General features: G+C 42.1%; 1 protein-coding gene across 1 annotated transcript; it reads left to right on the top strand.

The window, feature by feature from the left end:
• Positions 1-16,727: 16,727 nt before the first annotated feature.
• LOC109895034 (potassium voltage-gated channel subfamily A member 1) lies at positions 16,728-50,834 on the top strand. Its single transcript, XM_020488690.2, has 2 exons — positions 16,728-20,319; positions 46,611-50,834. Exon 1 carries the CDS (start codon positions 17,252-17,254, stop codon positions 19,208-19,210), a length of 1,959 nt encoding a protein of 652 aa, XP_020344279.2. The 5' UTR covers positions 16,728-17,251; the 3' UTR covers positions 19,211-20,319; positions 46,611-50,834.
• The last annotated feature ends 21,255 nt before the right edge of the window (positions 50,835-72,089 follow it).

The raw sequence follows: 72,089 nt of genomic DNA, 5'->3' as shown, positions 1-72,089 counted from the left end.
ATTTCTGAAAAAAGTACAATCTTTGTCCCCATGTGCAGTTGCAAACCGTAGTCTGGCTTTTTTATTGCGGTTTTGGAGCAGTGGCTTCTTCCTTGCTGAGCGGCCTTTCAGGTTATGTCGATACTGTGGATATAGATACTTTTGTACCTGTTTCCTCCAGCATCTTCACAAGGTCTTTTTCTGTTGTTCTGGTATTGATTTGCACTTTTCGCACCAAAGTACGTTCATCTCTAGGAGACAGAATGCATCTCCTTCCTGAGTGGTATGACGGCTGCGTGGTCCCATGGTGTTGATACTTGAAGTACTATTGTTTGTACAGATGAATGTGGTACCTTTCGGCATTTGGAAATTGCTCCCAAGGATGAACTAGACTTGGAGGTCTACAATTCTTTTTCTGAGGTCTTGGCTGAATTCTTTTTGATTTTCTCATGATGTCAAGCAAAGAGGCACTGAGTTTGAAGGCAGGCATTGAAATATATCCACAGGTAAACTTCCAATTGACTCAAATGATGTAAATGACCCTATCAGAAGATTCTAAAGCCATGACATCATTTTCTGGAATATTCCAAGCTGTTTAAAGGAGAAATCAATTTATTGTATGCAAACTTCTGACCTACTGGACTTGTGATACAGTGAATTATAAGTGAAATAATCTGTCTGTAAACAATTGTTTGAAAAATTACTTGTGTCATGCAACAAAGTAAATGCCAAAACTATAGTTAGTTAGCAAGAATTTTGCGGAGTGTTTGAGAAATGAGTCCAACCTAAGTGTACGTAAACTTCCGACTTCCACTGTAATTTGATCCAACAATGGATATGTTAAAAATAATATCTGGAATATCTGGTTTACAATTATTTAGTTGGCAAGCAACTGAGTAGTCATTTTATAGCTATCATAAGTTACTTTTCTCCCCTTGTAGTACCATACATGCTTTCCTGCTAGATTTAAGACTTTCTCGAGAATTGACTATGTTTTAACATCTACTGATATTACAGGTAACTTGGAACTTAGAAAAACATGACCGACTATTATATCTGATCATAATCCCATTCTTTGTCAATTTCAAATCTTCCCAATGAAAAGGCGTGCACTGAAATGTATGTTTAATAATACGTTACTACACAATTCTGACTTCATCTTTCAGTTTAGGTCCAATTTAAAATCGTTTTTAAATATAAATTACCACTCAGTAGAGTGGTACTATGGTATAGTTAGCTGTAAAAGGTTCCATAAGACGAAACACTACACATTTTCCTCTAATTTACAAAAGATCTGTGAATTGGAAAATCATTGTAAAATGCTGGAAGATTCTCTCAAAAACAACTATTCAACAGAGAGAGAAATTGAGCTAAAAACAAGTAGACTGGTACTGACCTGTTGCGACATAGAGGAGAATTCATTATGCAGAGGGTGCGACAAAAATACTATTTTCAAGGGAGTAGACCTAGCCACTTACTGGCACTGCAGCTTAAACATGCTGAAACAAGATCATCAATACAGCTGATCAGATCCCCTGCTAAGGGACTGATATCTGATCCTACAGAGATAAATACAACTTTTAGAGCACACTATTCAGATGTATACAGTTCCTCACAAAGGTTTGATACTTCTGCTTCTGCTATGAGAAGAACCTGTCACTTTATCTGAGCTGAAAGCTGCTCTCTTAAATATGAAGAAAGATAGAGCTCCTGGTATTGATGGAATACCTCCTGAAATCATTCTCAACTTTTGGGGTGAGCTGGGACCAGTTATTCTTGAATCGATTAACATTGCTATTGAAAAATGACAATTCCACAGAGACATCAATACAGCTATTATATCCCTAATCCCTAAGAAAGAAAAATACCTCACAAATTGTGCACATTTTCAGACAATCTGTTTAATTGGAACAGAAATGCAGATGTATGCCAACATTCTAGCCATGCACCCGGAGAAAGTTATTAAGAAGCTCATACATCCTGACCAAACAGGGTTTATTAAGAGTTATCAGGCCGACATATCAGGCTGTTATCAGGCTGTTTCATGTGGTTGCTGAGGCTTCCAATCTGGGTACCTCGTGTGAGTTGTTATCATTTGATGCAGAGAAAGCCTTTGTTCGCTTAGAGTGGGAAAATGTATGGCTTGTTCTTGAACATTTTGGTTTTGAGGCTAGATTTATACACTGTGTATGTGAATCCTTCTTCTATTATATCTACACGCACTACCCATTCTAATTCACTTATCATACAACAAGGATGTAAACAAGGTTGTCCTGCCTCCCCTATGCTATTTGCTCTCTCTCTTGAACCGCCGGCACAAATCATACGTAAAAATTCAAAATTCAACAAACTGAGCAAGCAATTTCTCTGTATGCAGAAGACATAATGCTCTATGTCACAAACACTCAGAAATCCCTCCAGCCAATAATGCCAATATTCACAGCATTCAGCTCATGGTCTGGTTACAAGATCAACTGGTCTACATCAGCTCTACTACCTCTTAACTCAGCTCTGGGAACCGTGCAACTACCACCCATGATTCCAGTGAAGAAACAAATCACATACTTAGGCATTTCCCCCTCTATTCACACTACTGGCAGGAAGAACTACTTTGAAACTTTTCAAAAGATCAAAAAATGTAATTTGTGTCTTCCCTCGTATCAATTTGATGAGTTTCATGTTACCACTAGAGGCTTTTATTATCTATTTTGGTTAGGCCAGGGTGTGACTAGGGTGGGCATTCTATGTTCTTTTTTCCATGTTTTGTATTTCTTTGTTTTTGTCCGGGTATAGTTCTCAATCAGGGACAGCTGCCGTTGTCTCTGATTGGGAACCATACTTAGGTAGCTCTTGCCCACATGGGTTTTGTGGATAGTTATTTTCTGTTTTGTGTGTCTGCACCAGACAGAACTGTTTTGTTTGTTCCGCTTTGTTATTTTTTGTTCTAGTGTTCAGTTTTATTAAAAATCATGAACACGTACCACGCTGCACCTTGGTCCTCTTCTTCAAACAGCCATTACATATAGACTATTGGTCTAAACTTGACTTGTCATAAAGAAGTTAATTGGGGGAGAAAGAGACCCCAGATTAAATAAACTGCTCAAAAAAATAAAGGGAACACTAAAATAACACATCCTAGATCTGAATGAATGAAATATTCTTATTAAATACTTTTTTCTTTACATAGTTGAATGTGCTGACAACAAAATCACACAAAAATTGTCAATGGAAATCAAATTTATCAACCCATGGAGGTCTGGATTTGGAGTCACACTCAAAATTAAAGTGGAAAACCACACTACAGGCTGATCCAACTTAAAACAAGTCAAAATGAGGCTCAGTAGTGTGTGTGGCATCCACGTGCCTGTATGACCTCCCTACAACGCCTGGGCATGCTCCTGATGAGGTGGCGGATGGTCTCCTGAGGGATCTCCTCCCAGACCTGGACTAAAGCATCCGCCAACTCCTGGACAGTCTGTGGTGCAACGTGGCGTTGGTGGATGGAGCGAGACATGATGTCCCAGATGTGCTCAATTGGATTCAGGTCTGGGGAACGGGCGGGCCAGTCCATAGCATCAATGCCTTCCTCTTGCAGGAACTGCTGACACACTCCAGCCACATGAGGTCTAGCATTGTCTTGCATTAGGAGGAACCCAGGGACAACCGCACCAGCATATGGTCTCACAAGGGGTCTGAGGATCTCATCTCGGTACCTAATGGCAGGCAGTCAGGCTACCTCTGGCGAGCACATGGAGGGCTGTGCGGCCCCCCAAAGAAATGCCACCCCACACTATGACTGACCCACCGCCAAACCGGTCATGCTGGAGGATGTTGCAGGCAGCAGAACGTTCTCCACGGCATCTCCAGACTGTCACGTCTGTCACAAGTGCTCAGTGTGAACCTGCTTTCAACTGTGAAGAGCACAGGGCGCCAGTGGCGAATTTGTCAATCTTGGTGTTCTCTGGCAAATGCCAAACGTCCTGCACGGTGTTGGGCTGTAAGCACAACCCCCACCTGTGGACGTCGGGCCCTCATACCACCCTCATGGAGTCTGTTTCTGTTTGTTGCCCTCCTACGGCCTTCTCACAGGTTTCCTGATGTACTGGCCTGTCTCCTGGTAGCGCCTCCATGCTCTGGACACTACGCTGACAGACACAGCAAATCTTCTTGCCACAGCTCGCATTGATGTGCCATCCTGGATGAGCTGCACTACCTGAGCCACTTGTGTGGGTTGTAGGCTCCGTCTCATCCTACCACTAGAGTGAAAGCACCGCCAGCATTCAAAAGTGACCAAAACATCAGCCAGGAAGCATAGGAACTGAGAAGTGGTCTGTGGTCCCCACCTGCAGAACCACTCCTTTATTGGGGGATGTCTTGCTAATTGCCTATAATTTCCACCTGTTGTCTATTCCATTTGCACAACAGCATGTGAAATGTATTGTCAATCAGTGTTGCTTCCTAAGTGGACAGTTTGATTTCACAGAAGTGTGATTGGCTTGGAGTTACATTGTGTTGCTTAAGTGTTCCCTTTATTTTTTGAGCAGTGTATGTAACCCTACAGAGAACAAAGCATCATGTGGACTTGCAGTTCCAAATCTAAAATTTGATCACCAATCATTCCAAATTAATTTCCTGAAGACCTGGTTAACCAGTTGGATTTAGGGGGCGCTATTGTAATTTTTGGATGAAAAAAGTTCCCGTTTTAAACAAGATATTTTGTCATGAAAAGATGCTCGACTATGCATATAATTGACAGCTTTGGAAAGAAGACACTCTGACGTTTCCAAAACTGCAAAGATATTGTCTGTGAGTGCCACAGAACTGATGTTACAGGCGAAACCCAGATAAAAATCCAACCAGGAAGTGCCGCATTTTTTAAAACCGCCTCATGCCAATGACTCCTTATGAATGAGCTTACGTTTTCCACGTTTTCCCCAAGGTGTCTACAGCATTGTGACGTCTTTTTAGGCATTTCCCTTGAAGAATGGCTGTAAGGGACCATATATGGCATGTGGTCACATGGTGTCTCCCGCAGAAAACCTTGCGTAAAATAATGAGGTAGCCATTTTTCCAATCGCTTCTTATGAGAAACCAACTGCCTCGACGGATATATTATTGAATATATTTGTTAAAAACACCTTGACGATGGATCCTAAACAACGTTTGCCGTGTTTCTGTCGATATTATGTACCTAATTTTGAAAAAAGATTGGCGTTATAGTTGTAGCATTTTTCGGTCGATTTCTCAGCCAAGGATGGTGAAGAAACGGGAGCTTTTTCGCCTACAAAAATTATATTTTTGGAAAAAAGGAACATTTGTTATCTAACTGGGAGTCTCCTGAGTGAAAGCATCTGAAGTTCTTCAAAGGTAAATGATTTAATTTGGTTGCTTTTCTTATTTTTGTGAAAATGTTGCCTGCTGCCAGCAGAGCCTAGCTTAGCATTATGCCATGATAAACTTACACAAATGCTTGTCTAGCGTTGGCTGTAAAGCATATTTTGAAAATCTGAGATGACAGTGTTGTTAATAAAAGGCTAAGCTTGTGTTTGAATATATTTATTTAATTTCATTTGCGATTTTCATGAATAGGAAAAGTTTCTAGGGGTATTTATGTCCGTTGCGTTATGCTAATACGTTTGAGGCTATGATTACGCTCCCGGATACGGGTTTGCTCGTCGTTACTGGTTAAACCCAGAGGCATCTATTCCTTGGCGTGCTATAGAAGAGTCAATAGTTTCACCAATTACTGTAGATTAATTATTTTTGGGATTGACTCTTAAATCAGTTTTACCAAATTTTTACCTGCATGTCACATGTGCAACCAGAGGGGAAAAATCCTAGACAACCTTCACTCCACACACAGAGATGCATACAAAGCACACCCTGCCCTCCATTTGGCAAATCTGTTTGACAATTCGATTTGGCAACTCCCCCGCCCTCCATTTGGCAATTCAATCCTCCTGATTCCTGCTTACAAGCAAAAGATAAAGCAGGAAGTACCAGTGATTCGCTCAATGTGGAACTGGTCAGATGACGAGGATGCTTCACTACAGGACTGTTTTGCTAGCACAGACTGGAATATGTTCCGGGTTTCATCCAATGGCATTGAGGAATACACCACCTCAGTCATTTGCTTCATCAATAAGTGCATCGACGACGTCGTCCCCACAGTGACTGTACGTACATATCCCAACCAGAAGCCATGGATTAGAGGGCTAGAGCTGAAGGAAGGCTAGAGCTGCCGCTTTCAAGGAGCGGGAGACTAATGCAGATGCTTATAACAAATCCTGCTATGCCCGCAGACAAACCATCAAACAAGCAAAGAATCAATACAGGATTAAGATTGAATCCTACTACAACGGCTCTGACTCTTGTCGGATGTGGCAGGGCTTGAAAACTTTTACGGACTACAAAGGGAAACCCAGACGCGAGCTGCCCAGTGACACGAGTCTACCAGATGAGCTAAATGCCTTTTATGCTCGCTTTGAGGCAAGCAACACAGAAGCATGCACGAGAGCACCAGCTGTTCTGGATGATTGTGTTATAACGCTCTCGGTAGCCGATGTGAACAAAACCTTTAAACAGGTCAACATTCACGAAGCCGCTGGGCCAGATGGATTACCAGGGCGTGTACTCAAAGCATGCGCGGACCAACTGTCAAATGTCTTCACTGACATTTTCAACCTCTCCCTGACCGAGTCTGTAATACCTACATGTTTCAAGCAGACCACCATAGTACCTTTGCCCAAGGAAGCGAAGGTAACCTGCCTAATTGATTACCGCCCGTGGCACTCACGTTGGTAGCCATGAAGTGCTTTGAAAGGCGTGCCGCCCCCCAGGTGGTAAGAGTAGGCAACATTATGTCTGCCACTCTGATCCTTAACACTGGGGCACCTGAAGGGTGTGCACTTAGTCCCTTCCTGTATTTCCTGTTCACCCACAACTGTGTGGCCAAACACGACTCCAGCACCATCATTAAGTTTGCTAACAAACAACTGTGGTAGGCCTGATCACCGACAACGATGACACAGCCTATAGGGAGGAGGTCAGAGAACTGGCAGTGTGGTGCCAGGACAACAACCTCTCCCTCAATGTGAGCAAGACAAAGGAGCTGATCAAGGACTACAGGAAAAGGCGAGGCAAATTAACATCGATGGGGCTGTAGTGGAGCATGTCGAGAGTTTCAAGTTCCTTGGTGTCCACATCACCAACGAACTATCATGGTCCAAACATACCAAGACAATCGTGAAGAAGGCACGATTGATTAGCATTTTACTGCATGACATAAGTATTTGATCACCTACCAACCAGTAAGAATTCCGTCTCTCACAGACCTGTTCGTTTTTCTTTAAGAAGCCCTCCTGTTCTCCACTCATTACCTGTATTAACTGCACCTGTTTGAACTCGATGCCTGTATAAAAGACACCTGTCCACACACTCAATCAAACAGACTCCAACCTCTCCACAATGGCCAAGACCAGAGAGCTGTGTATGGACATCAGGGATAAAATTGTAGACCTGCACAAGGCTGGGATGGGCTACAGGACAATAGGCAAGCAAATTGGTGAGAAGGCAACAACTGTTGGCACAATTATTAGAAAATGGAAGAAGATGACGGTCAATCACCCTCAGTCTGGGGCTCCATGCAAGATCTCACCTCGTGGGGCATCAATGATCATGAGGGAAGGTGAGGAATCAGCCCAGAACTACACGGCAGGACCTGGTCAATGACCTGAAGAGAGCTGGGACCACAGTCTCAAAGAAAACCATTCGTAACACACTACGCCGTCATGGATTAAAATCCTGCAGCGCACGCAAGGTCCCCCTGCTCAAGCCAGCGCATGTCCAGGCCCGTCTGAAGTTTGCCAATGACCATCTGGATGATCCAGAGGAGGAATGGGAGAAGGTCATGTGGTCTGATGAGACAAAAATAGAGATTTTTGGTCGTAACTCCACTCGCCGTGTTTGGAGGAAGAAGAAGGATGAGTACAACCCCAAGAACACCATTCCAACCGTGAAGCATGGAGGTGGAAACATCATTCTTTGGGGATGCTTTTCTGCAAAGGGGACAGGACGACTGCACCGTATTGAGGGGAGGATGGATGGGGCCATGTATCGCGAGATCTTGGCCAACAACCTCCTTCCCTCAGTAAGAGCATTGAAGATGGGTCTTGGCTGGGTCTTCCAGCATGACAACGACCCGAAACACACAGCCAGGGCAACTAAGGAGTGGCTCCGTAAGAAGCATCTCAAGGTCCTGGAGTGGCCTAGCCAGTCTCCAGACCTGAACCCAATAGAAAATCTTTGGAGGGAGCTGAAAGTCCGTATTGCCCAGCGACAGCCCCGAAACCTGAAGGATCTGGAGAAGGTCTGTATGGAGGAGTGGGCCAAAATCCCTGCTGCAGTGTGTGCAAACCTGGTCAAGAACTACAGGAAACGTATGATCTCTGTAATTGCAAACAAAGGTTTCTGTACCAAATATTAAGTTCTGCTTTTCTGATGCATCAAATACTTATGCCATGCAATAAAATGCAAATCAATTACTTAAAAATCATACAATGTGATTTTCTGGATATTTGTTGTATATTCCGTCTCTCACAGTTGACGTGTACCTCTGATAAAAATTACAGACCTCTACATGCTTTGTAAGTAGGAAAACCTGCAAAATCAGCAGTGTATCTTGTAAATACTTGTTCTCCGCACTGTATAGCCTCGGTTATTGTTATTCTTATTGTGTTACTTTTTATTATTACTTTTTATTTTAGCCTACTTGGTAAATATTTTCTTATTCTTGAACTGCACTGTTGGTTAAGGGCTTGTAAGTAAGCATTTCACGGTAAAGTCTACACTTGCTGTATTCGGCGCATGTGGCAAATAAAGTTTGATTTGATTCTAATATCTATAGTCAATTAAATCTATCAGCACAAAAACCATTCACTTTATCTACTGTATGGGAAAAGCATTTAACTCTTGCTGACAGATAAATAAATTGGGAGACAGTATGGGAAAATATATTTGGATCATCTAGAAAGCCCAATCACCAATTAATTTATTTTAAAAATTGCCATATAATTTTCAGCATGTGCTGTGGTTGAGTTCTGGGGGAAAGTCAATGATATCATCCCTGTACTTACAGATAAAATACTGCCATTAGATCCAATAGTGATGTTGCTTTGTGATGACTCTGATTTGCACTCTGATTTGCAGAACGCCAATGGAGAGTGTGGTTGGCAGGAATCACAGCTGCTAAGAAAATGAATGTATGAAGGTGGATTCCACCATTGTTACCATTGCAACAATGGCTGCTCACATTTAAGGAAATTGTACTTATGGAGCTCTCCACAGCTAGAATCCACAGGGCCAGGGTGCCCACTCCAGAAACTTGAAAAAAAGCAGCAGCATTTCTGAACTCTTAACCAATGGGCCTTTACATCCATGAATGTGTATCAATAATTTAACACTCACTGAGGCTATATGGTGATTGTTCAGCAGATTTACTATGTAATATTCATTCATTTGTTTTTATCTCATGATTTATTTGACATGCTTTACATCAGATTGCCGGTGGGTGGTGGTGGGGATTTAAAAAAATATATCTATAAATGTATTGTATGAATCCTATGAACTGAAATAATAAAAACTTTATGTAAAATAAAATAAAAATCTAGTAACCTGTTATACTATTAATTTTGTCTTAATAGTTTTTATACCACTTACGTATGTCTATGTGTAGGTGTGCAAGTTGTATATCTATATTTCTTAATATTGTTACCTCATCAAATATCTAGTAACCCATTATACTCTTCATATGTTACTGTATCTCTAGTAGCAGCATATTCAGGAATAGTACTTTCTCCTTTTATATCTCCACATACAGTGCCTTGCGAAAGTATTCGGCCCCCTTGAACTTTGCGACCTTTTGCCACATTTCAGGCTTCAAACATAAAGATATAAAACTGTATTTTTTTGTGAAGAATCAACAACAAGTGGGACACAATCATGAAGTGGAACGACATTTATTGGATATTTCAAACTTTTTTCAACAAATCAAAAACTGAAAAATTGGGTGTGTAAAATTATTCAGCCCCTTTACTTTCAGTGCAGCAAACTCTCTCCAGAAGTTCAGTGAGGATCTCTGAATGATCCAATGTTGACCTAAATGACTAATGATGATAAATACAATCCACCTGTGTGTAATCAAGTCTAAAAAAAATACAGTTTTATATCTTTATGTTTGAAGCCTGAAATGTGGCAAAAGGTCGCAAAGTTCAAGGGGGCCGAATACTTTCGCAAGGCACTGTACATAATAATGTTATACCATCAAACTCTACTGATGAGACATGTTATCCTCGTTATCTCTAATGAGTCATGTTACTCTCTGAAACATTTGATCCTCATTACTAATGAGACGTATTATCATGTTATCCTCTAATGAGACAGGTTATCCTCTGAGACATGTTACTTTCGATTGGGATCCTGAGACATGTTATCCTCTACCTGTAGATCTGATGGGCGGTGGTGGACTTAAGAATTTACATCCACACCACCCCATGTGCATCTTCAACGATTCCTAAATGCCTACAATAACAATAACACCTTGTGCTATTGTCCGTGGTTCAGACCACTTAGACTTTTCTATCGTTACATCCTATGCACCATATGTATCTTCAATGGTTATCTTGCCTCTACTTCCCATACATATATAATAACACCTCATGCTAGTAGTCCCAGACTGCGATGGGCAGTGCTGGACGGAACCCCTAGATAACCGTAAATAATATAATAGATAGAAAAACTCGGCTCACTGTCACACCCTGACCATAGTTTGCTTTGTATGTTTCTATGTTTTGGTTGGTCAGGGTGTGATCTGAATGGGCATTCTATGTTGGATGTCTTGTTTGTCTATTTCTATGTCTGGCCTGATATGGTTCTCAATCAGAGGCAGGTGTTAGTCATTGTCTCTGATTGGGAACCATATTTAGGTCGCCTGGGTTTCACTGTGTTTGTGGGTGATTGATCCTGTCTTTGTGTTTGCACCAGATGGACTGTTTTAGGTTTTCTCACGTTTGTTGTTTTTGTTAGTTATCTCATGTGTAGTGTCTTTATAAATTAAAGAACATGAATAACCACCACGCTGCATTTTGGTCCGCCTCTACTTCACCTAAAGAAAGCCGTTACACTCACACAGAACTGGTTGGGGTATTCATTTACCTCTTTCACACGTGAGCTCGTCCCCTGACAGCTCTCATTCACTCAGTACTTAATAGCTACATTTAAATCCTGCTATTATCCAAATTTCAATCAATCAGCTTATTAACCAAATTTCAATCAGCTTAATATCCACATTTCAATCAATCACTCAGCTTAACACGTCCTTTCCACATTCACACAACTCTCACATCCACATTCACTCTGTAATCTCCCATATTACACCATGTGCATCTTTGCACCATATGTATCTTTCACATATATATATATATAAAAATGCCACATGCTATTAGTAGTACCTGCAGACCACGTAGACACTTCTCTTATAAATGCCTACAGACAGCGGTCAATTAAGCTTTCCATGGTACCGTTACGCCCCCGCTCTAGTCTTCTCATAAGTAGCCTCATAGTCTCATGAATAGCCTTCTCTCTATAAGACTATGGGTACCTTTTTATATGTTACTCACATTCATTTTATTGGTTTGATATATTTTTATTTTTTATTTTAATACAAATTCATTTAAATGTACTTACTGAAATTCAGAAGACATGTCCCTCAATTGTTCACGGATGATGTGTCTCCTCCTGGGCAGCTCACAGTAAGGGTCTGGTCTGGGCAGGTCTCGTCCTCTTTTAGTCAGACGGAAATTCCCTCACACTTCATAAAATGCGTCACCGATTTTCCTTGCAGACCCCCACTGGAAAGCTCCACAGGCAGAATCAAAAATCCTCTTCGTGACGCCAAATTGTTGTGGAAATTCTGCACAGGGACACCTGAAGTCAATCTTAAATTAATAATTGTTTATTAACAATTAACTGGAGAGGTCGAAGTCAAACTTAGATGCATAAAGTACTGGTCTGAAGTGAGCTCCACCGGGGCAGTCCCGTTAGTTCTCTTACATTCAGTTGAAGTCGGAAGTTTACATATACCTGAGCCAAAAACATTTAAACTCAGTTTTTCACAATTCCTGACATTTAATCCTTGTAAAAGTTCCCTGTCTTAGGTCAGTTAGGACCATCATCGTATTTTAAGATTGTGAAATGTCAGAATAATAGTAGAGAGAATGATTTATTTCAGCTTTTATTTCTTTCATCACACTCCGAGTGGGTCAGAAGTTTACATACACTCAATTAGTATTTGGTAGCATTGCCTTTAAATTGTGGGTCAAACATTTCAGGTAGCCTTCCACAAGCTTCCCACAATAAGTTGGATGAATTTTGGCCCATTCCTCCTGACAGAACTGATGTAACTGAATCAGGTTTGTAGGCCTCCTTGCTCGCACACGCTTTTTCAGTTCTGCCCACAAATTTTCTATAGGATTGAGGTCAGGGCTTTGTGATGGCCACTCCAATATCTTGACTTTGTTGTCCCACAACTTTGGAAGTATGCTTGGGATCATTGTCCATTTGGAAGACCCATTTGCGACCAAGCTTTATATTCCTGACTGATGTCTTGAGATGTTGCTTCAAAATATCCACATAATTTTCTTTCCTCATGATGCCATCTAGTTTTTGAAGTGCACCAGTCCCTCCTGGAGCAAAGCACCCCACAACATGATATTGCCAACCCCGTGCTTCACGGTTGAGATGGTGTTCTTACGCTTGCAAGCTCACCCCTTTTTCCTCCAAACATAAGGATGATTATTAATACGGCCAAACGGTCACATTTTTGTTTAATCAGACCAGAGGACATTTCTCCAAAAAGTACAATCTTTGTCCCCATGTGCAGTTGCAAACCGTAGTCTGGGTTTTTTGGGGGGCGGTTTTGGAGCCGTGGCTTCTTCCTTGCTGAGCGGCATTTCAGGTTATGTCGCTATAGGACTTGTTTTACTATGGATACAGATACTTTTGTACCCGTTTCCTCCAGCATCTTCACAAGGTCCTTTGATGTTGTTCTGGGATTGATTTGCACTTTTCGCACCAAAGTGCATTCATCTCTAGGAGACAGAACACGTCTCCTTCCTGAGCGGTATGACAGCTGCGTGGTCCCATGGTGTTTATACTTGCGTACTATTGTTTGTACAGATGAACGTGGTGCCTTCAGGCGTTTGGAAATTGCTCCCAAGGATGAACCAGACATTTGGAGGTCTACAAATTTTTTTCTGAGGTCTTAGCTGATTTATTTTGATTTTCCCATGATGTCAAGCAAAGAGGCACTGAGTTTGAAGGTATGCCTTGACATACACCCACAGGTACACCTTCAATTGACTCAAATTATGTCAATTAGCCTATCAGAAGCTTCTAAAGCCATAACATCATTTTCTGGAATTTTCGAGGCTGAGGCACAGTCAACTTAGTGTATGTAAACTTCTGACCCACTGGAATCGTGACACAGAGAATTATAAGTTAAATAATCTGTCTGTAAACAATTGTTGGAAAAAATAATTGTGTCATGCACAAAGTAGATGTCCAAACTGACATGCCAAAACTATAGTTTGTTAACAAGAAATTTGTGGAGTGGTTGAAAAACGAGTTTTAATGACTCCAACCTAAGTTTATGTAAACTTCCGACTTCAACTGTATATTTGGATTTGTTTAACACTTTTTTACACTCCATGATTCTGTATGTGTTATTTCATAGTTTTGATATCTTCACTATTATTCTACAATGTAGAAAATATAAAAAATAAAGACAAACCCTGGAATGAGTAGGTGCGTCCAAACTTTTGACTGGTACTGTACGTATATCGTGCATTCAGAAAGTATTTAGACCTCTTGACCTTTCCCACATTTTGTTAAGTCACAGCCTTATTCTAAAATGGATTAAAACCTTTTTCTTGTCGTCAACCAACCTACTCACAATAACCCATAATGAAAAAGCAAAAACAGGTTTTTAGACATTTTTGTCAATAAAATAAATAAATAAAATGAAATGTCACGTTTACATAAGTATCCAGACCCTTTACTCAGTACTTTGTTGACGCAACTTTGCCAGTGATTACAGCATCAAGTCTTCTTGGGTATGACGCTACAAGCTTGGCACACCTGTATTTGGGTAGTTTTTCCCAGTCCGGGCTCTGGCTAAGCCACTTAAGGACATTCAGAGACTTGTCCTGAAGCCACTCCTGCGTTGTCTTGGCTTTGTGCTTAGGGTCGATGTCCTAAGGTGAACCTTTGGGCCAGTCTGAGGTCCTGGGTGCTCCGTAGCAGGTTTTCATCAAGGATCTCTCTATACTTTGCATGTTCATCTTTGCCTTGATCCTGACTAGTCTCCTAATCCCTGCTGCTGAAAAACATCCCCTTAGCGTGATGCTGCCACTACCATGATACAATGTAGGGATGGTGCCAGGTTTCCTCCAGACATGACGCTTGGCATTCAGGCATAATCGTTCAATCTTTGTTTCATCAGACCAGAGAATCTTATTTCTCATGGTCTGAGAGTCTTTAGGTGCCAAACTCCAAGCGGGCTGTCATGTACATTTTACTGAGGAGTGGCTTCTGTCTGGCCACTCTACCATAAAGGCCTGATTGATGAAGTGCTGCAGAGATGGTTGTCCTTCTTGAAGGTTCTACCATATCCACAGAGGAACTCTAGAGCTCTGTCAGAGTGCCCATCGGGTTCTTGCTCACCTCCCTGACCAATGCCCTTCTCCCCTGATTGCTCAGTTTGGCCGGGCAGCCAGCTCTAGGAAGAGTCTTGGTGGTTCCAAACTTCTCCCATTTAAGAATGACGGAGGCCACTGTGTTTTTGGGGACCTTCAATGCTCCAGACATTTTTTGGTACCCTTCCCCAGATCAGTGCCTCGACACAATCCTGTCTCGGAACACTACAGACAATTCCTTCCATCTCATGGCTTGGTTTTTGCTCTGACATACACTGTCAACCGTGGGACCTTACATAGACAGATCTGTGCCTTTCCATGACTAATCAATTGAATTTACCACAGGTGGACTCCAATCAAGTTGTAGAAACATCTCAAGGATGATCAATGGAAACAGGATGCACCTGAGCTCAATTTCGAGTCTCATAGCAAAGGGTCTGAATAGTTATGTAAATAAGGTATTTTTTAGTTTTAATAAAATTTGCTAACATTTCTAAAAACCTGTTTTCGCTTTGTCATTATGGGGTATTGTGTGTAGATTTCTAAGGATTTGTATTATTTAATCCATTTTAGAATAAGGCTATAACATAACAAAATGTGGAAAAAGTCAATGGGTCTGAATACTTTCCGAAGTCACTGTATATATATAAATAATATCCATTAGAATATCAGTCTACAGTTACCATAACATCAGGTTAACTTTGGCCTATATACTATTCTATTCGATAATGGAATTCTCTAAATGTAGGCATAAGTTAATTGCAAGTAGTCCATTAGGTCAATACTTTGAATACAGGTCCATATCTGCCTCTACTTCTATCTGAAGCTGAATAGAGACACAGATTTGCTTTCCATTTTATACCATTTGTTATTCCTCTTTTATTCGTTTTTTTCTTTGCATTAGCTTTGAGATGTTATTAGGTGAGGTGCTCATCAGGTGCAGGATGCATGTGCCCCATGTCTTTCGATCTGGTTGCATAGTAGATGGTCAAATGATATCAATGGCATTTTGGAGGGTTACCTTTGATAGATGGCAACAGTTGCATTTGACCATCCCAGTGTTAGAAGTGGTGGTTGGCTGAGGTGCGTAGTGACCCGCTCTATCCACTGGGGGATGATCGAGCTCTGCCTGCGCTGCGGCACATGCTCGACTTGGACGAGGCACAACTCCTCAATAACACGCACAATGGGAAATTGGGGAGGTAGAGGCAACAGACAGATGTGTGATGCGCTTACTTAACCGTGGGCGATTTCACATATCAACATAAACTTTTATTTGCCCTCTCTCCGACGCAGCTTCTTTGACCAGGCTGAGCTATTGATACTCGCTAGACCTGCGTTTTATATATATATTTGCTGCCAGCACCGATGCAGCGGTGGATCTTTTTTTTCGGGAATGGGGATGATATTCAATAAATAGATCCTGTTGAATTGAGACAAGACAACGCCGAGACGCGTCCAAAAAGTGTAATCCCTCGAGTGCAATCGAACACAGATGTATAGGTGATATGTTCGCCGGTTGGATACGTCGAGGGATTTTAATATTCCCAAAACAAGATGCGAAATTGGGCAAACCAAGGAATTGCATCCTCACCTACAGCACATTTTGTAAGGTGCTGAGACGATTTCGTTCGGCCTTTATCATATGTAAGTGGAATGTCTAAATGAATGAAGGTGGGGCATTTTTTTTAACAGAGTGAACACAATTCCGTGCGTAATTTAAATAATGTTTACACAGACAAATGTTGCAGTTATCATGCGTTGTCTTCTGTTGCCATGTTAGTTATTATTATTATTATTAGTATGATTAATTATTAATTCGTGTTATAAATATTGTCATTATAATTACGGTTATTATTAGACTTGTGTTTTTTGCTTTTAAGTTGGTGATGCGACGTCGGCTATAGTGCATGCATCGCCCAAACAGGGGACATGCATTTGAATACATACATTTGTAGGTTGTCTAATCGAACTGCTGTTTCTCCCTTGCAGCTGCTGAAGACGTCAGAGGAATAAAGTCATTCAGAATCACTGAAGGTGTACAGCATAAAAGGGCCGGTTTTCTCATCACCTAAAATGGCAACCAGGAGGGACCACGAAAAGGCAAAAATGCCGTATTTCTGCAAGTACTCACACTGGAGTTAAGCACCTGAGGGACAAATTAGGTGGTTTTGTGAATATATTGTCCAATATCTGGTGATATCTGGCCTACCCATCCACAGCCTATATTCACTTGGCTGTAATAATGATGTCATAAAATAAATGAGGAGTCAGTTTACAAAAATATATTCATGTGATTTTTGTCAACGACAATGTGAACTATATTCCAAAAATTGACCTTTAATTACGCATTCTTAACTCACCTAAGACTCACTGAATAACAGGTGCCTGCTATCTGTCAAAGCAGGATCAACCAACCTGTGCGCCCTTTGCTACAATTTGCTACTTTCCATTGTCCTACACGAGTCGTCGCTAAAGGGATTATATCATTCACTCAGAACTGAATTTACACCCTTCTCAAAATGGAGTTTGCCATGATAGGTGCAGATAATGGGTGCAAAACTCGACTGCCTTACGGGTATGCTCGCGCACGGGAAAGGGAGCACGAAAGGGAGAGACAGGTACAGCAGGCAACAGCCGCTGCGGAAGGTGCAGCAAGTGGAGAGGGAGGGGAGTCCTCTGGCCATCTCCTTAACAACCACCAGCAGCATCAGTCTCGCACCGCCTCCTCATCAAATGCCAACAACAGTAGCGGCAGTACCGCCTCGCGCCCCTCCTCCTCGCAACAGCCACAGCAGCACTACCATGAGTCCGAGCAGCAGGTTCTCAGAGAAAGGAAAAAGCAACGCGGCGTAGGACGTTGGAGAAGGAGTCGCCAGACTCTCGGTGGGGATTTGCGCCACTCGGAGTTGGCGCTACTTGGATCAGAGGAGGATATGATAGAGGAGGACGAGGCGGAAGGCGGGGAAGAGGAGGACAGGGGAAGCAAGAGTTCCAGTTTTCTCTGTAATATGGATGATGAAGAGACTGTCTCACTCACAGACAGACGTCCCCAATCAGGATACGCAAATGTTTACAGTGAATATGGGAGCAGCGAAAGAGTTGTTATTAATGTGTCCGGACTAAAGTTTGAAACTCAACTTAAGACTCTCACACAGTTTCCTGACACTCTTTTGGGAGACCCGGACAAACGAATCAGGTACTTCGACCCTCTAAGGAATGAATATTTTTTTGACAGGAACCGACCAAGCTTCGACGCTATTCTTTATTATTACCAGTCAGGGGGGCGACTGAAGAGACCCCAAAATGTACCTTTTGACATCTTCTCTGAGGAGGTGAAATTCTATGAACTCGGAGAGGAGGCAATACTGAAGTTTCGGGAGGATGAGGGTTTTGTCAAAGAGGAAGAGAAACCCTTACCAGAGGACGAGTTCAAACGCCAAGTTTGGCTTCTTTTTGAATACCCAGAGAGCTCACAACCTGCGAGAGGGATTGCAGTCGTGTCCGTTTTAGTCATCGTTATATCAATAGTCATTTTCTGTATGGAAACGTTGCCAGAGTTCAGGGACGAAAAAGAATACCTTAAACCACGAGACAATTCGACAGAACCTCATGGACAGACTCCTTTTAACGACCCTTTTTTCATTGTGGAGACGGTATGCATTATTTGGTTTTCATTTGAGATTATAGTGCGCTTCTTTGCAAGTCCAAGTAAAACGGATTTCTTTAAAAACATTATGAATACTATAGACATTGTATCCATTTTGCCTTATTTCATCACGCTCGGCACAGATCTTGCTCAACAGCAAGGCAAAGGGGACCAGGCAATGAGTTTTGCAATATTGAGAATAATCCGCCTTGTCAGAGTCTTTCGCATCTTTAAACTCTCCAGGCACTCCAAAGGACTGCAGATCCTCGGACATACCCTCCGCGCCAGTATGAGGGAACTAGCGCTTCTGATTTTCTTCCTCGTTATTGGTGTTATTTTGTTCTCAAGTGCAGTGTACTTCGCTGAGGCAGACGAACCCGCGTCTCAATTCACAAGTATTCCCGACGCTTTTTGGTGGGCTGTCGTCACAATGACCACGGTCGGATATGGAGACATGAAACCAATTACTGTCGGTGGCAAGATAGTGGGCTCGCTCTGTGCCATAGCGGGTGTGTTAACCATAGCTCTTCCAGTGCCCGTCATTGTATCCAACTTCAATTACTTCTACCACAGGGAGACTGATAATGAAGCAGACCCACCACCGGTTGTTGAAGCCCCACCACCTGTCTGCCCCTATTTCCCAAACTTTCTTAAAAAATTCAAAGGGTCCCCCTCGGGCTCTTCGCTGGGTGATAAAGCGGAGTACATGGAGATGGAAGAGGGGGTAACGGAGTCGCTGTGTGGGGTGGACAAAAGCCCGAGTAAAGGAAACGGGACAGACATTGGCAGGAAAAACAGTACAAGTTCAAAGTCACAACAAACTGACGTGTGATGACAAAACAACAACATTATTCTCGTGAAGAAAGATATGCTGTCATATCACACACACATAGGTGGTCCGACTCACACAAGTGCGCACTTGCGCGCATGCACACACACACACTTTATATTTAGCTAGACCTTGGGAAGCTCAAACATGGTGTTTTATTCTGCTTAGAGGAATATAGGCCTACGGATTTATAACTATTATGACCAATGTAATCCGATGATATCAGATACAGGCTACATATCTGGGCCTCGTAAATCTACAAATGAAATCGAAAATATGTAAGGGACAGGCTAAAGCATATGCACTTTATCAGTTTCATTTGTCAATAATGGATGGGGAGATGTAGTTATTGTTTTGCTGTTATGCGATAAAGTCCAAGTTTATAGTAGGCCTAGTTTGCACTATTGTAAAAGCTTGTTTGAGACGCTGACTTTCAAGAGAGATAGACTTGGAAGTTGTGCTGAGAGACAGGAACTGTAGGACATATGGCAACCTAGACACCCTTTGTCTGACATAATGAGCATTGAGATGTTTTTATTCTGAACAATAATGAATTCGTATTGCGTTTCAGTGTAGGTCTAACCCCTCTGTGTACACAATAAAATAATCATTCAATATCGATCGGAAACATTGAAATAGCTAAATCATTTGTGAGATTCTTGAGTAAATGAGCATGATGCCTATTTTGGCAGCACACTGAGGTCAACAAGGGAGACGCTTGGCAAACAACATTCTTTGCAACGATCAGGACAAAATGAAGCCTTCTATTGACCGAACACCGAGGTGAAGCACAGGAGTTCCACTAGCTACTCTGCAGACTGACATGAGAAATTGCTCCACACTGGCTGTCACGAGAGGTCCTGCACGGGATATCTTGCGCCACTACAACTCCGTCCCTTTAAAACCACCTCAAACTAACTGACAATATCCCTTTACACGGACGTTGACTGAAGCTTATTTGGGGGAAAAATGACTGTCATCATGGAAACTTTGGGTTTGTGAACTTAATCTCTTATTCGTTGGACAGTGCACATTTCTCTAAAATGAGAAAGGAAGGTCTGTTGGTCATCCCAGAAAGCACCAAGATCTCCAGCAGGCCGTTGTTTTCCAAGGTATGTTCACCTTTTAAATACAATCACCATGTGATGTGGTTTTCTGTATATGAGCTTGACACACACACACACACACACTGATGTCACCGTACACATCATGCGACACACTCTGGAACCATTCGGAGACATTCCAAATGAATTGATGAAAGACTTAGTTGCTTGCTGCATGTTTTTGAATCAGGTCAGGTACTGCCATACTACACCCACATTTCTAGAAGGATATACATACATTTCGAACTACATTCAATGATGCAACAATCCAAAAAGTAAGATATGCGCGCGCGCAAAGGGATAACGTGACGCACTTTTTTCATTGACGGTAGTGATGCCATTAAATATGAATAGACTAGGCCAACTGTATCAAAACAAACGATAATGTGCTGCACGGGCCACCACTAGCCTGCTGATAGCATTCATTTAATCTGTCACCCGAAACTACTTGGTTGTACAGCCCCAATACACACACGCACAAACACACACTCTTGATGTTGACAGCATTGATACTTTTGCGGCCCTGACATTCTGCCTAATATAATAATAAAATATTTCAAACTGAGTTGTACAAAGCAATATTTGTATATTCTCTGCACTCAGAGCTCTTTGTCTTTATCCAGAAAACCTGTCATCGCCTGTCAGACAAACACATTCACTGGTATTCATTGTTCTTTTGAAACGGTACATCCAGACACACAAAGCGGCTGGCTCAATGTGTTTTGTTACTGCATCAATACACTGTAATTAGTTATGTTAAAAAGTTGCTGTGGAGCAAATCCTCATCAAAAAGGTTAACGGCATCTGTTTGCCGTTTCCCCAGCATGGCATCAACGCCTTCAATTTAAACTTGTTTTACGTGAACCGTGCCGTCATAATGGTTACGCTACCCGACTTATGACAACGAAATGGTAAGCCTGTGTCGGCTGCGGATACTGTTTGCCATCAAGCTTGGTTAAAAAGGGGTTGGGACATCACAGGTCAAAGTCAGATGTCAAAAGTTTACATTATTATGAGTGTGTTTGACCTCTGATGTCATGTGCAAGACAGTCTTTGCAGTGTCAATTGTTACCATACACTAATTTATCCTACTCATCATATGTGGTGAGTGTAAGATTTTCTGATTTTCATGGGGTTTCCTCATCTCCAGGCATCAATTGGATTCCGTGTTCAAAAGGATTTAGTGTTCATTTGGATGGCTGTTGCTATATGTGACCTTTGGTGACCCTGGCAAGTCAATTTGTGTACACTGTATTTGGTGTAGTGCATTTCCCAATTGAGGCTGTATGTACAACCAGTCTGACTGAAGCTTACTATGTGTGGAACACTCTGTGAATCTAGAGTGGGTCAGATCTGATCAAAAAGATAAAAACACTTCACTTCGCACAAAGTTCTCTCTCTCTCCCTTTTATGTTTTATTCCATTGGGAATAACAGGTACAAACTTTGCTCTGATTCAAAAACATTTTGGGCCTTCTCTAGTACAGTTTATGTAATACAGTATAATACAATATAAACTCAGCAAAAAATAAATGTCCTCTCACTGTCAACTGTGTTTATTTTCAGCAAACTTAACATGTGTAAATATTTGTATGAACATTTCAAGATTTAACAACCGAGACATAAACTGAACAAGTTCCACAGACATGTGACTAACAGAAATGGAATAATATGTCCCTGAACTAAGGGGGGGGGGGGGGTCAAAATCAAAAGTAACAGTCAGTATCTGGTGTGGCCACCAGCTGCATTAAGTACTGCAGTGCATCTCCTCCTCATGGACTGCACCAGATTTGCCAGTTCTTGCTGTGAGATGTTACCCACTCTTCCACCAAGGCACCTGAAAGTTCCCGGGCATTTCTGGGGGGAATGGCCCTAGCCCTCACCCTCCAATCCAACAAGTCCCAGACGTGCTCAATGGGATTGAGATCCGGGCTCTTCACTGGCCATGGCAGAACATTGACATTCCTGTCTTTGCAGGAAATCTCTCACAAAACGAGCAGTATGGCTGGTGGCATTGTCATGCTGGAGGTTCATGTCAGGAAGGGTACCACATGAGGGAGTAATGTGGAATAATGTGTCCCTGAACAAAGGGGGGGGGGGTCAAAATCAAAAGTAACAGTCAGTATCTGGTGTGGCCATCAGCTGCATTAAGTACTGCAGTGCATCTCCTCCTCATGGACTGCACCAGATTTGCCAGTTCTTGCTGTGATATGGCTGGTGGCTTTGTCATGCTGAAGGGTCATGTCAGGAAGGGTACCACATGAGGGAGGAAGATGTCTTCCCTGTAACGCACAGCGTTGAGATTGCCTGCAATGACCACAAGCTTAGTCCGATGACACACCGCCCCAGACCATGATGGACCCTCCACCTCCAAACTGATCCCGCTCCAGAGTACAGGCCTCGGTGTAACTCTCATTCTTTCGACGATAAACGCGAATCCGACCATCACCCCTGGTGAGACAAAACCGCAACAAAAGCACTTTTTGCCAGACTGGTCCAACGACGGTGGGTTTGTGCCCATAGGCGACTTTGTTGCCGGTGATGTCTGGTGAGGACCTGCCTTACAACAGGCCTACAAGCCCTCAGTCCAGCCTCTCAGCCTATTGCGTACAGTCTGAGCACTGATGGAGGGATTGTGCATTCCTGGTGTAACTCGGGCAGTTGTTGTTGCCATCCTGTACCTGTCTCGCACGTGTGATGTTCGGATGTACCGATCCTGTGCAGCTGTTGTTACACGTGGTCTGACACTGCGAGGACGATCAGCTGTCCGTCCTGTCTCCCTATGCGCTGTCTTAGGTGTCTCACAGTACGGACATTGCAATTTATTGCCCTGGCCACATCTGCAGTCCCCATGCCTCTTTGCAGCATGCCTAAGGCACGTTCACGCAGATGAACAAGGACCCTGGGCATCTTTCTTTTGGTGTTTTCCAGAGTCAGTAGAAAGGCCTCTTTAGTGTCCTAAGTTTCCATAATTGTGACCTTAATTGCCTACCATTTGTAAGCTGTTGGTTTCTTAACGACCATTCCACAGGTGCATGTTCATTAATTGTTTATGGTTCATTGAACAAGCATGGGAAACAGGGTTTAAACCCTTTACAATGAAGATCTATGAAGTTATTTGGATTTTTACAAATGATCTTTGAAAGACAAGGTCCTGAAAAAGGGAAGTTAATTTTTTTGCTGAGTTTAATATATGCCATTTAGCAGATGCTTTTATCCAAAGCAATGTACAATGCCTTGCAAAAGTATTCAGACCCCTTGGATTTTTTGTGTGTTACAAAGTGGGATTAAAATTAATTTAATCAACAACAAAAAATGTTTACACTCTACACAAAATACTCTGGAATGTCAAAGTGGAAGAACAATCATAACTTTATTTAAGATGAATGAAACATGTGTAAATACAATATAGTCATTGCATAAGTATTCAGCTCCCTGAGTCCATACTGTACATGTTAGAAACACCTTTGGTAGCAATTACAGCTGTGAGCCTTCTTGGGTAAGTCTTTAAGAGTTTTACACACCTGTATTGTGCAATATTGGCTATTATTCTTTAAACAATTCTCCAAGCTCCGTCAAATTGTTGGGGATCATGTCTAGACAGCCATTTTCAAGTCTTGCCATAGTATTTCAAGCAGATTTTGGTCAAAATTTTAACTTGGCCACTTAGGAACATTCACTGTCTTCTTGGTAAGCAACTTCAGTTTAGATTTGGCCTTGTGTTGTGGGCTGTTGTCCTGCTGAAAGGTGCCTGGTGTAAAGCAGACTGAAGCAGGTTTGCTCTAGGGTTTTGCCTGTGCTTAGCCCTGTCCCGTTTCTTTTTACTCCCAAGCATTTGCCGATGTGATGTCAAGCATACCCATACCATGATCCAGCCACCACCATGCTTGAAAATAAGGAAACAGTTACTCAGTGATGCCCCAAACATAACGCTTCTCATTTAACCTTTATTTAACTAGGCAAGTCAGTTAAGAACAAATTCTTTGTTACAACGACGGCCTACCCCAGCCAAACCCTAAAGACGCTGGGCCAATTGTGCGCCGCCCTATGGGACTCCCAATCACGGCCGGTTGTGATACAGCCCAGGATCAAACCAGGGTCTGTAGTGACACCTCTAGCACTGAGATGCAGTGCACCAGTGTTTTCCTTTGCCTTTTTCAGTATTGTTTATGGCCTTGTTGCAAAGAAGATACATATTTTGTATGTACATTTATTTATTTGGTATTTTTGTGTTCTTCTTTTCTCTCTGTTGATCCATCCTCAGTCCTCTCCCATCACAGCCATTGAACTCTGTAGCTGTTTTAAAATCACAAATGGCCTCATGGCAACATCCCTGACAAGTTTCATTCCTGTCCTACAGCTCAGTTCAGAATGATGACTGTATCTTTGAGGTGTTTGGTTGGTTTAATATACAGTATAATCCACAACATAACTTTTAACTTGACCATGCTTAAAAATATATTCATTATCTGATTTGTTATTGTTAATTATCTACCAATACCTGCCCTTTTTTTACGAGGCTTTCGAAAACCTCCCTGTTCTTTGTAGTTGAATCTGTGCTTGAAATGCAATACTTGACTGAGGGACCTTACAGATGTTGTATGTATGTATGTGAGGAAGGGTTAGTCATTTAAAAATCATGTCAACCCATATTATTTCACACAGTGAGTCCATGTAACTTTTATATGATTTGTTAAGCCAAATTTGACTCCTGAACGAATTCAGGCTTGCCTAAACAAAGGGGCTGAATACTTATGCACTATTTTGAACCATTTTTAGTTATTGACTTTTTTAAGAATCTAAATTATTGATTTTTTTTGCATTTTTCTAACACTTTGACTTTACATAGTATTTTCTGTGTATTGTTGACATTTTTTTTAACCAAAAAAATCTATTTTAATCGCACTTTGTAACACAATAAAATGTGAAGAAATCCGAGGGGCCTTTTACGTACGGATGGTACCAGGAATCAAGTCCACGATCCTGGTGTTGCAAGCATCATGCTCAACCAGTTGAGCTACAGAGAACTCTTTGGACATGTGTAGTATGTCTGGGCCTCCGTCTGACATATTTATAGACGATGCTATGTCGTATTGCATTGCAATTCCAAGTTACACAAATATTGCGTGCGCATGGAAACTGAAAGGCTAATCTGTATGGAAACAATCCTACTGTAGTTCTCAATTGCAGAAGAGATTGACTAATGTACACGTGGGAGCTTTAGGAGACTAACCTCTGTGTAAATGGAACTACCCCACTTGAGGTTTCAATGTTGAAGTCACATAGTATGCCTCCATTGAAAGATAACAACCCAAGTCTTTGTTAACAACACAAAATCTCACGGCGGATCTTTCCAATGAGCTGAATTCATCTGACAATGCGCACAGGAGTCGATTATGTTACCTCATTCTAGATGTGTAGATAATTGTGCTAGTCACACATATGCTTTAGTGTAGGGTTCCAGGGTTTCCTGACTCACACGTATAGCGATAACGGTTGTCGTGTGATGTTACAGTATAATGACAGTAGTTACACTCTTATTACAGACTAATGAAAAAGCATGATTTATGGTAAGGTGACGTAAAATGCTACCAAGTCTTTGTAGACTACGAGTCTTTGTCGTTGTGAGTCTTTGTAGTCTTAATGAGCGGAGCTCGGAAGTGTGTATATAGTCCACAGAATTGACTGAAGTTTGGAGTCACACATGTAAACTGGGGCAGGCGGAAATTAAATCCTGGCACACCGCTGGACAGGTAAGCACTTCCCAGAGATGTCACATGGAGTCTTACTCAGACTTGGTTGTCCCTCGGGGTGCAAGCGAAGGCCCTGCAGAGATGCAGTGGTAGTGTATTATCAAGCTCAAGATTTAATCCAACGCAACAGCTGCTCAACCGTGAAACTTTTTCTTCCCGACGACACGGGCTGGTGACTGGAAGGCTAGTGGCCTGCTGGTAAACTTTAGTGGCTCCAGATGTGTCATCAGCTGTGGGAGTCTTGAACGGAGCGCTGAGATAAGCAATGAATGAGTAAGCGGAGTTTCGCTGGTTGTCGTAAATACCTAACGAACAACATCATATGGAGCTGTACAGTGTGAACTACTCATGTAGTGTTCAAATGCAAGATTGATTGCGCAGGGTTGAACAATCTGGTCAAGTAACAAGGCAAAAAGGTAAAGTAGATGGAGTTTTGAATAGTAGTTGATATCACGAAGGCCTATAGATAATGCAACAAGGTTATTTGTGTAATCCAACCACGAAATGACAAAATATGTGAAGAAGGTAAACCACTTAATTCATTTGTTTTTCCATGATTCGATCCTAAGTAAAATCATGGTTTACAATTCGATTAAAAGCACACATTGTGCATTGGATACCATATATAATGAAATGTAATGAGCAACGTGATCATGTTCCTAGTCGGGGATATATGTAATCGAGCACACTAATTCTTCACTCGTGACTAATCAAGGCCACCCCCAATGGACGTTGAAACAATCAACCCTGGATGAGCCGTGATACGTGATCAGAGCCTCCCTCTGTATCGATCAGCTTATGTAAACGTAAGCCTGCATTCCCAAAATCAAAGCAGTGGCATCTCTAGTCCAGGTGGAGCCAAAATGGCTGCCAGAAATGAAGACCCAGTAGAAATGAAGACCCAGTCTCCCACTCCCTCTCTGTGCTCTCCTGCTTTGGAGTGACTGGAAGCTTTTACATGGAGTGATTAATGCTAGCTCTCCAGGGCCCTGGGTGTATCGGTGCATGTGTGCTGTATACAAGGAGCCAGCCTACAGGGGCCTCCACTCACTGTTGATGACTCAGAAGGCAGCCCGGAGGACTACAAAGACCAAGATCCCCCGCATAAAGTGCATGGGAGTTGCTGTTCAGTAAAAATGATGAACATTCTGATAAATGAAAGAGTACCCTTATTTTTATAGTGCTTGACATGCCACGTTTTTTTTTTCAACTATATGGTTAGGTCAAGGGAAGCAAGCAGAATCATATTTTCTCAAAGTAAAATGATTCAAACCAGGTAACACTTTACATCATGAAGGTATGCTTTGCAAAGGGTTTGTAAAGTGGTTTATAGACTATGTATTATACGTTTATTGGTGGTTTATAATAAATAGCTATATTCGTTCATTGAAATTGTGATTGACAAATTGTGAGAATAATATTAGTTATACCTGCTTATTATTATCTATAGATGAATAATGAACAGTCCATAAGATACTTATAATCCCATTATAAACCCTTTATAAAGTATGCTTAAATGTAGTGTTACCAAAAATCAATTGGCCGTTTTCAAGAAAAAGTTGAAACTCATGGTTGTAATTGGTCTAGTACAGAGTCAAAGGGAGCTGTTTTTAAACCAACCGAGATACGTATTTACAGAAATACTGCTGAGGGGTGGAGAATGCTGTTGTTTACTTTATATTGCTGACGTCATAACATCCATAATTGAACGATTTATTCACTTCGTGAGTCCCTCATGGCTTCGTCTGATAACATAGACATGTCGTTACCCCCGACCATAAATGTTTGGGATATATTTTCCTAAGGATCCGTCGTGGGAACCTTTGCTTTACTATTATCCTTGTCTTTGATTTGATAAAAACTCATGTTACACAAATGTACTAGTAAGCCCTTGAATGGTCAAATATCATTGGTTTTTGGATTCCTCACAGAGGTTTTGATGGAGACTTGCAGATATGCCCCCTGGCAAAAAAAAACATGCTACTTCTCTTTAAAAGTAACAGTCAGTGCTGAAGGGCTTTGTATGTCTCTTCATTTGATTTGGACCAGATCCACAGAATTCTTTTGGGAGGGCTTTCACTTTTTTTTCGGTGGATTACGCAGGAAACAACAGAGTTCTCTTTTAGGATTTTGTTTTACTTCTCAAACAGTGAGTCCTTTTCTCCCTCAAGCCAAATCTGGGTTTTTATACAGTCATGGGTTTCTGTTCTTTCGTCAGCTGGCACGTTAAAACACCTCTCGGCAGTGATGGAAAATTCCCTCTCCATTTTTATAAATAACAAATGGTTTATTCATTTTCTTCCCGTAATCCTTTTTTTTACCCATACTTGAAAAAACAACTCTGCTGCACCTGCAGGTGGAAAGATAATGATTGAAGATGGATCTCTAGTGTAAATGATTATACAGCAATTACATTTATCTAGAAATGATGTGAGGCAAAAGTATTATTGCTTTCTTCTTTATTGTCGCTTTATAAAAAGGGATCTTCAATCCTTAATTCCAGATAACGTAGCAGTTTTTTTTTTATTGTATACTTGGAAGCTGGTTGTACTGCAGTTAGTTGAAGTGTATTGATGTTCATGGTTTTATCAATACGTTCAAACCATTTGACATCGATTAACTGATCACATAGCCAGTCTACTGTACTTTTCACTGCAAGTCAAGAAATACTGAAGATGCACAGAGTACTCTTTGGGTTGGTTTCCTGGACACAGATTTTTTTTGTCCAGAACTAAGCTTAATCTATGTCCTACGTAGAATTAGACCTACTCTTTCAATGTTCCAAAAGTTCCAGAACATCTACATTTAACAACATTACTGAGCTGTAAAGAAATGATCAAATGTGCAATATCCTGAACAAAGTGGCTAAAGTGCTGTTCATTAACAATTATCCTACTCTAGGTCACCAAAGGATTCTCCATTCTCCACATTATCCACTTAAAAATGGTCAAATTTCCTCCCCGCAGCCTATTACGCTTAGTCTACTAAACAACGAGCATTTGTTGGTTACTGCTATTGTTTAGGAGATAAAAGTAGTATGGCCAAATACCTTTGTTGTACAGCACATCTGCGGGGATTTTGGCAGCCTTGTGAGATAAAATAAAATATTCCAGCGTTTGCCTTATCATTAGTAATCTCACTGTTTGCCTTGGTGAGTTTCCAGTGAGTTAATTGGGGTTTTGTGCCCTCCCTTGAGTGCCGGCTCAAAAATTGCACGTTTGAGGCTATAAATAGCTGATAGCATTTCCTGCTGTACTGGGGAGAGATTTTGTATTTAGAAAATAACCTGTCTTGATGCCATTTGTTGTTGCATTGCCAGCTATCTTTATTCTGTATAGACACACCAAGAGGTGTCATGACAGAGAACAGAGAGAACCTTGTGGCACGAGATGGCCTTTGTCTTAATTTAAGTTCAAAAGAGGAGGATAAAGATCTGTAATTCAATGTAAGAGCTCCTATTCAATTCAATGAGAGTTCTGGTTTTCTCTCAGTATATATGCCAAGAAAATTACATTTTCATACTTTCATCATTGATTATTATGTAATTTTCCAAATTTCGTATTGAAATAGTTGGGAATATTAACATCTGAAAGGTTTAACTGTATACCAGGCTCTCCGGTGTAGCTTTGGAACCCAGATTGGGAAGTCAGAGTTGATCAATCAGTTGAGGCTTATGCTTTTCCACTGTTGCTTTCCCAGGCATAAAGTTAAAAACACTTTTCCCAAGGGTGCCGGGGGCCACGATAAGCTGCAGATGAGAATGTTTGTGGTAAATGAAAGCATTGTCATAGCAACCATGACTGAAATGTTCTGATGTATAGTGTGTCTGAGTAAAGTGTGTGTGTTTGTGTGTGTGTATGCTCGTCTGTATATGTGTATTTTTAAGTGTTTGAGAGTGTTTTTCCAACTCTCACTCTCTGTTTGGAAAATATGTGTCAGGGAAGTACACAGTGCCGTTTTCCCCTAAACAAACCACTGGCAGACTACAACGCTTAAAATACGAGAGATTTATTTTTGAGACTCCATCTGGCATTTACAGCACCTGTGGGTTGGAGTCTGAAATCCAACTGCAAGTCAGCAATAAGCGGGGAAACTCGTCATATCACTTTTCTGGTCCTTTTTGATGTGCTACATGCTGTGTGCCCTTAAGTGGGTTCTGTCCTCTGACTGGGGAGCGTGGTTTAACTCTCAGTGTGGGGTTGCATTATTCATCACACTTTCCCAGTTGCAACGCCACGTGTTAAAATGTGGCACTTTGCTATCCTTCCAAATGTGGCGCAACAACATTTCACACCGTTATGGACGCAGAGGAAGTGTGTGTTTGTTCTTGTTTGGGTGTGTACCTGCGTTTCTTTGTGTTTGTTTTGGACATGTATCCCCCACAACTTTTGTGAATTGGAAGGTTAGAGGAACGGTGTAATAACAGTGGAATAATAACTGTATTCCCCAGGCCTAGGGACACAGTATATCAGTGTAGTGTGTTTTGCACTCTGGATGATAGCGCTCTCCTATTCTAACTATCCCAAAGCTCCTGAACATGGCACTGCCAACACCTATTGACCTCCTACTTACACATCGCTGTCTGTACATTTTTTAGCTCCTAATTGGGATATCATGAATACTGTTATCACCCACGTTGACATTTGTATTGGTTTTCAAGACGTCTCCGTTCACTCCTTTATCGACTTTCCTTACCGCCCATCAATCAAGTAATGCTGCTCCGATTGGTTCCTTGGAAGTAGGATAGCCACTGGAGACCTGTGGTTCTAACGAACAGGATCACTTCCAGGAAGTTCTAGGGTGTTACAGTGAAAACATTTGGTTGTTACAAAGGGCTACTATTGAGGGAAGGGTTAGGTGAGACCATATCCTTCACACAGAAAATTCATGAAAGTTCCTGTGTGAACGGTCATCGCGTAATCAGTCACACTGGCTAGTCACGCTCACCCGCTCCCAGTCCATTTTGCATTTAACCCAAACTAGCTAATCAAATGGAATAAGACAAGAAAGGGAGCAAATCAACTGTTTGTGTTTTTCTCAGCTGTTCGCATTCTCAGCCCCCCCCCCCCCCCCCCCCCACCCCACATCCACCTTCTCCCTCTCATTAATGAAGTCCAAATGTTTCAGTCAGATCCAGAAGCCTGGGCAGCGTTCCCTGGCTTTCTGGATTCCTGGCCCAAGATAATTATGTGATGGGATTTTTCACTATTCGTGCCAAATGGAGTGTACAAAGCACTTTTAATTTGCATTTGACTTTATTTATGTGTGTCATGCCTTATGAGTTTCTTGCTTGAACCCAGACGATTTACTTAATGTGTGTAGGTGGGTCATCCATACGTCTCTTGAAGAGACATCCATGCTTTATTTACTGTAAGTTATGCTTAATGTACAGTGTGACCAACTGGCATCACTAACTCAAAAGGTTGTTAATTGCATTGGCCTTCTGTGTTAGGCAATTGTGGCAAGGAAAGAGGACTAAGTTGTTCTCAGGTGTTATCAAACATCAAATATCAAACATCTCCAATCCAAAGTTAAATCTAGAATTGGCTTCCTATTTCGCAACAAAGCATCCTTCACTCATGCTGCCAAACATACCCTTGTAAAACTGACCATCCTACCAATCCTCGACTTTGGCGATGTCATTTACAAAATAGCCTCCAATACCCTACTCAACAAATTGGATGCAGTCTATCACAGTGCAATCCGTTTTATCACCAAAGCCCCATATACTACCCACCATTGTGACCTGTACGCTCTCGTTGGCTGGCCCTCGCTTCATACTCGTCGCCAAACCCACTGGCTCCATGTCATCTACAAGACCCTGCTAGGTAAAGTCCCCCCTTATCTCAGCTCGCTGGTCACCATAGCATCTCCCACCTGTAGCACACGCTCCAGCAGGTATATCTCTCTAGTCACCCCCAAAACCAATTCTTTCTTTGGCCGCCTCTCCTTCCAGTTCTCTGCTGCCGATGACTGGAACGAACTACAAAAATCTCTGAAACTGGAAACACTTATCTCCCTCACTAGCTTTAAGCACCAACTGTCAGAGCAGCTCACAGATTACTGCACCTGTACATAGCCCACCTATAATTTAGCCCAAACAACTACCTCTTTCCCAACTGTATTTAATTTTTATTTATTTATTTATTTTGCTCCTTTGAACCCCATTATTTTTATTTCTACTTTGCACATTCTTCCATTGCAAAACTACCATTCCAGTATTTTACTTGCTATATTGTATTTACTTTGCCATCATGGCCTTTTTTGCCTTTACCTCCCTTCTCACCTCATTTGCTCACATTGTATATAGACTTGTTTATACTGCATTATTGACTGTATGTTTGTTTTTACTCCATGTGTAACTCTGTGTCGTTTTATCTGTCGAACTGCTTTGCTTTATCTTGGCCAGGTCGCAATTGTAAATGAGAACTTGTTCTCAACTTGCCTACCTGGTTAAATAAAGGTAAAATAAATAAATAAATAAAATAAAAAAGGTGTTATGGTAAAGGAGCTTCAGCAGTGCCGTGCAGTCAGGAAAGGCACTTGTGGCCAATGGCGTTACAAAGAAAGCTGTGTCCAGAGAGTAATATGATCCAATAGGCAGACAGAGTTGTGGTAATGAAGAGGACTGGAAAAGGAATAACGATCATGCCACTCGTGTGAAGTCTTGCGACTACAGTAAGGTCATGGACAAATTAGTTATAAAACATTCATGTAAAATACCTGACCACGGCCATCCATCACACTTCTGACACCAGTGTAGCATATTGGGGGTTTGCTGCCTGACCGTGACTGGGATAAAACCAGGGACCTACTGACACACACACACACACACACACACACACACACACACACACACACACACACACACACACACACACACACACACACACACACACACACACACACACACACACACACACACACACACACACACATAAACAACGGCATTCACGGACAGAGCATTTGCATGAGCTGCAATCCATTGGAAACAAATGGCTTTATCATTCTCATATGGATGAAGGTCATTCGGATGAATTCCTTCGGAGAGGAGGGATGGAAGTCTGGGTAGAGATGACAGCTGATATCATTTTTGTTTCAGATGCATCTGTGTGATTTATTATGTGGGAAGTCAGGCTATAAATCAACCGCTCTGGCATTTCTCCTCTGCTAGGGAGTCACAGACATGTTACCGTTCCTGCTTTTGGATGTAGAGGCTTGAAAAATCAGACATGCTAGCTGGACTTTACCATTTCGGCTGTGGTTTCACACGATGCAGGGTTGTCCTGCTAGTGCATCTTTTATCCTCACATTTGGATGTTTTGTTTCTATTTTTTAGGGAGGTGTTTTAACCCCAACCCCAGCAAATCGGTGTAAACTTTGTACTTGGTTGTCAACACTTTATAAATATGGCCCTTTATAGTAGTATATCCTTCCTAAGCTTACAAGTTAGACATGCTGGTGCACAAATAATGATTAGTTATTCATGGTTGAACCTCTCATTCTGTGGCAGTAATGATGCCCTGGTCCTTTAAAAAGTTGTCTGTGGACAACAAAATCACGGTAAAATTGCACATGTATAACTGTGTATAGCTGTCATTATTTGTGATGATTTCAATATCTTCGGTATATATTTGCTATGGACTTCTATTATACCAGCGATGATCTCCCGACATCCCATAAACACAGTGCATTTGGAGACGTTTCGCACTGCCTAGCAACCTGTCACAACTGTAGCCAGGCTTGCTTTCCACTTGTAAGCCAGTAGAATAGGGTCTAAACATAGGTTCTTCATCCTCACAGCAATGTCCCAAGAAAAAAAAGCAATAGTGGGACTGAAGTGATTTGAGTTGCGGATGTATCAGCTCCTTCAGTCAGCTTGTAGTGAATTCACCCATAAACACTGTATTTCGTGGATCTGCTCTTGCCAGTCCTGCCATCCATGTGCACGGAGCTCTTTTTAGAGGGGACGAGGGCGTCTTTGCATTAATGATGTCTTCTGACCGCCGCCAACCCTGCCAGCGCCATGCCTTTAATTTGCTGTGATGTTCTGTCGTGGTGTAATATGACTCACAGTGCATTGCACATGTGCTTTCTGAGTGGAGCCCCCCTTTGTCGCTTTGAATCAACTTGAGGCGCACAACCGTCACATAAGCCACGCTTGCTTGCATGGGCTGCCTTGGCCAGCACAGCTGACCAGCACAGCACAGCCAATGAGAAAAAGAAACAACAGTGTCTGTGTGGGCACTCAACCGTGCCAGCAAACAGTACATTGCTGATAAATCTACATAGATGAATCGTAGCAAAACGACGTATGATTTTTTTTCAGCTGACAATTGGTGGCTGTGGGCTTAAAACGAGCTTGAGAATGGTGAACCGAATGTTGATTATTTGTATGTGCGTGTGTGGCCTGCATATTTATAGTCTGCTTTGTGTGACTGTGAATGTCAGGACTGATCTGAGAGCAGTGCCTGCAGGGGAATGAGGCAAGAATCCCCCAGCCTTTGGATTAGTGTCAGTGTGCAGGAAGCGAAGGCTGCCCCCCCCCCCGAGCTACGTGTGTCTGTTGGGTCTCTAAAGCTGTCTGTTTGAATTCTCTCCATACTACAGTACATAGCGTTCCATTATAGTCTCTTGATTGTCTTGAAGCCCTTCATGACAGCCAGTATCCTCTCCATTAGTTCAGGTTTTCAATCCTCTCCATATCGGTCTGTAGCCACTTGAAATGCACCCCATTTGAACATCAATAGAAATCTATTTCAAAGAATCTGAGTGCGGCTGTTGAGAATTATTATTCTTACATTTTTTTAGGGCGAAGATCAGCTTTAATATTGCAGATCAATTGTAGCTTCCATCAATGTACGTGTCTGCATAATTTCCAATCCCCCATATATTTTTGGGAACATATACTGTATATATATTTTTTTTAATATAACCTTTATTAACTAGGCAAGTCTCTTAAGAACAAATTCTTACTTACAATGATGGCTTACCCCGGCCAATTGTGCGCCGGATGTGATACATATACAGTGCCTTGTGAAAGTATTCGGCCCCCTTGAACTTTGCGACCTTTTGCCACATTTCAGGCTTCAAACATAAAGATATAAAACTGTATTTTTTTGTGAAGAATCAACAACAACTGGAACACAATCATGAAGTGGAACGACATTTATTGGATATTTCAAACTTTTTTAACAAATCAAAAACTGAAATTGGGCGTGCAAAAGTATTCAGCCCCCTTAAGTTAATACTTTGTAGCGCCACCTTTTGCTGCGATTACAGCTGTAAGTCGCTTGGGGTATGTCTCTATCAGTTTTGCACATCGAGAGACTGACATTTTTTCTCCACACTATCTACCTAGAGAGTTATTTGTAGCTGTCTATTTACCACCACAAACCGATGCTGGCACTAAGACTGCACTCAATGAGCTATATACCGCCATAAGCAAACAGGGAAACACTCATCCAGAGGCGGCGCTCCTAGTGGCCTGGGACTTTAATATAGGGAAACTTTCATCCTTTTTACCTCATTTCTACCAGCACGTTAAATGTGCAACCAGAGGGAAAAACTCTAGACCACCTTTACTCCACACACATAGACATGTACAAAGCTCTCCCTTGCCCTCCATTTGGCAATCTGACCATAATTATATCCTCCTGATTCCTGCTTACATGCAAAATTAAAGCAGGAAGCACCAGTGAAAGAAGTGGTCAAATGAAGTAGATGCTAAGCTACAGGACTGTTTTGCTAGCACAGACTGGAATATGTTCCGGGATTCTTCTGATGGCATTGACGAGTACACCACATCAGTCACTGGCTTCATCAATAAGTGCATCGATGATGTCGTCCCCACAGTGACTGTACGTACATACCCCAACCAGAAGCCATGGATTACAGGCAACATCCGTGCTGAGCTAAACGGTAGAGCTGCCTCTTTCAAGGAGTGGGACTCTAACCCGGAAGCTTATAAGAAATCCCGCTATTCCCTCCGACAAACCAACAAACAGGCAAAGCGTCAATACAGGCCTTAGATCGAATCGTACTACACTTGTTCCGACGCTCGTCGGATGTGGCAGGGCTTGCAAACTATTACAGACTACAAAGGTAAGCACAGCCAAGAGCTGCTCAGTGACACAAGCCTACTATACCAGACGAGCTAAATTACTTCTATGCTCGCTTCGAGGCAAGTAACACTGAAACATGCATGAGAGCATCAGCTGTTCCGGACGACTGTGTGATCACGCTCTCCGCAGCCGATGTGAGTAAAGCAGGTCAACATTTACAAGGCCATCCTGTACTCCCTGTTCACTCATGACTGCACGGCCAGGCACGACTCCAACACCATCATTAAGTTTGCAGATGACACATCAGTGGTAGGCCTGATCACTGACAACGATGAGACAGCCTATAGGGAGGACCATGTGATGCAAGGACAACAACCTCTCCCTCAACGGGATCAAGACAAAGGAGTTGCATCACTGCCTGGTATGGCAATCGCTCGGCCTCCAACCGCAAGGCACTACAGAGGGTAGTGTGTACGGCTCCCCCAGTACATCACTGGGGCCAAGCTTCCTGCCATCCAGGACCTCTATACCAGGCAGTAGAGGAAGGCCCTAACAATTAAGACTAGCCACCCTAGTCATACTTGTTACTTTTTTTTTTTTTTTTTAGGTATTTTTCTTAAAACTGCATTGTCGGTTAAGGGCTTGTATAAGTAAGCAAGCATTTCATTATAAGGTCTACACCTGTCTACACGGCGCATGTGACAAATACAATTTGATAATTTGGTTGTAATCCAGAGAGGTTAGAAAAATGGTCTAGATCGTCTATGAGGCTGTGGAGGGATCCAAATTGTGGATCTAAAAGAAAACATGATTCATCAGCATACAATGACACTTTTGTTTTTAAGCCCTGTATTTCTAATCCCTTGATATTATTGTTGGATCTTAAAAGCTAACATTACGATGGCCATAATAAATAGATCTGCCAATTGTGGACAACCTTGTTTTACTCCTCTTGACAGTTTAAAATTTTCTGAGAAGGAGCCATTATTTACAATTTTACACCTAGGGTTACTATACATGATTTATTTAAAAAAATTATGACAACTGTGATGGAAACAGAACATTTCGTTACATATTTATAAATGCAAACAGATAATTTTGTTCATTCGACAAGGTGGGATCTTTATGTGTCAATAAAATGAATCATGCAATAAATGGCGGTGGAAACGATAACCATCATATCGAGGTAAACTTGGTGTGTGATTTTCCCACTACGACTCAGGAAAGCATGCAGTTTATTCTGGTGACATGATGATCGATGCTTGACTGCCGTTTGACAAATACAAATATTCTCGCTTTTATCCATAATAATCTCATCATGTACACTAGTTTATCCGCACAGTCTACCCACACTGTATCTGCCAGCTGTTGGCTAGAGCACACGTGACAAGACCAGAGTAGGCACATTGGCTGTTAAACGCAACAGTTTGTGACAAAACTAACGGTAGAGTTCAAAATGCAACATAAATACATTGAAGTTTCATTTGGGACATTAAAACTTAAGAGAAAAAGTACATTTTGTGTGCACCACGTCATCACGCACAGTTTTTTTTATCCGCAACAAGTCAGTTTGTTGTAAACACACCACTGGTGGGAAAATGTGCATATTTCCTTGTGTGTGATCACACATGCAACTACGTCAATGACTTTAATTGGCTGATGCGCATTTTGAGACGGATAAAAGGTTTAAACTTCAACTATTTCTAATGTTCGCAAGTATGGCCCCAAGGATTATTGTTGATTAATTTGATGCATTGGCGGTGTCAAAGGTATAACTATGTTGGAGCTGTTAAATCTGCGAGCAGCTGCTCTTGTGATTATTGTCACGAAGCCACACCCGTCCCACTCGCATGAGAAGTTCAGAACGAGAAATTGTAGGCTATATAGAAATAGTGATGCTCAAATTGGGTTGGTTCCCACCGTTCAGAGTTAGCTAGCTGAACGGTTGAGTGTCCTATCTAGATAGATAGCGAACGGCACCAAACATGTCAAAGGTAGCAACCTTTGGTGTTAAGCCGACATTCGTTTTGTTTGGCTAACAGGAGCGGGGCTGTTTCTTCAAAGTTGTTACCCCACCATTGAATCACCATCCCCCTTTTGATTCCCTTGTAAAAGATAAGCCTAGCAGTGCATTTTACCTCAAGTTACTTGGTTTAAACACAGTCGGCACATGGTATTATCACGCGTTGGCTTGGCTAGCTACCTATGGTGGTGGTTATAGCCAGCTAATTAGGTAGCATCACTCTTAGAGCTACTTTCACTAACCTGAAAGTATATAGAATGACTTTATTTTCCACTCCCCTGGTGAATAAAGCTCTCTTTTTCTCCTTAACTGACTTCCAGCTAATGTTACCTCGTCCAACTTACCTGTTGAATAGCAGCTTGTGGTATCCATCGCTCCCCCACCGGTCGAAACGAGATGTCAACAGGTTTAACGACCAAGTCATCAGGGAAGGGGGAGAGAAAGCAACGCAAGGCTTGTCCTGGCAATTTCAGCAGTTACATGGCCCATTCTGATTCCCATCAGTTATGTGCTGCCTGCTTCGGTATGGACAACACTATGGCAGCTTTTGTGGACCACGCTAGATGTGCACATTGCGCCCAGCTGGGTCCAGGTGTCCTTAAATGTAGCGCAAGGTCCATGGAAAGGGAAACCTCCTACTAGGTGAGTGGCGACTTCATCCTGAAGTTGTCGAGGAGGTGTGGGGACGTTACGGCAGAGCTCTGCCGTCAATCTGTAGGCATCGCAAGACAATGCACACTGTCGCTTGTTCTTCGCGATGAGAGATCACTACGCTCCTCTACAGTGCTTCTGTACTCTGTTTTTTAAATGTTTTAAAAATGTATTTAACCTTTATTTAACTAGGCAAGTCAGTTAAGAACAAATTATTATTTACAATGACGGCCAAACCCTAACCCGGGACTCCCAATCACGACCGGTTGTGATACAGCCCAGGATCGAATCAGGGTCTGTAGTGACGCCTCTAGCACTGAGATGCAGTGCCTTAGACCGCTGCGCCAATAGCCTTTCCTCCCGTGGGCCTGACCCCCACCCCCCAGGACTCACCCCCTGGTTCGTTGTTTTATGAAGGTATCCGTCCGGTCTCCAAGCCACTTGCCGCTGGTTTTCAACCCCTGGAGACGGTGCATCAACCTCTTAAGGAGCCCACCCTTTTTTTCAATTTTCACGTTTGCAACCTTCATGTGTTCTCAGTTCATCCTTTGCGCGCTCAGTTTGCCCCCAACTACTCCAAGGTTACAATGTGCCCTAAATGATATGTAGTAGTCAAGCCATTAATCTCTTTCCCTTCTATCCGCTGCCATTCTCTTCCCCAGAGCAGCGGCGCCTGTACACATTGTGTCCACTGTAAACCCTGCACATCGACATGGACAGGATGAGGCCATTCCGGGGGTGTGACCAACTGTTAGTTAGCTTTACCAAACCTGCTCGGGTAGGGCTTTGTCCAAACAACGCCTTTCCCCCTGGGTAGTGGAGGCTATCACCAAGGCCTACAGTTGTCAGGGACTGCAGTCTCCCCTGGGTGTCAAGGCGCTTTCCACTAGAGAAATTGCTACGTCATGGACACTGTTCAGGGGTCTCTGAGATTTGTTTGGCGGCTAGTTGGGCTTCCCATCACACCTTTTGGAGGTTCTATCGTCTGGATGTCACTGCGCCCTTCTTGGCACACACAGACCTCAGCGCTGGAGCTGAGTAGGATAGATCAGGTACATTACTACAGTTGAAGTCAGAGGTTGGAGTCATTAAAACTCATTTTTCAACCACTCCGCAAATTTCTTGTAACAAACTATAGTTTTGGCAAGTCGGTAAAGACATCTACTTTTTGCATGACACAGGTAATTTTTCCAACAATTGTTTACAGACAGATTACTTCACTTATAATTCACTGTATCACAAGTCCAATGGGTCAGAAGTTTGCATACACTAAGTTGACTGTGCCTTTGAACAGCTTGGAAAATTCCAGAAAATTATGTCATGGCTTTAGAAGCTTCTGATAGGCTAATTGACATCATTTGAGTCAATTGGAAGTTTACCTGTGGATGTATTTCAAGGCCTACCTTCAAATTCAGTGCCTCTTTGCTTGACATCATAGGGAAATCAAAATAAATTAGCCAAGACCTCAGAAAAACATTGTGGACCTCCACAAGTCTGGTTCATCCTTGGGAGCAATTTCCAAATGCCTGAAGGTACCACGTTCATCTGTAAAAACAATAGTATGCAAGTATAAACACCATGGGACCACACAGCCATCATACTGCTCAGGAAGGAGACGCGTTCTGTCTCCTAGAGATGAACGTACCTCGGTGCGAAAAGTGCAAATTAATCCCAGAACAACAGCAAAGGACCTTGACAAACAATCAACATTCATCACGCTTTCAACTCAGGTGCAACATCGGAGAAGAATGTTGTTGGTGTTGCAGATTCCCGAAAGTAGGAAGTAATGTTGTGAATAAAATGTCACAGGGAAAACATTCTTTTAAGCTATTATTTGATTTTCCTCTGGCCAGGAAATACTTTTTTCCTTTTTTGTTATTGTTATTTGGAGCAGTTTGTGTGATAGTGCTGCAGCTCGAAGAGAGCCCAAGCATGGCCTTTTCCACAGCAATTTAAAAAGGAGCTGCTACAGTGTTACTGCGGTTACATCGTTCCTTGGAAAGCTATGTTTGGAAGTTAGCTTGCATCATAAAACACATGCCAAGGGTTTAAAATGTCTCATATTTGAAGTTAGAACTCCTATACCAGGCTGGTATTTAATGTGGTTTATTATGAGATGATTATAATAGATTTAAGTGGGGTCATTCATGCTCATGATAACAGCATATTCTTTTGTGAGCTATTATCCTGTATAAAGTATAAGGCAACGTAGAAGCAGTACAGACAAGCAGTACACAGGGGAGAATCATCAGAATAAAAAAAAACAAGAATAAATAAAGTGAAAAATCAAAAAGAAAACACAAAACAAATAACCTGCAGGTTTTAAGTAAACTGTTACCAAAGTGGAATTTGTGGTATTGTGCTTAAGGATATATTTATGGCATCAGCTTTGGTTCTGAAGTCGTTGAGCATACCGATCCACCTCTCTTTGCATGCTAATAGGCTCCTGTTTGACCTTGTGCCCTTGGCAAAATATTCATATCAATCTCTGTCAGAGTAAAGGGACTGACGATAGGTATTTTAGACCTGCATTTCCATCGTTAGTCTCCTTCAGTCCTGTAGTTACTGCAAATAAAGAGTTCCTTTTCAACAAAATGTAAAGGAAACCCTTAAAGGGGAAGTCCAGTCAGAGATATTATATGTTGCTCCCCACATTTATTGGCATATTTGATCATCATTTATTATATATGTTTCAAATCAAATCAAATTGTATTTATCAGATGCTTTGTAAGTGAAATGCTTACTTACAGGCCCTACCCAACAATGCAGAGAGAGAGAAAAATAGACAAATGTTAACACGAGGAATAAATACACAATGAGTAATGATAACTTGGCTATATACACAGGGTACCAGTACCGAGTCGATTGTCAAGGGTACGAGGTAAAGTCGATGTGCAGGGGTACGAGGTAATTGAGGTAGATACAGTGGGGCAAAAAAGTATTTAGGCCAGAGATAATAAACAGTAACAGTAGCGCATATGATGAGCCAAAATAGTTAGTCCAAAAAGGGTCCATGCAGATAGTTAAAGAGTTAACCGTTAGCTACCCGGACTATTTAGTAATTATATGGCTTGGAGGTAGAAGCTGTTCAGGGTCCTGTTGGTTCCAGACTTGTTGTATTGGTGCAGGGAGCTCGGATGGCAGGGAGCTCGGCCCCAGTGATGTACTGTGCTGTCCGCACTACCGTCTGTAGCGCCTTGCGGTCGGATTCCAGGCAGTTGCCACAACAACAGTCCAAATGCTCTCAAAGGTGCAGCCAAAGAACATTTTAAGGATCTGAGGGCCCATGCCAAATATTTTCAGCCTCCTGAGGGGGAAAAGGCATGGTTGTGCCTTCTTCACAATTGTGTTGGTGTGTGTGGACCATGATAATTTCTTAGTGATGCGAATGCCAAGGAATTTGAAGCTCTCAACCTGCTCCACTACAGCCCGTCGATGTGGATATGGGCATGCTTGCCCCTATCCACCAGGTCTCTGACGTCCTCCCTGTCTCATCGTCGTCGGTGATCAGACTTACCACAGTCGTGTCCTTTGCAAACTTAATGATGGTGTTGGAGTCGTGCGCGGCCATGGAGTTGTGAGTGAACAGGGAGTATAGGAGAGGACTAAGCACGCACCCCTGAAGGGCCCCCGTGTTGAGGGTCAGCATGGCGGATGTGTTGTTGCCTACCCTCACCATCTGGGCTCAACCCGTCAGGAAGTCCAGGATCCAATTGCAGAGGGAGGCAACTTAGTGGTGAGCTTGGAGGGCGCTATGGTGTTGAACGCTGAGATGTAGTCAATGAACAGCATTCTCATGTCGGTGTTCCTTTTGTCCAGGTGGGAAAGGGCAGTGTGGAGTGCAACAGAGATTGTATTATCGTTGGATCTGTTGGGGCAGTATGTGAACTGGAGTGGGTCCAGGGTGTCTGGGATGTTGGTGTTGATGTGAGCCGTTATCAGCCTTTCAAAGCATTTCATGGCTACAGATGTGAGTGCTACACTGCGATAGTCATTTAGACAGGTTACCTTGGTGTTCTTGGGCACAGGGACTATGGTGGTCTGCTTGAAACATGTAGGTATTACAGACTGGCTCAGGGAGAGTTTGAGAATGTAACTGAAGACACTAGCCAGCTGGCCAGCACATGCTCTGAGTACGCGTTTTGGTAACCCGTCTGACCGTGTGAATGTTAACCTTTTTAAAGATCTTTCTTACATCGGCTATGGAAAGGGTGTTCACACATTCGTCTGGAACAGCTGGTGTCCTCATGCATGATTCAGTGTTGCTAGCCTTGAAGCGAGCATAGAATCCTTTTAGCTCGTTTGTAGGCTTGCGTCAATGGACAGCTCGCAGCTGGGTTTCTATTTGTAATCCGTGGTAATTTGCAAGCCCTGCCACATCCGTCGAGCTTCAGAGCCATTGTAGTTGAAAACGATCTTGGTCCCGAATTGATGGCTTGGGGGTAGAAGCTGGCCTGTTTGATGGTTCGTCGGAGGGTGTAGCAGGATATTTTATAAGCGTCCGGATTAGTGTCCCACACCTTGAAAGTGGCAGCTCTAGCTTTTAGCTCAGTGTGGATGTTGCCTGTAATCCATGGCTTCTTGTTGGGATATGTACATACTGTCACTATGGGGACTACATCGTTGATACACTTAATGAAGCATTAATGAAGCAGGTGACTGATGTTGTAAACTCCTAAAATGCTATCGGATGAATCCCGGAACATATTCCAGTCTGTGCTAGCGAAACCGTCCTGTTGCTTAGCATCCGCTTCATCGTACCACTTCTGTATTGAGCACGTCACTGGTACTTCCTTTTTGAGATTTTACTTGCATGCAGGAAACAGGAGGATAGAGTTATGGTCAGATTTGCCAAAGGGAGGGAGAGCCTTGTATGCTTTTCTGTGTGTGTGGAGTAAAGGTGATCTAGAGTTTTGTCGCCTCTAGTTGCACAGATGACATACTGGTAAAACAAATGTTAGTTTCCATGCATTAAAATCACCGGCCACGAGAGGCGTCGCCTCTGGATGTGCATTTTCTTGAGTGCTTTAGGCTATATGCAGCTCATTGAGTGCGGCGTTAGTGCCAGCATCGGTTTGTCACATACAACACTTAAGGAACACAGAGAAAAATACAAAGTAGTCTGTAATGTCAGAGGTTTACGTTCCCTCTCCTCAACCTATTCAGGGGAATAGTTTTAAGTGTTGTCATCAACAATGATGGTATATCATGGCAGGGGATACAGTAGCTGTATGATAGCATTGTGGACGCACAATTAGCTCAATTGAGACTGGGATTTCCACTTTTAATTTACGCTAACTCCTGTGGCAGTATTGAAGATTTGAGACACATAAAAAATAGTGAATACACTCATAAAACTCATGAAAATCATTATAATGGCATGTTTAACCATTGTATACATTTGAAAGTTGTGCCTTCTTAGGTATAGACAGGGGAGATACTGTATAATCCATTGTATAATTTACACTAGCTAGTGTGCAACCTGTGAAAAGCTAGCCCTTTTGCTACTCATATGTTCCTACGTTCTATGTTCCTACGTTCTATGTTCTACTCCTAGAGCCAGTTTGCGCTGTTCTATGAAGGGAGTAGTACACAGCGTTGTACCAGATCTTCAGTTTCTTGGCAATTTCGTGCATGGAATACCCTTAATTTCTCAGAACAAGAATAGACTGACGAGTTTCAGAAGAAAGTACTTTGTTTCTGGCCATTTTGAGCCTGTAATCGAACCCACAAATGCTGATACTCCAGATACTCAACCAGTCTCAACTATTTTTTTGCTTCTTTAATCAGCACAGTTTTCAGCTGTGCTAACATAATTGCAAAAGGGTTTTCTGATGATCAATTAGCCTTTTAAAATTATCAACTTGGATTAGCTAACACAATGTGCCATTGGAACACAGGAGTGATGGTTTATAATGGGCCTCAGTACGCCTATGTAGATATTCCATAAAAAATCTGCCGTTTCCAGCTACAACAGCCATTTACAACATTAACAATGTCGACACTGTATTTCTGACCAATTTGATGTTATTTTAATGGACAAAATATGTGCTTTTCTTTTACAAAATTAGGACATTTCTGTGACCCCAAACTTTTTTAAACTGCACTCTGTGCCATAAAGTGCCATAAAGTAATCATAAAATAGCCGTAAAGTCATCAGAAGAAACTCTCCACAACACTCTCTATAGCTTACTGTATGTTTCACTTATTAAAAGCTAACGAATGTTGATTGTTGACACCTGAATTCAACAAAATGCAGCAGGAGTATGTGAAGGAGTTTCATGTATTGTCTGTACGTGTCAATATGGGAGCCTATTTCTACTTAGTTGTTCTGGCTTCAGTGTTGTAAAATGAGACAGCCGGACATGTCACATAAATGCAATGCTAATTCAGTTATTTCGGAGAGCAACCTAAGGACAGACATGACTCTCCTTGAACCTGACCGTTCACAACACAACCACTGAGTAAGACAGTTGTAGTTGCCTCGTCTCTGACATAGCTTGGAGTTAACACAGAACGTCTGGGTCTAGGCCTAGACGGTGTGAGAAATCTGGGAATCCTGCAATTGCTGATATACTGAAACACCAGCTATTTCATTCAAAGAAGAGGGCTGTCTTGAATTGAGAATGTCTTTACTATTAAATAAATACACATGAAATTAGGTACATTTACATTACACAGAAAAGGACGAGAAAAGCTATGGAATTCATTCAATGTCTCATATATAGATATTACGAGACGTGTCCATGTTCACAATATGCTCTGGCCAATAATAAATACCTTTAAAACATTTCATCGATCACAAATGTTTAAATCTGGGTTTATTTTCCCAATGAGGCCCGAGCCTCAGAGGGAGCATGAGGTTCACCAGTAGTGGAACTGACGGCGGCAGGATGCCACGACACACCCCTCCATGTTGGCCTCCAGTTCCCACCCCTAGCACTGGCAGTCCAGGTTAATGTTTTGGAACTACACGACACACCCCTCCATGTTGGCCTCCAGTTCCCACCCCTAGCACTGGCAGTCCAGGTTAATGTTTTGGAACTACACGACACACCTCTCCATGTTGGCCTCCAGTTCCCACCCCTAGCACTGGCAGTCCAGGTTAATGTTTTGGAACTACACGACACACCCCTCCATGTTGGCCTCCAGTTCCCACCCCTAGCACTGGCAGTCCAGGTTAATGTTTTGGAACTACACGAGGTGTTTGGCCCCGAGCTGAACTGCGTGCAAAAAGCGTGTCAGGGACCCAATAACTCAGACTTAATGGCTGAGCTAGGGCGATTGTTATCTGTTGTGGTATGCTGTAGATAGTCCACTGGACCTTAATAAAGAAGAGACTGCAGTGTATTGGTACCCATGAGATTCTAATACGGGAATGGTTTCATGTTCATAAACGCTGACACCACCTGCTAACCTGATAGATATTGTACATGCTGTATTGATAACCTGGAATGATAAGCTGGTATTTGTAGATAACATGGAATGATAACCTGGCATTAGATACCCTGTAATGATAACCTGATACCCATAAATAACCTGTCATGATAACCTTAATGATAACTTGGTCTTTATAGATAACTGGAACGATAACCTGGTATTTATAGATACCCTGGAATGGTCTTTGATAACCTGGTATTTGTAGATAACTTTGAATGATAACCCGCTATTCATAAATAACCTGGAATGGTCCCCGATAACCTGGTATCTGTAGAAAACCTTGAACAATAACTTGGGACGATAACCTGGCATTTGAAGATAACCTGGAATGATAACCTGGTATTCATGTCCTGTTTATCTTTTGTTACAGTGCTGTCAGTTGATGGCTTAGGAGAGGATGTGCTGGCTGGTACTCTTGGAATTGTCAGAGAAAGAGCAAATATTATGACTGGTCATCTGGGGTGAGACAACGGACATCGATAACCACAGATCTACTACAAGAGTGAACCCAGCGATCGGACATCGGAAGTTTGAATGGACAAATTAGACATTGGGAGACTATACGGAGTGCACAAGGAACGAAAATCTTTCCTAGTAAACCTGGAGGCAGGGAAATGAGTAAGTCATGTCCCAAATGATTGCCTTAATTATTACATATATACCTATATATGAAGTGATGAAACTAGAGACTTATCCGAGTTCAAATATGTTTTTCTTTATGTGTGAAACAGTGTCTTGTAAGGAAGAGATGTGAATATTTTAATAAGATAGAGAAAAATTGTTTGGTTGTAATGTCGACAATGTTTTAGTTGGGTCTGCTTTGTAGGTGTCATTGATAACCAAATGGTGGAGTTGCTCTCTGCTTACTTGCAGCCAGCAGAATGAGTCAATCTATTTTTATCTCGTTTCGTATTGTCAACCAAAATAAGGCTGGCTTGAGGCGGAGCTGCTCGCTCAGCTACCAGCTACAATGTCTTTCAATTCACAACATCATGTTATGACAACCATATTACAATTCAGAAAGGAGTAGGGATTCAAAAATGAGACAAAATGACTCAATATACATGAAACATATCTGATTATTTTTCTCCTCTATTTTTCACATACTGTAAGCATCTGGTCACACACTCTCAAACACAAAAGATGTCATGTACGCACACACGTACGCACGCACTCGCTCACGCACGCACGCACGCACGCACGCACACACACACGCGCGCACACACACACACACACACACACACACACACACACACACACACACACACACACACACACACACACACACACACACACACACACACACACACACACACACACACACACACACACACACACACACACACACACACACAGAATGATCTACCGAAGTGACACAAAGGGTTTTCCCTACGATGCAAATTGTATTATGTTAGTGATAGAATTGATCAGCTGCTTTGTTGACGCAAACCTCGATCCATTTGAAGTTAACTGTATGCAAAGTAACATGGAAGTGTGTTATATATATTTTTTTAAACCTAGCCTTGACTATATTACTTAACCAAAGTTTAAACCCTGATTTTATTGTACGTGGTGGACACTTCCTCTGGAGATGTCATGAAAATAGATACACATTGAATAGAACATATATGTACATATGCTGATGTTTATATTTACGTGTCCTACGATGTGTCGCAAATCATGACATTCGAGACAATTCTATTTAGTTTGACTGTTAACAATGTTCAGATCTTCAGAAGTCATGTTCCATTTTTATTTACATGAACATTGAACATGTTGTGGATGCTGCTCCAACAAGATCCATGATTTTCCACTTCAATTTGAGTTTTTTTTGACAAATGGGCTATTTCTTCTTTTTTTTGTGCTGTTCTCATATAACTGCTCGTAGAAAATCCGCCCACTCTCTTTAGGCCTGCTTTCAAAGACACAGATTTGTATGCACTGCTTGCTTGTTGCAGCGTTGTCAGACAAATCAAGTGTTTGCTTTTTTAAAACATAAATGCCATCTTATGTTTATCCCCATCCTTCTTACATTCAGTCAACAGCCAAGAACTTAGTAATGCTCGCTCCTGGGCGTACTGTCTATTATTGTGAGGTCGGCCCATGATGACTGTGCTTTAGAGCATCAACTACACAGAGTTCTTTCTTTTTTTTATGTTACTGAAAGGGGTGGAACCTAATATTTTATACTGTATTATTTGCATAGGCAATGTACTGCAATGTACTGCATTTCTATATTCTCTTCCAGAAAAAGAAAACTAACATATTTCATTGTACTGTCTGAAAAGACATAGATCACTCCCCCCCCCCACACACACACACACACCACCACTCTACCAATATGTGTCTATTTTTATTGGTTATGATATATCCCTCTATTACAAAATAGTTAGAGGGCTGTAGTCAAGATTTTCCTCAATAGTCAGAAAACCTTATCAAACTTACCATGCTAGCGTCTGCTAAAATTGACTTGGTTATCAAATTCTTAAGCATCATTGGGCTATTTACCCTTGATCGCAGAAAGAGTAAGCGCTGTCTATTCCCTGATCCCATAGTCCCATTGTTCTACATTTTGAAGCAAACACAAAGCGCATGCACATTCTGAAAATTGATGTCTATCAATAAGTGTATAAGTTTAAATCTAAATCCCTCAGCAATTAATGGTATAATTTAGTGTGCCTGGCAAAGAGTTGCTGTGTCTTGCCATAGTTAAGCTAAACTACTCTGGATTCCCAAATTGTAGTTGAATAAGCAGTAACTTAAGGGAAAACAAAGAGAAAGATGTATCTTTCAAAATCAAGTTTTTTCAGTATATTACGATGTTGCTATACTGTTAGATACTGTATACTGTTAGATACTGTATACTGTTAGATACTGTATACTGTTAGCAAAGCTGACCTTCTTCCTAGTTAACTACCCAATGCGTAGTACAACTCCGAAGTGGTGGCTTCTTTTGAAAATATCAGTCAGTGTTATGTTCCGGCCTAAAGCACTTTGCATAATGATGAGAATATTTAAAAAATCCAAAAAACATTATAAGTAATTGGTATAGCCTGAGTACCCAACAATGATATTTGACCACATTATGGTAACATATTATGGTAATGGCCTAATTGTGATTGGACTGAACTGAAAAGACAAAGTCAAAGAAAATTATTTTTACAATGCCGTAATATCAAAGATGGGGCTTAGCCCTGTCTACAGTATCTATGTGTATCCTTAGTATAGATATGAGGCCTGCTTCAAGGTGTGACTAGTTACAGTGAAAAGGTCCAAAAAATGTACAACTACCTGGTCTGTCTTTGAACACTAACCTGGGCCCGTACTCACATAAAGTGTCTCAGAGTGCTGATCTAGGATCAGTTCCGCTGTCCAGGTTATCTTATTCATGGTAATATAAAAGGCAAAACTGATCCTTTATCAGCACTCCTTCTCTGACGCACTTGATACATACAGCCCCAAGTATGACAAATGCATACAAATCAAATCAAGTTCCTCACTTCAAAATCATTACAAAGACATGTTTATACATTTGAAAGTAGTGCCTTCTTAGGTATAGACGTGGGAGCTGCTAAGGGTCCATAGTATATATAAATATATTTTTTGTGCACACGCTTCATAGTCAACAGGTGTAGGCTAAGAGTGAAACGCTTACACGCGGGTTCATTTCCAACAACGCCGAGTTAAAGATTTTTAAAAAATGTAATACGACATTTAAATAGTGACACGAGGAATTAATACACAGTGAATAACAAATCAAAATCAAAAGTAAAAGTAACAGGGATATATACAGGGAGTACCAGTACCGAGTCGATGTGCAGAGGTACGATGTAATTGAGGTAGTGTGTTGTACATATAGGTAGGGGCAAATTGACTAGGCAGCCGGATAGATAACTCACAGTAGCGGCATGCGTATGTGGTGAGTGTGAAAGTGTGTGTGTTACGTCAGTATGCATGTGTGTGCATGTTATGTGTATGTGTGGGCGTATTTAGGATGTGTGTGTGTGTTTGTTACTGTAATATGTTTCAGCCATGGAATCATTGTACCATCACTAAGTACGTTTACCGTGAACATCCACATGGAAATGGCATGGGTTATTCTTCTGTTAAAATGTAACTCAATGTTAATGCAGTCCGCGTATGTGTGTGTATTTGAACCATTCATTTTCATGAACACTGGAGGGTCATTAAAGGGAGTGAAATCAAAATGGAACTTGATATTAAAACAACTCCGTTGAAGTGTATTTAAGGAAGTGTATAATATTTTTACAGTCCAAATGTGATAAAGTGCCCATGTTTTGGTCAGCCTTGCTTTTCTTCTGCATGATGCTTTGTTTTTGAAAAGTGCATCCTAATATGAGATGTTTGTATTCTTTTCTTGCGGTTACTTCCTGTCTGTGTACTCCCTTTGGAGCTCGTTCATTTCCTACTTATATATTTTTTTGTTAAATCTTCAGACTTTTTGATTTTCTACATTAATATCATTTTTGTAGGCAGCAATATGAGACGTGATCAAACGGAGTATGTGCAATGTTGAATAAAGAAAAAAATAATATATGAAATAAAAAACGACTGCGAGAGTGACTCGAAGGTATTGCAACAACGTGATCTGTGAGTGGTATTCATATGTCACCTCATCATTTACTGGTTATGTCCTTATGCAAGAACATGTTTTGCGTTATTTTCTCTCCTATAGATGTTGATATATAGTGTTTGGCAGGATTCCAAATCCAAAGACGCATATGGCAATTACAATAAATAAGGACTTAATGAATTCAATTCGGAATAAGATGTTTCCCTAAAAATGCTTATTGCTGCCATAGGCATTCTGTGACTCATCCTAGTTTTTCCAAATTTGGAAACAGACAGTGTCACCCAGGGTCTTTTAGAACGTTCCAAGCTTTCTTACGTCTGTCACCCAGTTGCCTTGAAGGCTTCCCAATAACCAGAAATATTCTGTATAAACCGCTCTTGACAATTTTCTTTTACTCTTATCTCATCATTTGAAAGATATTCTTGACAAGACCATTTCTAAAATGTGTTAGTCCACAACAATGTCCTCAGAAAATCTTAGAGCTACATGGATTTCTCGAGACGATAACCAGTGTAGCCTCGTCGCTAACCAGGCTTCCCGAAAACACATTCCATGGCAGAAATGAGCTGAAGAGGGGTCGAACCACGTCAAACCACTCAAATGCCTTGCTTGGGCAGAGCTCCAAAGGTTCTCACCAGATGAGTGCTGTGAGGACTAAAGATGTCTACAATACAAGCACTGGTGACAAAACATTTTAGAATGTTTGAAGCGCGCTGGTTTTCACAGCATTTCTACTTTATTTCGAGATGAGCTAAGGCTGCAGCACGTGGGAAATGGTCTACGATGATGGCCACATCAATAATATATTAATAATATATGAATAATAATATGTTTCTGGAGTGATATTTGGCTGTGCAGGCTAGCATGAGGGACAGGAAGTAGCTAGCCACAATGAGGTTCATTTTGAGAAACGTCAGCTAACCTTGTACCGTTAGCTACTAGCTAGTTCAATTTCGGTCACGATTAGAAATCCATTAAAAAAATAAAAATAATAATAATGTTATTGACCTCAAAGGTTAGCTGTGAGCCAGGTATCAAGTTAATCCAGGGTCAGTGATAGGACTACATAGAGCAACCATGTACTGTCTATCTCCCTCAAACCTCAAAGCCTTTTTTTCTTCCTAAATTACAAGGGTTGGATTTGCACTAAACATATTTATATGTCAGCACTTAAAAGCCATGTGCAACATCTGGTATATGGTTTGCCTCAGATACACTGTCTGCTGGTATCATTTTAAATTGAGAACATGTAACATTTAGCTATTCTCTGTTTCCGATGACAGATCCCCATAAGGCCAGTAATGCCACCATGCTGTAGGCCTATGGTTGCATTGATGATGCATGCCATATGATAAGCTGCTAAATGGATTCAGATAGCTGATATACTGAGACAGTGACAATCAAACAAAACAGATTGGAGATCTTACAACTAGACAAAAAGGAAATGTTCATTTGAGAATACAACAGAGAAACACAGACAAGAAAATTACTTTAAACCTATAAAATTCTCTCCACCAACAAGGGGGGTGTGAACAGTTTGTGTCATGAACAGTGCGTGTGCCCATTGAAATATACTTGGTGCAGGATGTTCCCCAATGCTGGAAGGTGGGCCCCGAGTGAAAACGTTTGGGAACCCCTGGTCTAAAAAAGAATAGAAAATTGAGTAGTAACAAGTAGGCTATTATTACTAAAGCATAATTTCAGGTGAACAAAAAAAACTCCATACCAGCGGTGGCCAACCTCGCTCCACTAATCCCTAGTCTACTGGGTGTTCCGGCCCAGCAATAGCACATTTGATTATCAACTCATTAGGTCGGATAAGTTTAATCAGGTGCATTATTGCTGTGCTGAAACATAACCCTGCACAACCAGCAGACCTCCAGCAGGATTGGCCTGCTCCAATTGTCATTGTTTTAAACATTATGTATGATGTTTAACTATATTTCTGTATAGAACATGTGCTTACAATACATAGGAATACACATATAACCCATGGCATATACACTCAGTGTCCAGTTTATTAGGTACACCCATCTAGTACCGGGCCAGAATCCCCTTTCGCCTCCAGAACAGCCTGAATTCTTCGGGGGATGGAAACGTTGATCAATTGGTATCAAGGGACCTAACGTGTGCCAGGAAAACATTCCCCACACCATTACACCACCACCACCAGCCTTAACACCAGGCAGGATGGGGCCGTGGACTCATGCTGTTTACGCCATATCCTGACTGCCATAGACATGACGCAACAGAAACAGGGATTTGTCGGACCAGGCGATGTTCTCAATTGTCCAGTGTTGGTGATCGCGTACCCACTGGAGCCACTTCTTCTTGTTTCTAGGTGATAGGAGTGGAACCCATTGTGGTCGTCTGCTGCAATAGTCCATCAGTGACAAGGACCGATGTGTTCTGCCTTCCGAGATGCCGTTCTGCACACCACTGTTGTACTGTGCCATTATTTTCCTGTTTGTGGCCTGCCTGTTAGCTTTCACGATTCTTGCCATTCTTCTTCGATCTCTCATCAACAAACTGGATGTTTTTTGTTTGTCCCACCATTCTCGGTAAACAACGATGTGATTTTGAAGGTATGGCAACGCGAGACTACAACCAGTGTAATCTCTTAAACTCCCATCAAAATCGTCAACTGCTTCAGCAAGTAAACCATCCAACTGTTGCTGTTTGGAATGAATGTGAACTGTCCCTTTGGTTACCTAATGATTTATTCATTACAAAAGCAGAGTGTTAATGTCATGGAACATTTGACGCCAACGTGGAAGTAGTGGTTCGCTGGCTCTGAGTCTTTCCCTCAGTTACTGTTCAGTTAGATAAAAGGATCCAGCATGTTTTTTTTTAATGACTGGCCCCTTTCGTCTCTCACTCAGTGTCAGCTCACCTCCGTCACTAGAGATTGAGGATCACAAAAACAGGACGTTTTCTTCCACAGGCGTCTTTAGGTTGTTGTTTTTTAAACCTGATGCTCGAGTCGTTCATGTTTGGCACTGTTTTAAATATTTTAAATGGGTCTGTCGTGCTGCAATTGCTTGACTCTTGGACAAGCGCCAGCCGCATCAGTCAAGCCCTCGACAAAGGCACTGAGCTGTACCTGCTCTCTGTGCTCCTCACAAATTAGCTCCACAGGGACACGTCCACAGCAGCAGCCACTGTTTGCAGCAGCCAAACCACAAGCGTCACCACAGGGACATTTAACCCAGCTGTTTTTAGACAAATACCACAGAAGCCAAAAATCTGACAAATACCTAAAGTATTTGAAATGTGGATGAGTGCATGATTACTTCATTATGTTTTTTAAAGGGGACACGACATTTGAAATAAGCCTGGAGCAAGGGTAACAAAATAATTGTCCCCTTGACGATTCTGGATTCTTATCATACTGATCATCAAGGAGTCAATTATTTTGTTACCCTGGCTTCAGGTGTATCTGAAGTGTCCTCTCCCCTTTAAGAAAGGGAATGAGGAAATAATGCACTTGTCATTGTGTGTGATAGTGTTCTCTCTCAAAGGTCAATGTGTGACACTGGGGCAAGACCACGGGTGCGTAAATTAGACCTATGTGGAGTTATATATAGCCGGGCGCCCATCACAGCTGTCCTCTGAAACTGGGTGAACCTGCAGAGGGGGATACAAAAGGTTCTGGCCACATACACTTGCAGCGCACACAAGCACATGCCGGGACACACATGCGCAACACATACAGAAACACCCCCAGACCGCATATAGAGTAATGTTTGTTGTTGGTTCCATCGTTTTTGTTTGCGCCTACCACCGTCTTCCAGGAATAGGCTCCATCACTCAAAGGCATAACACAAGACTTGACAGAGAACAATATCCCTGCACATGGTAGGCCCAGCGCTACGTTCCCATGCCAGCAAATGTGACGTTCATCTTTTCTGCCTCCTTCCACTCGGAGCACTGGGAAACGAAATGCCTCTGTACGGTACCGGTCCCTGAAATGGGACACCCCAAAACCCCAGTGGTACCGGTCTACTACTCTACACACCCCTGTTCCTTCCCATCCCTCCCTCCTACGAGCTATCTTACCATTTGCAATAGTGGTCTGTACAATTGGACAGCAGGTTGTCAAAGACATGAAGATAACGTATGTATATGTCCTACAAAATCACCCCTCGTGTCAACAGGTGACAAAAAAACATGTCATGTTGATGGATAAGGCTGATGGATAAGATGTCCTTGTACTGGTTTGAAAACGCTAATAGTCAAAGACAACCGTGCTATGACTCAAGCACCAACCTTCCCTAAGGGTGTGTTTACAAAAGCATTGCAGACAGCGTGACTGGCCCTGACCTTGGATGTGGGGCGATAGCATTTTTCTTGCTCTCTCAACTCATCAAACGTAGTGATTTAATATATGTGAAACGGCTAAGGTGAGCACATTAAAGGAATTTAATCACACCTGCATTAGCAATGTTCAAGCATTATCTTTGTTGACACGACTGCTAACCCTGCACATGTCCAAATTCTGAGAACGGGAAGCATTTCCCCATGTTTACGTACTGTACTGTGAATGCTGAAAAGCAAAACTTGAGAGAAGATGAGAAGTGTCACAAAATGTAATAAGAAGACTTGTATTTGAGTGGGGGGGAAAAAAATAGATGAAAATACAAATAGGCTTTTTCAGTCATTGTTCACTTGTCAACTGGCCGTCATCTCACAAAACAAATACAATCTAAATGTAAGCAGAAATTGCTTTATGTTGGGACTGCCTAACAGGTCTGGTCACAGGTCAACTGCCAAAGGGAGGTAAAGTTCCAATGATGAGGTCTTGACCTATTGCGTTGATTTGCCAGCCAGAGCTTTGGAGCATGTTGTTATGTCTTTACTGTTCCATAATCCCACCAGATCCAAGATAACCACAAGGTTGTGGAGAATTATATTCTTGGATGGATTAAAAACATGTTTTGTTAGGTAATGTGAGGAGTGCTTATGATGAGGTAGCTTCACTCCTTCAACCCCCTGTCTACCATTGCAAAAGAAAAGAGGGAGTAAAAAAGGATGTTTGGGAAGATCTTTTTATTTTTTATTTTATGGCGGCTTGAATAAGGCAAAATAAATTAACTTTGCTGAACTATATACCAGACTTTTTACGAAAGCAAATCATTAAAGATCTATGGTAAAGACAAGCATATTCAATACACACGCCATGATACATTACACTCTGATCACCTTGCTGAGCTAGTTTTAGGTTTAGCAGTTACCTACAGAATGAGCCTGTGTATGGCCTAGTGTAGTTGATCCAAATGGTTTAGCCATTCATGTGTGCACTTTCCCCATGACTATGTAATGTTCCGGGCTCGTCATAGCCTATCAATGAAAGGGCTGCAAATAAGACATCAGTTTGATAGTAGGCGTTATGTAACGCGTGATGTTTTGCTCCAATTGTCTGCAGGAGCTCTGTCTGAGCTTATCCCCTTGTCTCTTGAGGACGCTGCCAGGAATGAAGCCGTTTGTATGTAGAGAGAGGGCGCTGTGTTGCTCTGGCAGCGGAATGCGTTTGGGTGAGGTGTGAAGGGAAAATTATGTTTGTTGTCATGGTAACTGCCGGCATGGTTTGTCTGGAGCAAAAAAAACATACCCTGGCAAAGGGCTAGTCTGATTCCAGCACTGATTCAGAGGAGAGCTCTCATCCATATCCTCCATTTTGAAAGAGAGGTTGATCTTATTGAAAAGGCTAAACGTTTTATTGTGCACAGAATTTGAAGAACTAAAGGCTAAGACCCTGTTCAATCAAAACATGGAACTGGATTTTCAGGTAAAGTGCATACCCAGCAAACAGGGGATTTCCTGAGGACATGCAGTGACATTCCCATTAGGTCCCTTAAAGGTTTCGGCTGACATTCTAAGAACCTTGAGTGATGGTCCCAAGGGAACATTCTCTGGGGGACCTTTGTCTAGTTCCCTGTAAGTTCCCAGGACGTCACTGAGGACCATGTCAGGACGTTCATTTTTACTAGTCCCGAGGACGCTGTGAGATGCTGCTATGGGAACATTCTCTGGGGAACCTTTGTCTAGTTCCCTGTAAGTTCCAACGTCCTAAGGACTAGTAAAATGAACATCCTGAGAACGTCCTGATTCCAGCACTCTGGTGGACATTTTCTGGGGGACCTTTGTCTAGTACCCTGTAAGTTCCCTGGAAGTCACTGAGGACCTTATTAGGACATTTTTAGGATGTTAATTTTACTAGTCCTTAGGACGTCGCATGATGGTCCCAAGGGAACGTTCTCTGGGAGACCTTTGTCTAGTTCCCTGTAAGTTCCCGGGGACATCACTGAGGACCATGTCAGGACCTTTATATAATGTTCTCAGGAGGTTCATTTGACTAGTCTTTAGGGCGTCGTGTGATGATCACAAGGGAACGTTCTCCAGGGGACCTTTTTCTAGTTCCCGGTTTGATCTGGGGACGTCCCCGGGAAAAACCGGGAACTAGACAAAACCTCCACACATTCATAACACAACGTCCTGATGACTTTTGGCGACCATTTCGCGACGTCCTAACTACTCATTATTGTTAGCCGGGCAACAATAAAAATCCTCCTGTGTAGCAAGTTGTCACCGTCTATGGCAGGGTTCTGACGGCCCACAGGTGATTTTGTTTGGCCCCCCAAGTTTCCCGCCATAAAAGACTGTTAAAAACACCAGAAAATCAGATCCAAATGATTTACATTTTGGAAATCTGTACCAAAGTCTTTCTTCGCATAATGGAGAGATGCTATATATGTGATTGTACACAAATGTAAGCAAGGTTTGAAATGATTAGGTTTTAGTCAAATGTTATCTGTTTCGGCTTCTTGTAGTCAATTTGCAGTCTACAAATTATTTGCAATTATGTTCCAGCCCCTGACCATCCGCTCATGCTAATGCCCTTTACAGGGGACCAGGACAGTAAAATAATCATCAGGAAAGTCCTTCTAAATAGATACATTATCTGTGGATATATCAATAAATCTACGTCCTTAATGTGGATAACTTGGGAATTGTAATTGGCAATCTGTGAAAAAGAGAGAGTTGACTGGCCCCGTTGAAGAGAGTGATAGCAGTCTGCGCTGGTCTTGGCTAAGCTGAGACACAGTTGTTTGCTGTCGCTGCTTGTTTTGAGATACATTTCAGGCTGACATCTTCCAGACTTCCCTGACGAGGAGAAGAGGAGGAGAGAAAGAGAGAATCAGAACACTTCTTCTTCAAGTCACACGCACTAGAGGAATATAGATGCATTCATCAAAGACCTCACACACACACACACACACACACACACACACACACACACACACACACACACACACACACACAACTGAAGCATGCGGCATGTGCAGATGTAACGTTCGCCTAATTCACTCATACTCGACTGTAATCCGCTGCACAACTGTAACATGATTGAGGTCTGCTTTGATTGTTTGCACGAGTGTGAACGAAAAGTCATACACAATCCTCCTCCAAGAACCATACTAAAATTAGCATGACCTTTTTAAATCTTGTTTTTCTCACAGACCAAAATAGAAACGAAATGGCTCGAAGGGAAACAAAAAGCATCCTCTGGTTCTGAGAAATTTCTGAGCGCAGGCTTTACATAAAATGAGCATTGATACATTTTAGCGTGGACTCACGTAACCACGCTCAATTTGAAACAACCTGAAGAAGCAGGAAAAAAATGTGAAACGTATTTAATTTCTCAGAGTTGCTCGGCTAATGAATTTGCAGTAAAGCTGCAGACGTGACACACGGCGTTGACAGCGACACGCTTTGACAGGAAGCTGGCATTGGGGAGCAGCTAAACTGATAGACTCATGCTGTTACGGTAATGTTGCCTTCGGCGTTGTTGGCCTTCTCAGCAGCTGTTCTGAAAGCTCCTAAATCCGGGGAGAAGGTGCCGACCTAAACAGGTACGTATGCACGTAGCACTGGGATAGGATCTATGTTTGCCCACCTGTACCTAACTTTGACCAAAGTAAGTTACCAGACGGATCCAGCGCCAGTTTCTGAGGACAGATTTATTTTCTCCATCTTTACATCCAGAGGCTATATAGGCTCCAAATCATTGATGCATGACTGGAAAAAGGCATGCATCCAAGACCAAATTAACCCGGGGGGCCCAGAAACTGTCTTCAGCAACTCAGTTATTCATCCCAAATACGATGTCCAAATCTTCATCTTAACCTTTAACAGAGGTTTGATGATTAATACAGACATAGACAATCTATGTTTGTAGACTCGCCATTCAGGGCAGAGTGTAACGATGTGAGCTGAGAGTCGGGAAGTAAGTTCAGGGAGGGAATGTTTTAATAAAATAAACAGAACATAATACAAAACAAGAACCTCGAACAACGCACAGACATGAAACAGAAACAATGACGCCTGGGGAAGGAACCAAAGGGAGTGACAAAATTAAGGCAGGTAATCAAGGAAGTGATGGAGTCCAGGTGCGTCAGTAGACGCACAGCTGCACGTAACGATGGTAACAGGTGTGCGCCATAACGAGCAGCTGTTAGAGGCCGGAGAGGGAGTACACATGACACAGAGCCACCTGTTTAAAATTCATACAAGTTATCCTGTTTTGCATGTAATTCTGTCATTAATTTGTGTCACATAATTGCAAACAATGTAAAGAAAGAAATCCTTGAGTTAATAAAGCAGTATACAAACTTGGTCTCTTTAGCCCCCCCGCACCTCTCTGATTCAGAGGGGTTAGGTTAAATGCGGAAGACACATTTCGGGTTGAATGCATTAAAAGTTGTGCTGACTAAACTGACTAGGTATGACCTTTTCCTTTCCCTTTCCTTCTTGAGTAAGGCAGCTCCAAGATGCAGCTGTTTCAAACTATCTCAGTGCTTTCTGTGGTGGAGGGGCAGCCAGCGAAAGCACAGAGTGTAGGCGTTGTTGATCTTCTCTGGTTGCGCTGTGATTGGCTCATGGTTCTGTCACTCATGGGGACACTACATCACCGCAGAATCTACGGGTAGAGCTAGGCAGTTCAAGACCCCTTTGGGTACTGCCATAGATTTACAGTAGAAGTGCCCGTCCAAGAAAGCTCAAGGTCATAATAAGCTCAAGATAAAATGACGTCAAATCACACTGTGTCTCCTTGTAGCTGATTAAACTGATCATGTCAACATCATACTTTCTAAATCTTAGGTAACAAGCTAGCTAGCTAGATAAGCAGTCATCATCATGAATCATGTCAACAATCTACTAGCAAATCGTTTTTGATCCTTGTAATATGAAGAGAAATTAAAGATCGGCCATTGGACAAAAACATTACACAACAAGTCCGAAATTTGTAATTCAACATTAAGTGGTTTGGAAGGAAGCAGTGCGAGCGTCTCAAAGCAATCACCATTTTGCTTCCCCTACCTTCTATTCAGTGGAGAGGGTGTGTGATCCAAGTAGGTTAAGGATTTAAAACGTGTCTGAAAGGGTCTCAAAACATGAGAACTGTGCATCACATGTAGACACCGCTGTTAAACTTAGATTACTGGGGAAATCAAACATTGACCTTCACAACCAAGAATGGAGGATAATAGGTACATGCTTGCCAGAATTATAGCATGCATTCAATTGTGTGGCAGCACTGCGGGGCAATGACGAGTCGGTCAATACCTGCCCAGGCATTTTCAGGGGAATTTTTTAGACCACTCGTGAAGGTGATTACAGACTACAAAGGCATTATGACGACCAACCCCTTTAAAAACATTCACATGCAACACCAGCCAGAAAACATCGGCCAGAAAATATTAAATGTATTAGCCATGCTGTCGAACTAGCATGACTTCACTCAGAGAATGCCAGACTTTGAATGACAAAGTAATTGAGAAGTTTGGCCACAAGAAGGACTGTCGCACCACCTTCTTGTTCAAGCCCAGCACAACAACGGTGAGTCCAGAAAGATGTCCGCTGCTGCAGAAGTGATGTATTATGCCAGGGAGATACATGTGTATAGTGTAGCTAAGAAAGTAACACTAAGTGTACAGTGCATTCGGAAAGGATTCAGACCGCTTGACTTTTTCCATGTTGTTACGTTACTGCCTTATTCTAAAATATATTAAATCGTTTTCCCCCCTCATCAATCTACACACAATAACCCATAATGACAAAGCAAAAAAATATATACAAAAATATACTGAAATATTACATTTACATAAGTATTCAGACCCTTTACTCAGTACTTTGTTGAAGCACCTTTGGCAGTGATTACAGCCTCGAATCTTCATTGGTATGACGCTACAAGAATGGCACACCTGTGTTTTGGGAGTTTCTCCCATTCTTCTCTGTAGATCCTCTCAAGCTCTGTGTCAGGTTGTATGGTGAGCTTCTTCCATTCAAACTTCTTCCATTTAAGAATGATGGAGGCCACTGTGTTTTTGGGGACCTTCAATGCTACAGAAATATTTTGGTACCCTTCCCAGATCTCTACCATGACACAATCCTGTCTCGGAGCCCTACAGACAATTCCTTCGACCTCCTGGCTTGGTTTTTGCTCTGACACGCACTGTCAACTGTGGGACCTGATATAGACAGGTGTGTGGTTCTCGAAATCATGTCCAATCAATTGAATTTACCACAGGTGGACGCCAATCAAGTTGTAGAAACATCTCAAGGATGATCAATGGAAACAGGATGCACCTGATCTCAATTTCAAGTCTCATAGCAAAGGGTCTGAATACTTATGTAAATAAGGTATTTCTGTTTTTTATTTGTAAGAAATTAGTTAACATTTCTAAAAACCTGTTTTCGCTTTGTCATTATGTGGTATTGTGTGTAGATTGATAAGGATACATTTTTTATTTCATCCATTTTAGAATAAGGCTGTAACGTAACAAAATGTGGAAAAAGTGAAGGGGTCTGAATACTTTCAGAATGTTGTGTCTCACCCAAAGACTTAAGTCCCTCTCCCCCTCAGAACTATTGTTTTGACTTGGTGGTGCACATGTAGCCTTTAGCCAGTTTTAGAGAAATCAAATCATCAAATATTGTAAGAGATTTCATTGTCTGCTTATGTGTACCCGTTATTTAGCCTACTGTTCTGACTTGGTGTTTATTTTTTTATATATTTTTTCACCTTTATTTAACCAGGTAGGCCAGTTGAGAACAAGTTCTCATTTGCAACTGCGACCTGGCCAAGATAAAACATAGCAGTGTGAACAGACAACACAGAGTTACACATGGAGTAAACAATTAACAAGTCAATAACACAGTAGAAAAAAAGAGTAAGCACACGTGTACAGGGAAAATACTTTAAGAACGGCCCATGTTCAGAATTCTCCCGCTGTCCATTTCAAAATTGCTGAACGAATAGTCATATAGGCTATATCCGTCTCTGCTAACTCATATCTTAATCAAAATTACAGCTTGCCTCTTATCCGCTCATCGTTCCCTTATGCCATAGTTTGTACATCTCCTTTTTTATATTGCGTATATACACTGGATGTACAAAACATTAGGAATACCTGCACTTTCAATGACATAGATTGACCAGGTATCTCTTATTGATATCACCTGTTAAATCCACTTCGATCAGTGTAGATGAATTATTTTTAAGCCTTGAGGAAACTGAGGCATGGATGCCATTCAGAGCGTGAAGGGGCAAGACAAAAGATTTAAGTGCCTTTGAACAGGGTATGGTACTAGGTGCAAGGCGCACTGGTTTGAGTGTCAAGAACTGCAACGCTGCTGGGTTTTTCTCGATCAACATGGGCCGGCATCCCTGTGGAAAGCTTTCGATACCTTGAAGAGTCCATGCCCCTTACTTTGTGTATTATAATTAGCTCATGTGCTTTTCTTCACAAGGAGGGGATACTATATAATGTAGTTGGGTCATGGGTATCCATGTTTGCCAGTGACAGTCTCTTCCCATTCAAATATTTGTGTTTAACAAAAAGTTCAGTTAATAGACCCATGTAATTCCAGTTCATATTGCGAGGGTTTCTTTTTTCTTTGCATAATGCGACGTCTGTGCGTCAGTATTGTCTATAAAAGTCCTCTTGATGGTATTTTCCTTCCTTTCAAATGGTAGGTTAACCGCTGAGTCTGCGTCTCTCTCTCTCGACGCAGCTCTTTTGCTTGTAGTTGCTTATAAATTAGAGTTGTGTTAACGATATAAGAGCAAACACTATGAATTGTCTGAACATACATGTAATAACGTTTTGTGTATGGTTCAAAACAAGTCAAAACTCACGTCAGCATTCGTTATTATTGAAGGAGAATGCGGTTCTTATCGAGTTACACAAATCCACAAGGAGTCAGTAGAAAGCATATTTATTCCTGCAAGTCAGCCATATCAGCTATGATTTTTTTTAAATGCAGGAAATCAAGCTGAATGAACTGTTTCACTGCCAGACGAGGCTCCGCTGATAGCCAGGTGTGGCGGTGGTAATGATTCACTCCATGGTGCTGAAGGAAAGCACAGCTGTCAGGACAGCTTTTTAAAGGCCCTAACAGTTTGTGGACACCGTTTGTCACCGTTATACAGCATGTAAATGTATTGTTAAGTGTTGTGTTGTGTAGTGGCTTCGCTGGCATGCATCTACAAAAAAATTGGTTGAGTTTGCCCCTCCAAATATATACATGCCGAAGTCGCAACTGCCTATCAGATCAAAGGAAGAATGAATACAATGTCAATAGAAGAGCGGAACAGTTGCTTTGTGTCTGCGCTTGCTGGAAAATGACCAGAAGGTTTGAAACAGAATGGCCACCAAGTAAATGTCAGCCTTCCTCATTATCACCCAGGAACCAATAAACATATTCAAATGACCTCTCGCTCACATGTCACCTTGCTGTTCAACTGATCCTCCCTACCATCCCCATCTTGACTAAGAAACATGCAGTAGGCTCTTCCAATGTTCCCCTGGCAAAATGACCCTTATCAAATTTGGACCGGGAAAGGGGGCGGAGGAATGCGTAGAGCAGAAGTCAAATGAGTTGTGGATTATACAGGGCTACTTATGAGGCAGGAACTTTAAAAAATATATATTATTTTGTGATGTCCAATTGGTAGTTACAGTCTTGTTCCATCGCTGCAACTCCCGTACGGACTTGGGAGAAGCGAAGGTCGAGAGCCGCGCGTCCTCTGAAACACGACCCCGCCAAGACACACTGCTTCTTGACACAATGCTCGCCTAACCCAGAAGCCAGCTGCACCAATGTGTCGGAGGAAACACTGTACACCTGGCGACCGTGTCAGCGTGCATTGCACCCGGCACGCCAACAGGAGTCGCTAGTCGCTAAACCCGGCTGGCCAAACCCTCCCCTAACCCGGACCACGCTGGGCTAATTGTCCGCCGCCTCATGGGTCTCCTGGTAGCGGCCGGCTGCAACACAGCCTGGAATCGAACCAGGATCTATAGTGACGCAGCTGGTACTACGGTGCAGTTGCTTAGAACACTGTGTCACTCGGGGCATGAACTTAACGGAAATAAAAAACAAAGGATGCTTGTTTTCGTATGAGTCTCTTGGTAGATATTTCTATTACAAGTGGAAAGTGATCTGAGTGTCTGTGTGTTTGTGTTTAGGGATATCTGGTTGTGAACCCCCCTATATTGAGTACTGAGCGGTGATACCGAGAGGCTGTGGCTCGAAGTCTTGGCAAGACTTAACGAGACTCATGTGAGGTTTGGCATTATGCAGCAGATGGCAAGTCGTCTCATACCCAGTGGCCCAGCCTCGGGTCTCTGCCAGAAAACAGAGAGGAGGCTTCCTTAATGATTCTCTTAGAGATGCCAACTGCTCCACTGTGGCCGCAGCAACTTGGGATACATTTTCTTTTTAAATGTTTTTATTTTACGTTTATTTAACTAGTCAAGTCAGTTAAGAACAAATTCTTATAGACAACGACGGCCTACCAGAAGATGCTGGGCCAATTGTACGCCGCCCTGTGGGACTCCCAATCACAGCCGGGTGTGATACAGCCTGGATTCGAACCAGGGTGTCTGTAGTGATGCCTCTAGCACTAAGATGCAGTGCCTTAGACCACAGCGCCAAATGTTAAAGAATGGGAATTGTAACTGGGGCAATGCATAGGCATTTGGACATATGGGACTTCCATAGCCAAGGCCCTTATCATCGCCTATTGTTCAGCAATTCTATAGCCCTGTAAGAAAATTGTAGAGGATGGAGATAAGATTCAAGCAAGGGTGAATCAACCAAGCATGATGTTTTATTTTGGAGTCACTTGTACATGGTTCGACATACAGTACGCCATATGTTATCACACCTTGCTACACATTTGAATGATTTTGTTTCTCAGAATTTCCCCACGTTTGAAGCTTGTAGAATGCTACTGTGAGTCATTAAAGCACATCTAAAACACAGACACTTCCCTTGGCACGTAATATCTCAACTGGTATTCCAGGCTTTCCCACATGCAAGAACAGGCTCAAATGTTGGGTGTAAATGAAGCAAAAAGAAAGATAAAACCCCCAAATTCGAACGATTCCACCGAATATTCACATTCCTGTCATTAAATTCACTTCATCCTGTTGGCCAAGACCATTTTAATAGTAGGATGATGGATGGATGTAATAAAACCTTTTGGCAACAGCAAAGTCAAAATGGTGTCAAAAAATCCCATATCGCTTTAGAATGTGCACTGCTCCAATGAATGTCCACAAAATCAAATGACACTCAGACGAAAATGATGACACCACAATGTTCTAACTCACCTTTTAAGTTTTTTCCAACACAGTCCAAGTGCCAGATGAACTCAACTCAAACGTTAGTACAGCACTGTAGCGACAGCCCGTGTCTTTGCCACTCCAAGCGGTCTGATGCATTTTCAAGGGCACGGTATGTCAAATTGATTCAGACAGATGGAAAAGTTTTCCCAAAAGCCACACTTTCGTAATGAGTTTCTAATTACATGTGATGGGGAAATGTCTTTCCTTTTTGTTTCTCACCACATGTTTGGGTACATAAGCCTCATGACCTCTGGCTTCAGCAGATGCTGCTTCCAAATGACATTAAGTGGACCTGTCGCATACTGTTTGCTATTCGTGTTGAAATAGTCAAATGCAAGTTAACACTTTATATTAACTGCCATGCATGTAATGCAATATGAATTCACTATGTAAGGTATAATCAACGAGGGGCTATGCATTCTATGGAAAATAATGAACGATGTGGAAGGTGTGTTACACAAGGTGCTAACCTTCCACAGAGTTGCATTATTTCCCAGAGAACGCATAGAGTCCCGAGTTGATTATCCCTTTTATACCATGGCTACAATTGAACACATTTGCCATAAAAAAAAATATGTTCATTTGCAGGTAGAAATGTGTTCAACATGCACTGAGGTAGGTAGTTTACTAGATAGCGACAGTAGTTGCCTTGGTAACCAAACAGACTTGCTAGTTTATCTAACCAAACCATCAACAATCCAATTCAACTTTTGCTTTCAAAAGCAGCTTAAGAAATAATGGAACTATTGTAATTGAATTACACCTTGCTGATATACTTTGTGCTATAGGGAATTATACAACAGGTGGGTCTAATCCAGCTAACATAATCACTTCAAACTGAAGCTGGAAAGACTGCAAACTAGCTGCATTTTGTTTCGTTTGACCTTTTTTCAATTTACATTTCATTGTATATATCCATAAAAATGATGCCTGCTGAGAAACGCTGCCTGCCTTTTTGTCTTGTCCCGACATGTTCATTACTATGGGACAGCTGGAGATCGAATTTCAATATTGAAACAATGTTGCAAATGGAGAGACAGACAAGGTTTTTACAAATCTTCGCTGTTGAAAACTAAATATTAGTTTAAAAGAAATGTGAGATAATGTCTAGATGCTTTTTAAAGTGGAGATCAAGTTTATAAATTGCTTGGCTGGGCTGATGAGACAGTGGATTGCACAATCAAATGGAACAGAGTAAATAGGAATTTTAACGTCATAGATTTAGCCAGTGGTAACTTGTGGAATAGACACCGGCTGGAATCTGGTTTTAATCAGCATTCAGGATTAGACCCACCCGTTGAATAAGCACAGATAGAACAATGAGACAGATATTACACCGGATGTATAAATGTATAGCATCAGCTTGGCATTTCCACTCACTACTTCATTTGTTGGTGAGAGGAAGCCCAGTGGCCGGAAGTGGGAGAAGATGGAACGAGATGATTTTGGCCAATATTCTGCAAATGTTCTCATCGATGAAACATTTGATCTCAAAGTTTTCTGCTCCCAAAACTAGAATCTGTTAAGATTAGACTAAGTTTTGTATACTTTAATCTTTGCCACGGTTTCAAAAAATTGCATTGTTTAGAACGAGAGCAAGAGCGAAGTGAGTTACTGCACACTCACACTTCACAGAGTAGGCGTTCTCTAACGGAAAAATGCAAATACATGCTAGAACGGGCCAATAGGATCTTACTGGCTCGTTCTTGGCTCTGCCTTATCCTTTCTTGTACTGCCCACTATGACTAATTTGTTCCTATTGGAAATGAAAGAGTGTGGTCTATCTTGGGTTAGTTATAAACATCTTTGGTACAAGTAAAGGATAAACAACGACGTGGAAGCCGTGTGCTCTTTTGTATGGAAGAGTAGGCCTACGTAAAAACAAAGCAAGGAGAAGCTTTTAGTGCTCTGGTTTCCTTTTTATGTGAAGTCACATACTCTTTCTTGTCAAGTTATTCAAAGCCATTTGTGCTTTTATGCACCCCTACAGTTATTCCCTATTTCTTTCAACATATGCTACTTTCTCTTAATGCAAATTTATGCAAATATTCATGAAGACATACAGGCAATGAGGAACCCGAAGTTCTGAGTGTTTGTTTATAAATGATCTGCGGCAAACTGAATAACTAAATCGAAAGGAATAAAGGAGACTTGGTAGACAATGTGAAGTGGAGAATACTGTAAGCCTAAGGGTGAACATAACACTCATCAAATGACAAGTAACCTTACCTAAAAACCTGGGCTCAATAGCCAGTCGGTCACACATGTAAATGGGTAAGGTTACAAAAAGACACTTGAAACCTCCATGGGGATTTAAAAAATGTGATCTGTGAGACTGTGTTGTCTTGATGAACTCTCAGTCACTAGACGTGATCTGTGATAGTCTAAAAAATGTGATCTGGGGGGGGGTCGAAGAATGTTATCTGGTCATTCCCCCTAGTGGTCTAAAAAAACACGTGCTGTGTTTAAAGTAAGTGATCTGAGTACTCTGTTCCCTAAACCAATAATTACTATTGGACACTAACCTGCTACGTTAAATGTTAAATTCTGTGTTCTCCTTCATCAAAACGAAGGATGTTAGAATTTTCCACAACAATGGGTGAACAAATAATTAAAACAATGTCCTAATTTCAAGAGAATAACCTTTGCCCAGGGTGACACAGGGAAATTGAAAGGACATCAGATGCAAGATAAGAACTGCTTAAATTTACTTCAAAAACAAGGTTGAGGAGAAATTCAGTGTGGGCAATGCAAGAGAGGCTTGGAGAGGACTGAACTCGATGATGGGCAGGCCACAGAAAACAAGCATTCATTGTGAAGACCCCCTTAATTTGGCAAATGACCAGAACATTTTATTTCAGATATGAGCATGATATAAGCATGATTACAAAATATCCCTTTGAGCATGGTGAATATATTCATTAGACTTTGGATGGTGTATTAATACATCCAGTCATTACAAAAACACAGGTGTCCTTCCGAACTCAGTTGCCGGAGAGGAAGGAAACCGCTCAGGGATTTCACCATGAGGCCAATGGTGACTTTAAAACACTTACAAAATACTTAAGGAAACCTGGTTCAGTCTGCTTTCCAACAGACACTGGTAGACAAATTCACCTTACAGCAGGACAATAGCCTAAATCACAAGGTCAAATATACAATGGAGTTGCATAGAATGTTCCTGAGTGGCCTAGTTACAGTTTTGACTAAAATCGTCTTGAAATTCGATGGACTTGAAAATGGCTGTCTTGTGACGATCAACAACCGACTTGACAGAGATTGAAGAATTTAAAAAATATAAAATATTGCAAATATTGTACAATCCAGGTATGCAAAGACTTTAGAGACCTCATGTCACCCCATTGTATCCAAGATGCCGTAGCAGTCAGACGTCTTTGTATTGTCTCTTCCCATGTGTATATATCTTTTTCTTCACGTTCTTTTTAATATTTTTCCTTAACCTCAACTTCAAAATACTCTCCTGCAACCCGCCTCACCCAATGTGGTGTGGATCTGTTTTTTTCCTAAAGTATTTATATTTACCTCCGAACTGGAATACCTCAACTGAAGCTAGCTAGCTACCAGCTATCAATCAGCTAACTACTGCTAGCGGTCATCAGCTTACCTTTAGCTCTGAAAGCTCTCGCTAGTTCGTACAACGCGCTTCAAACCAGAGTATACCGGAACTATTTTTCTCTCCATATCCCCGAATTCCTACCACAAACTCTGAACCTTTTAATCTGGATCATCACAGCTAGCTAAGCGCAACCCGGGTTGACTATTCCTGGCTAACGTTTCCGTCCCGGGGCTAGCACCAACTAGCTAGCCCATGCTAGACACATCTCCCGGCTCACTCCTGGGCTACAATATCCGGACCCCTTCTACTGCCGGTACGGGGCAAGGAACCCCACCGTTCCTCTACGACTGGAATACCGACATAATCTGCCCGAGGATTCCAACATGCCCCTCAGGCGCGACGCCTGCTGAAGGCCCATTCTGCTAACCTGCTAGGCCTGCTAGCTACCTAGAGCTACTTGGAACCCTACTAACTCCACAACTGGTCTATCGACGTCACCGCACGAAGACGAAAAAACAGACTTACCCCCATCGCGACATCCCCCAAAGGCTAACTTGCTAGCCCCGGTCTACTAACTGCTAGCTTTCCTGCCCCGGTCTGCTAACTGCTAGCCCCTGCTAAGCCCCTGCTAACTGCTTGCTTGCCAAGATAGAACTGTCAAAGGGGGTGTTGTTGCAATCTACTACAAATATAGCCTGCAGAGTTCTGTATTACTGTCTAAGTCTGTACCCAAACAATACGAGCTTCTACTTCTAAAAATTCACCTTTCCAGAAACAAGTCTCTCACTGTTGCCGCTTGCTATAGACCTCCCTCTGCCCCCAGCTGTGCCCTCGATACCATATGTGAATTGATTGCCCCCCATCTATCTTCTGAGCTCGTGCTACTAGGTGACCTAAACTGGGACATGCTTAACACCCCGGCCATCCTACAATCCAAGCTTGATGCCCTCAATCTCACACAAATGATCAATGAACCTACCAGGTACAACTCCAAATCAGTAAACACGGGCATCCTCATAGATGTCATCCTAACTAACTCACCCTCCAAATACACCTCTGCAGTTTTCAATCAAGATCTCAGTGATCACTGCCTCATTGCCTGCATCCATAATGGGTCTGCGACCAAACGACCACCCCTCATCACTGTCAAACGCCATCTAAAACACTTCTTCGAGCAGGCCTTTCCAATCGACCTGGCCGGGGTATCCTGGAATGACATTGACCTTATCCCGTCAGTAGATGATGCCTGGCTATTCTTTAAAAGTGCCTTCCTCACGATCTTAAATAAGCATGCCCCATTCAAAAAAGTTAAAACTAGGAATAGATATAGTCCTTGGTTCACTCCAGACCTGTCTGCCCTTGACCAGCACAAAAACATCCTGTGGCGTTCTGCATTTGTATCGAACAGATATGCAACAAATATACACAGGCAGTTAGGAAAGCTAAGGCTAGCTTTTCAAACAGAAATTTGCATCCTGTAGTACTAACTCAAAAAAGTTCTGGAACACTGTAAAGTCCATGGAGAATAAGAGCACCTCCTCCCAGCTGCCCACTGCTCTGAGGCTAGGAAACACTGTCACCACTGATAAATCCACTATAATTGAGAATTTCAATAAGCATTTCTCTACGGCTGGCCATGCTTTCCACCTGGCTACCCCTACCCCGGTCAACTGCCCCGCATCCTCCACAGCAACCCGCCAAAGCCCCCACCATTTCTCCTTTACCCAAATCCAGATAGCTGATGTTCTGAAAGAGCTGCAAAATCTGGACCCCTACAAATCAGCCGGGCTAGACAACCTGGACCCTCTCTTTCTGAAATTATCTGCCAAAATTGTTGCAACCCCTATTACTAGCCTGTTCAACCTCTCTTTCGTATCATCTAAGATTCCCAAAGATCTGAAAGCTGCCGCGGTCATCCCCCTCTTCAAAGGGGGAGACACTCTAGACACAAACTGCTACAGACTTATATCTATCCTACCCTGTCTTTCTAAGGTCTTCGAAAGCCATGTTAACAAACAGATTACCGACCATTTCGAATCCCACCATACCTTCTCCGCTATGCAATCTTGTTTCAGAGCTGGTCATGGGTGCACCTCAGCCACGTTCAAGGTTCTAAACGACATCATAACCGCCATCGATAAGAGACATTACCGTGCAGCCATATTCATCTATCTGGCCAAGGCTTTCGACTCTGTTAATCACCACATTCTTATTGGCAGACTCGACAGCCTTGGTTTCTCAAATGATTGCCTCGCTTGGTTTACCAACTACTTCTCTGATAGAGTTCAGTGTGTCAAATCGGAGGGCCTGTTATCCGGAACTCTGGCAGTCTCTATGCGGGTGCCACAGGGTTCAATCCTCGGGCCGACTCTCTTCTCTGTATACATCAATGATGTTGCTCTTGCTGCTGTTGATTCGCTGATACATCTCTACGCAGACGACACCATTCTGTATACTTCTGATCCCTCGTTGGACACTGTGTTAACTAACCTCCAGACGAGCTTCAATGCCATACAACTCTCCTTCCGTGGCCTCCAACTGCTCTTAAATGCAAGTAAAACGAAATGCATGCTATTCAACCGATCACTGCCCGCACCTGCCCGCCCATTCAGCATCACTACTCTGGACGGTTCTGACTTAGAATATGTGGATAACTACAAATATCTAGGTGCCTGGTTAGACTGTAAACTCTCCTTCCAGACTCACATGAAGCATCTCCAATCCAAAATTAAATCTAGAATTGGCTTCCTATATCGCAACTAAGCATCCTTCACTCATGCTGCCAAACATACCCTTGTAAAACTGACCATCCTACCGATCCACGACTTCGGTGATGTCATCTATAAAATTGCCTCCAACACTCTACTCAACAAACTGGATGCAGTCTATCACAGTGCCATCCGTTTTGTCACCAAAGCCCCATACACTACCCACCATTGCGACCTGTACGCTCTCGTTGGTTGGCCCTCGCGTCATACT

Source organism: Oncorhynchus kisutch, linkage group LG8 (assembly GCF_002021735.2).
Source record: "Oncorhynchus kisutch isolate 150728-3 linkage group LG8, Okis_V2, whole genome shotgun sequence".
NCBI lineage: Eukaryota > Metazoa > Chordata > Actinopteri > Salmoniformes > Salmonidae > Oncorhynchus > Oncorhynchus kisutch.
The sequence above is the reverse complement of the archived record's forward strand: the minus strand, read 5'-3'. Positions and strand labels throughout refer to the sequence as shown.

What these genes read in the sequence shown, in the direction of transcription:
- LOC109895034 (XM_020488690.2), top strand. Translation starts at nt 17,252, where the DNA reads ATGGAGTTTGCCATGATAGGTGCAGATAATGGGTGCAAAACTCGACTG.